The sequence below is a fragment of the Hibiscus syriacus genome, unplaced genomic scaffold, assembly GCF_006381635.1.
Source record: "Hibiscus syriacus cultivar Baekdansim isolate YM2019G1 unplaced genomic scaffold, ASM638163v2 tig00110678_pilon, whole genome shotgun sequence".
NCBI classification, from domain to species: domain Eukaryota; kingdom Viridiplantae; phylum Streptophyta; class Magnoliopsida; order Malvales; family Malvaceae; genus Hibiscus; species Hibiscus syriacus.
In genome coordinates, this window is record NW_024062822.1 from 1,536,255 (window position 1) to 1,608,343 (window position 72,089).

General features: G+C 35.3%; 2 protein-coding genes, 1 long non-coding RNA gene and 1 pseudogene across 3 annotated transcripts; 2 read left to right on the forward strand and 2 right to left on the reverse strand.

The window, feature by feature from the left end:
* The first annotated feature begins 12,227 nt into the window (after window positions 1–12,227).
* On the forward strand, window positions 12,228–18,406 carry LOC120138160. Its single transcript, XR_005517499.1, has 3 exons — window positions 12,228–12,239; window positions 14,207–14,208; window positions 18,330–18,406. It is a non-coding gene; the product is annotated as an uncharacterized LOC120138160 (long non-coding RNA).
* A 766-nt stretch (window positions 18,407–19,172) lies between these two features.
* On the reverse strand, window positions 19,173–20,046 carry LOC120138088 (ethylene-responsive transcription factor RAP2-10-like). Its single transcript, XM_039153683.1, has one exon. The coding sequence runs from the start codon at window positions 19,794–19,796 to the stop codon at window positions 19,332–19,334; it is 465 nt and encodes a 154-aa protein (XP_039009614.1). The 5' UTR covers window positions 19,797–20,046; the 3' UTR covers window positions 19,173–19,331.
* Window positions 20,047–36,353: 16,307 nt separating this feature from the next.
* On the reverse strand, window positions 36,354–37,671 carry LOC120138057 (annotated as a pseudogene).
* Window positions 37,672–67,440: 29,769 nt separating this feature from the next.
* LOC120138038 (beta-1,4-xylosyltransferase IRX14-like) lies at window positions 67,441–70,530 on the forward strand. Its single transcript, XM_039153646.1, has 3 exons — window positions 67,441–68,310; window positions 68,428–68,967; window positions 69,902–70,530. The coding sequence occupies exons 1-3, from the start codon at window positions 67,568–67,570 to the stop codon at window positions 70,128–70,130; spliced, it is 1,512 nt and encodes a 503-aa protein (XP_039009577.1). The 5' UTR covers window positions 67,441–67,567; the 3' UTR covers window positions 70,131–70,530.
* Window positions 70,531–72,089: the final 1,559 nt, after the last annotated feature.

Below are 72,089 nucleotides of genomic sequence, written 5' to 3' on the forward strand. Positions count from 1 at the left end.
TCCACTATCAAGGTACCATGAGTTTGAATTTGTTTCCCGTGTCTTGTAGCAATGCTCATTTTCCTACAAACATAGATTAATTTCTAATTTTTGGTACCCAAATTCTTTTGGGTCCATATTCATTAGTTTCCAAAATCCTAGTCCCCTTAGGTATCCATTTGTGTAGGATATCCTTGTCTTTAGTAGTAATGAGTTCCTTAGGAACCCATATACTTCTAACGATTTTTCCATTAGAGGTTCTTTGGGGACCTCTATGATTGTAGTTTTTAAAACTTTTTCTAACAAAGTTGGATTTTGAATTTTCTCCACTTTCAAAACGTTTTGTTCCAACTTTATCAAAAGAAGCTTTAAGATCATCAATTTTCTTTTGATGATCATCATTGACCTTTGAAAGTAAATTTTGCAAATCTAAATTTTTCTTTTCAAACTCTTCTAATTTGATTTGCAAATCTTTGATTTTACTTTCAAGATCGTTGTTGGTTTTGGATATGAGTTTATTTTCATTTTTCAATTTTGAAACATCATTTTTATATTTTAAAAACAATTTCTCATAATCCGAAGCCAACCCGTTATATTCCTCTAATAGCTCATCATAAGATAAATCATCAAAATCAGATGAGTTAGAGGTTACCTTAGAATCTTCCCCGAATGCCATCAAGCACAAGTTTGCTACTTCTTGTTCCTCTTCATCGGAACCTTCTTCATCACTCCATGTAGCCACATGAGCCTTGTGCTTATTCTTTGATTGACCCTTCTTCTTTAATTGTGGGCAATCATATTTGGCATGCCCTGGCTTTTTGCATTCATAGCAAATGATATGGTTCTTTTCTTTTGGTTCATTTTTGAGGCCTTCATTTCGGTTGAATTTTCTTCCTCGGTAAGGTCTCATCATTTTTCTGAACCGTTTGGCAAACAATGCCATTTCCTCGTCATCTTCATCTGAATCACTCTCATTTTTTGTGGATTTGAGAGCAACTCCAATGTTTTTCTTCTTCTCCTTCTCCTTTGGTGTCTCTTCAATCTTATCAAGGTCCACCTCATCTTCAAGCATCATTTCATGAGTGAGGAGTGAACCAATTAGCTCTTCAAGAGTTAAGGATGTTAGATCCTTAGACTCGATGATTGTCGTCTTCTTTGATTGCCACGATTTTGAGAGGGAGTAGACTAACTTCCTCACAAGCTTTACATTTGAAATGTTCTCTCCATATGATTTGAGACCATTGATAATCATTGAAAATCTATCCATCATAGCTTTGATATCTTCATTTGGTTTCATCCTGAAATTTTCATAGCTATGCGTTAGAATACTAATTTTAGATTTCTTTACCTCATCGGTACCTTCATGAGTGACTTGAAGTTTGTCCCATATTTCTTTGGCAGTTGTACAAGATGAAACTCTTCCGTATTCATCTGGTCCAAGAGCACAAAATATGATATGGATGGCTTTGGAGTTGAGTTGGAACATTTTTGTCTCTCATTCACTCCATAATCTTGGATGAGAGAGATGCTTGAAGTATCCTTCTTCTATGACATTCCATGCTCCCATGTCACTTGCTTGAATGAAGTACATTATTCTATTCTTCCAATAGGCATAGTTAGCCCCATTGAAGAAAGGAGGCTTGTTGACGGGAATCGAATCGAGACCGGAGTCGAAGTTTGAAGCGGAGGCCATTGATGACTTTGATTATCGATATAACTTTTCCCGAATCGACTCAAGAGGCGATTAAACCTTCAAATGAGTTAGGCTCTGATACCAATTGTTGAGTTAATCGATTGACGGAATCGGCCAAGAGGGAGTGAATTGGCAATAAAAAATTTGGTGGAAGCTTTTGCAGAAAATTGAAAATAATTGCACAGCGATTTAGAGTGGTTCGACTTTCTCAATCAAAGTCTACGTCCACTACCTTAGCTATCCACACTAAGGATTTTCCACAAATTCACTAATTTGTCTTTCTTTTGAGGACAAAGAGTAACCTTACAAACCCTCAAGAATTATATCCCAAATTCTTGAGAACACTCTCTCCCAAAGAGAACAATACAAATTTTGCAAACTTACAAGGAAATCCTCACAAGGTAGATTTTTTGCACAATTCTAGAACAAAGAAAAGAACACTCAAAAATAAATACAATTGAGCACAATAAGTGTTCTTGAAAGAAAAATGAATATTGAATGAAAAATAGACTTAAAATGCTCAAACTTGAGGTTTGATACTTTCTCTTTGATTCTCTCTTGATTCTAGTTGCTTGATATTTCTTGTTGTTGATCAATGGCTTCTAAGCTTGCTTAAATACACCTTGAATCACTTCTGAACGTTGGGGATGATTAGAGAAGATAATATAGCCGTTTTAGTGTGAAAATAATTAATAAAACAGCTTGGAGCGTGGGGGGAATCGGTACCCCCTAAGTGTAAAATTCAAATATTTCGACCGTTACACAGGGGGGAATCGGTACCCCCTGGGGGGGAATCGGTTCCCTCCGAGCATACTGGAATTCTCGGAGCCAAACCATTAAGGGGGGAATCGATACCCCCTTGGGGGGGAATCGGTTCCCTCTGAGCAATCTGGAATTTTTGGCTTTAAAATGGTTCGAAATACTTTGTAAAATTATTTTGAAATTGTTTTAAGATTAAAACTTAATTTTACACTTGAGTAAGGATTAAAAATGATTTTTGAAAGATTTAGAGTAATGTTTTGATATTCGAATAATTATATCGAATATACTTAGAAAACCTTTATTGCACAATCTTAAAATTCATTTAACTTAATTTGTTATATCGAAATATCAAAATGTTTTCAACATAAACTTTTTGTTGAGGGCTGAAATTTTAAACCACATGATTGTCCTAATTTTTTGCTTTGTCATGGAAATTTATTTCTCTACTGCTTATTATCCATTGCTTGAGGACAATTAATAGCTTAAGTTTGGGGGTGTGATAACTTCGTAAAAAGACTATATTTTAGGTCTTTTTACTTAAGTTATTGATTGTCTAAAAGCCATTGACATAACATTTTACCTGCATATAGTTGCGTTTAGGACATATTTAATTGTGGTCGATAAGTTTTGTCGAGGCAAAGTTTATTTGATTAAATTGATACTACTGATGAGAAAGGTTGTTTGTTGATTATGATGATGCTGGAAATAACTTGGGAAGAATTTATTTGCCAAAACAAATTAATTTGCTAGGGCCAGTGGAATGCAGAAGAGGAAGACAATGAGGAATAGATTTTCCTTGCCAAGGCAAGATTTATCTTGCAAGTCTGATGCGAATCTGACAAACTGTTGACGTCACATGGCCAGCTGTCCAATCTACCTCACGTGCAATCAAGCCCTCAAGATTCTGACAACAGTCAGCTGCCTTTCCATTTATAGCTTGGACAAGAAAACACAGGTATTTAAGGAATATATAATGATTTGAAACCCTAGGAAAACTCCCTTAATAAATACCCAGTCACAACCGCCAAAAGGAGGAGGCAGAGGGGAGAAACATACAGAGAAAATACCCTAGGTTTGAAAAAAGGCGGTCGCGGTGTTCTTTTTTCCACCGTCCCCACTCATCCGTCCTTGGTGCACTCCATAGCCAGGCTTTGTCGGGGTAGCGGCCAGGCCCTCGAGAGAGGTTGGTGCGCTGGAGCAGTCATGGTGGTGGTCTGATGTCACGACAAAGCTCTGTTCTGGGAGTTTTTCTTCCTCTTGTTCTTAATGTTTTATTTTTCTAAGGGCTTGTACTTAATGAATTTTTTTGGGATTATGTTAACCACACTATAAACTGTTTTATTTGGTGTTGGGAATGCTTGGATGATATTTTATTTTACCGTTAATGAATGATTAAGTATGTTTTTGTTAAGTGTTGTTTTGTTCACTATTTTAACCTTTTGCCTTGACACTGTAAGAGATTCGAGAGATTGCCTGGTGCCTAGGCGAAACATTTCTAGACCTTGTAAGAGCTTTCGAGAGATTGTCATTTTTCTAGAAATAGATTCTTAGATTCGAGAGAATTAAGATAGATCTACATGAGCAATGAAATACATCCAGGATGGTGATGTTCTAACTTGTCTGCCTTATAGATAAGGAGAGGGTTTCAATCGACTAAAAGGGATAGACGCTTGAGTAGGATAGACAACGACTATAGTTCACGCTGAGGGGTATTGCCATAACAACAGTTTGAAAAACTAAGGATTGTAGTTCACGTCGAGTAGTATTGACATAACAACCGTCTAAGAATACTCAGTAATCCTGTCGGGCAGCCTAATCATAGCATACCAAATATTCTTAGCATGAAATAACTTCTAGACATAGCAAAATCAACCTAAGTGCCCCGTTAGAAGTTTGATTGTATGAGGTTTCCATTTTATTTATAGAGTTTTGATAACTTTAGCCTTGACAACTTTTATTTGTTTACCTTTTCATAATTTTCTTGCCTCGACAAAATGTTTCTACTCATTTCACTTTACAAATTTTCTTACCTCGGCCATATTTTTTTTTGATATGTTCATACCATTTGCCACTGCATATTTTCCTTGTTTATATCATTAGACTTAGATACTTAGGATTAGTTAGTGACACCTATTCCTAGCTATAGAAATCTTTTAAAAGCCTTTCAATCCCTATGGAGATAATACTCACTCACTACTATATTACTTGCATCGATTGTGTATACTTGGATAGATTTGCTTGCCTTAGTATATGCATTTACAAGCGATCAATGGTCATCCATAAATACATAAATTATGCCCATTTTATAGCCTTATCCTATCCATATACAAGTAGGTATGTTGCTAAAGCCTATATAGACCAAGTTTTAAACTGCATGAAGCACCAAAAAAAGTAATTTCTGACAGAGATCAAATTTTTACAAGTCTTTTTTTGGAAAGAGCTTATGAAGTATTTGGGAACAGAAAACCTATACAGTACAGATTATCATCTAGAAATGAATGGACATATTAAGAGATTAAACCAATGTATTGAACAATACCTATGAAGTTTTTGCTTTCTAAAACCAAAAAAAAAGGTTGAAGTGGTTTTCTTAAGCTGAGTGGTGGTACAACACTAACTTTCACACCACTTCAGGCAACACCCTTTGAAGCCCTATATAGATACAAACCATAGATTTTCTCCTGGGGAGGGGAATCAACAGTTGATAGCTTGGTAGAGTTATTAGCGACTAGAGAACATTTACAGAAATTACTTCAAGACCAATTATAGAAAACACAAGCTAGAATGAAACTCTATGCAGGGGAATGATCTGAAAGGGAATTCCAAGTAGGTGATGATGTTTATCTCAAGCTCCAGCCATATCGATAGACATTCATGGCCCTTTGATGAAACCTCAAGCTAGCTACTCGTTACTAAGACCCCTACAAGATAGTCAAGCAAATTGGAGTAGACCCCTACAAATTACAATTATCGTAATCATCATGTATTTACCCAGTTTTTTTATGTAAGTTCGTCAAAAAAAATTAGGAAAAGGGATACTTACATCAATCGATCCTCTAGAAGTGGATCCTAATGGTACTTTGAAGATTTACCCAGGCTGAGTGCTAGCCAAACGAGCAATTAAGTGAGACAATAAGGTTGTCACGCAACTTTTAATGCAGTGGGCTAACTTTGGCGAAGAGAACACGATATAGGAAAATCTCTTTGTTCTCCAATCATCGTTTCCATAGTTTGGTCGTTAGGGATAATGATAAATTGAAGCAGGAGGAATTGTTATGATAAAGGGGGAAGAATTGGAGAAGGCGAGACAAGTTATAGATTCAAAGTAATGAATTAGGGTTATGGCTTAGAGAATTGGGGAAAATTGTGAAGTGATTATGTGATATATGAAATGATTGCATTTTGTTTAATGAATGTGTTTGGGTCGTAATTGTAAACCCATTATTAGGGTTGACTCAACCCAACTGTCATAAAACCCGTAGTAAGGAAGAACATCTGTTATTAGGCTATATATATACAATACATGTAACAAAATAATATGTAGACTATAACAAAAAATACTCTAAAGAGATGAACAACAATAGCGTCCAAGAAGATCAAAGAGCAATAAAGAAAGTAAAGAATCGGGACTTAACAATTGAAGAAGAGGAAACAATGCAGCAAACAGAGAATATGCAGACTAAAATTGAAGCCCAAGTTGAATATACTGCGCGAAAAGATCATCCCAAGAGTCCTGAGAAACTCTCTTACGCTGCCATGACTGCCAGAGGATCTACCCTAAACAAGAACCCGCCAGTCAACTTGCATGAAGAAGAGATAGTTCTCCAAGAAGGAGATGTTACCATGGACAGTACTGGAGATTTTCCTAGAATAAACTTCTCAAAGCGAATCCATGACTTGATTGATCGAAACATGAAACAAGTTATCATCACGAGATTGTTGGGGAAAAAAATTGGATATAAAGCCCTGATGAACAGGATTCAGATGTTATGGATGCCGATAGGAAATTTCAACTTAATTGATCTTGATAATGATTACTATTTAGTCAAATTTGAAAATATTGAAGACTATACTAGAGTTCTCACCGATGGCCCTTGGATGATATTTGGAAGTTACCTGACTGTTCAACCATGGTCGAGGAACTTTACCACAGCTGAAAAACATCCCTCACAAGTTATCGCCTGGCTGCGTCTACCTGGATTACCGTACAAGTATTATAATGCAGTGTTAATCAGAACTATTGCAAATACGATTGGAAGAGTCATCAAAATTGATTACAATACTAAAGTTGGAGAGAGGGGAAAATTTGCAAGAATAGTAGTTGTTATCGATCTGAACAAACCTCTTATTCCATGTGTGGGAATTGATGCTTTCACCCAAAAGATAGAATATGAAGGGCTGCAACAAATCTGCTTCAACTGTGGAACCTATGGACATACTAAAGAAGTTTGTCAATCCAACCAAGAAGATAAACAGACCGATGTTAACAGCAATAACAATACTATGAAAGAACGATCCAATGTTGAAAAAAGTAAAGAAAATCCCTTTGGCCCTTGGATGGTTGTTCAACCGAGAGGAAGAAACAATAGATACCAAAGAACGCAAAATAAAACCAAAGAGATTGAAGGAACATCAAGACAAGGATCAAGATTTGCACCTTTAAATGAGGAACAGTTAGAGGAGGAAACCAGGGGAAACAATAAAGATTACCAAAATCAAAGTAAGGTAAATGATACTCAAACACCTACTACAAAATCTAACACACCAGCAGAGCAGAAAGAAAACAGTATGAGAGATAGAGAAAGAATAAGGAACAAAGACATACAATCTCAAAATGATACTACTACAATACAGACCCAGAGGACTATGACTCATACCAGCATTGAAGATGAAAATAGATTAGTTGATGTCCCTATTACTGACAATGAAATGGCAGCTAACAAAGACAATACTAAGGAGGTTATGATAGGAGGGATCCAAGTCATGGCGAATGAAGAAATCCAAATTAGTGAACACAGGGTAAATATGGGAGATGGAGTCCATACAGCAATTACCATTCATGATAAGGACAGCATACGAAATCGTACTTCTAGATGGAATATCAATAAAAAAATCTAAGCAAGTTTCCCATTTTACCAAAAAAGGTCTGAAAATTGGTAAATCTAAACCTTCTACCAGTCCTAATGTTCAATTAATTTCAGAATGGATTCAAAAAAAATCCATGAACTCTGAGAATTTGGCTCCTCCTGATTACAACAACCCTACAAAAAACCAAAGTCAATCTCTGGAGCAAATTGATCTGAACCAGAACCAAGACGGTGAACAGGAAGAGATGGATTGGGCACAAATCAACAATCAATTACCTCAAAAATTATGAAGATTCTTTTTTGGAACACTCAAGGGGTTGTTAAACCCTCTTTTAGAAGACACTTTAAAGATTGTGTGTTTAGTCACAAACCCAAGATTATTGCCCTGATGGAGACTCACACAAGTGGTAAGAAAGCTGACAGAATTATTAACAATATGGGGTACATCAACTCTTTTAGATTCGAAGCTCAGGGTCACAGTGGAGGCATCTGGATTCTTTGGGATAATTCGCTTAAGGTGAAAATATTAAGTATCTCTAACCAGTTTGTCCATGCTCAAATTAAGGATAATAACATTAACTGCTGGAATTTCTTCACATCAATTTATGCTAGCCCCAACCCCAATATTCATTGTAAGATTTGGGATCTTCTAGACAAGCTCAAGCCTAACAATAATGAGCCTTGGATTCTAGGAGGAGACTTTAATTGTATTCTGAGTCCTGATGAGAGAACAGGTGGTAGCAGTAAGTACAGAGGAGGAAGTAACCATTTTTAAGATTTCATCTTCAACAACAATCTGATTTATGTTAATTTCCAAGGTGATGAATTTACTTGGAGGCGGGGCAACCTATGGCAAAGACTAGATAGATGCATCATGAATTTGAAGTGGTTAGAGCTTTACCCCAATTCTAGAGTCCAACACCTTGAAAGAATGGGCTCTGATCATTGTCCTATCCTTTTACATACTATGGACAGCCCCAAAGATTCTAGACAGAAACCGTTCAGATTCCTGGCAGCCTGGTTGGATCACCCAGATTTTGAACATTTCATTAAAAAAGAGTGGGTTAAACATGAGAACCTTATGGATAGCCTCAACCATATCAAGGAGAACATTAAGGTTTGGAATAGAGAAGTTTTTGGTAATATTAACCAGAAGAAGAAAAGATTAATTGCTAGGCTTAAAGGGATTGATAAAGCGCTTCGTCACCATAATTTAAACAGATTGTCTATTCTTGAAGTTGATCTCAAGATTGAGCTTGACACAATTTTAAGACAAGAAGAACTTATTTGGGCTCAAAGGGCGAGATACAATTGGATTAAACATGGAGACAAAAATACCAAGTACTTTCATTCCTGTGCGATTACTAAGGGCAGGAAAAAAATCATTACAGCTCTCAAAACTGAAGCTGAGACCTGGTGCGAAGATCAAGAAATGCTTAAATACCATGTTAAAAAGTTCTATGAATAACTATTCACAAAAGATCCTTTAGTGAAGCAATCTCTTGAGAATTCTAGACCCTTTGCTAATCTGAATAGAGAGCAATGGAACTGGTTGGATAAACCTTTTGAGAACATTGAAATTAAGGATGCTCTTTTCAGTATGAATCCTCTAAAAGCTCCAGGTATTGATGGGTTTCATGCTAACTTCTTCCAAAGTAATTGGGACACAGTTGGAGAAAAGGTTTGCCAGCTAGTCAAACACTATCTCAATGGTGGCCAGATTGAAGAAGCTTTAAACAGAACGTGTTTGGTTTTAATTCCTAAGATTGATAACCCGGATAGAATTACTCAATTTAGACCTATAAGCCTCTGTCAGGTTACCTACAAAATTATAACCAAAGTTATCGTTAACCGCTTAAAACCTATTCTTCCTACTCTAATTTCTAATAGCCAAACAAGCTTTATACCAGGAAGGGTTATTACAGACAACATTATCCTTGCTCAAGAGGTTATCCACTCTATGAAGATAAAGAAAGGTAAGAAGGGGTACCTGGCCATCAAGATCGATCTGGAAAAAGCCTATGATAGATTAGATTGGAACTTTATTAGAGATAGTATTGTGAAGTTTGGCTTACCTAATAGATTTATTATGGCTATTATGAATTGTATTACCTCCACGACGATCCAAATTAACTGGAATGGTGGTCTTACGGAGCCTTTTAAACCATAAAGGGGAATCAGACAGGGTGACCCCCTTTCGCCTTACCTATTTGTCATCTGCATGGAGAGATTAGTGCAAGAAATTGCATTAAATGTGGATCAAGGTAAGTGGAAACCAATTAAAATGTCTAGAAAATGTCCTAACATTTCTCACCTCTTTTTTGCAGATGACCTTATGCTCTTTGCTGAAGTAGACAAGTCCCAAATTAAGGTTATTCAGAATACGCTCCAAAAATTCTGTAGCAGTTCGGGTCAGAAAGTTAATCTGCAGAAATCTAATATATTTTACTCAAGCAATTTGAATGTTCAAACCAGAGACACTATTACGAACATGATTGGAATCAAAGAGGTCTACAATCTTGGAAATTACTTGGGCGTTCCTCTATTACACAACAGAATCAATAAAAACACCTATAGCAGCATCATTCAGAAAGTGAAAGACAGACTCTCAGGTTGGAAGGCTAAGACATTATCTTTGGCGGGAAGAATCACCCTTGCTAAATCTGTCCTCAATTCCAGCTTACACTATGCAGTCAATTCTTATCCCTAAAGGAACTTGCGATGAACTGGAAAGATTTACTAGAAACTTTATCTGGGGTCATACTAATGAACAGAGAGGTGTTCATCTGGTGAACTGGGATACCCTTTGTAAACCTATTAAAGATGGGGGACAAGGCCTAAAGAACTTGAGGATGCAAAACAAGGCTTTCCTCTTTAAACTGGCTTATAAACTTATTAATAGAAATGATCTGTTATGGGTGCAGGTGATGAGAAACAAATATAAAGTGGAAGGAATCCTGCCTGAGAAGCTAACTAAGAAGGGAGGTTCAGCTCTCTAGAACCACATATGCAACCTTTGGTCAGAGTTTAAGCAGAATATCTGCTGGAACATTGGTAACGGAAATCATGTTCAATTTTGGCACGACAATTGGCTAGATCAGAATGGCCCTTTATCAAATTCATGCATCCATCCAGTTGAAGTGGAAAACGACAAATCCAAAGTAAATAAGATGATCAACCAGAATAGTACCTGGGATTGGAACAAGATTCATCGGCTACTTCCAGACCAAATCATCAACAAATTGAAAGCTACACCTCCTCCAATAGAAGTTAGCATTGCAGACTCGCCCGGCTGGATTCCCTCGGAGAAAAGAGTCTTTACTGTCAAATCTGCTTATAAGAAAATCGCAAATATCAATTCATCAGAGGAGAAAATCTGGTCCACCATTGCCAAGCATAATAGCATACCCAGAATTAAAACTTTCCTATGGCTTATAGGAAACGACAGATTACTAACCAATTCAGAAAGAGCCCGTAGACATTTGACAACAGATGAAAGATGCCCTATGTGCAACTATGAATCAGAAGATATCAACCATTTGACGAGATTCTGCCCAAAAATTTTGCAGATATGGATTGAACTTCTGGGTACCTAGAAAATGGAAAAGTTCCTGAGTATCAACATAAAGGAATGGCTCATTGAAAACATTGAAACAAACCAATCCCCATCACCGAGGATCGAGAACTGGACTACTTTTTTCAGCGTTGTTATCTGGTACATATGGAAAAGAAAAAATCAGGTGATTTTCGACCCGGAAATGATTGAAAGAGACTCTATTATTCAACAAGCCTTAAGACTATCCCAAGATATTCAGAATACAGAAAGTTCTAAGACTGGAAATACAAAGAGCAGAAATAGCGATCAATACAAATGGCAAAAACCAGACAGAAACTACTGCAAGATTAATACAGATGGAGCCAAACAACAGAATACGGGAGAAGCCGTGTGCGGGGGAATTGCAAGAGACCATAACGGAAACTGGAATTGGGGTTTTGGTAAGAAAATTGGGATTTGTTCAATCTTAGAAGCAAAACTTTGGGGTATTCACGAGGGATTAAAAGTTGCATGGATGAAGGGTGAAAGGAAAGTGATTTTGGAATCTGACAGCAAAGAATCCATAAACCTCATCAGAAACAAGTCGACTGAACACAGAAAATTAACTATTCTACAGCACATAGAGATTTTGCTCAAGAGAAATTGGATGGTTGAACTGAAGCACATACCTAGAGAGGCAAATCGAGTAGCGGATGTTATCACCAGGCAATTATGGAGTTACCAAGGGGATTCAGTTTTGCTGCAGAACCCTCCCAAGGAAGCCGAGAAGTTTCTGATTTCTGATAGAACGGGCATCTAAACAGCCCTTTGTACCTGTTTCAACCAAAAATAATAATAATATGTAGACTAGGTTATTGAATAAAACTCTCATATTCTCTAAATATGAATTCCCTTATTGAACGTTTTTTTAATTTCTCTTTGTTCACCATTCTCAATCATGATAATTGGATTATAACTTAATATCTATTATCACTTTTGATAATATTCATGTGTTCATACATGTTAATCAAGAAATAAATCTAGAATGTCAATAATACTATTTCTGAACAACTCTCCTTTTAAGATGAGAAATTGTTATGGAGGAACGAACTCAATAACCTTAAAGAATAAGTGACATTAAGAAGATCCATGAGATGTTAGATATTTTATATTAGATTATTATGTTTCTACAAGAAATAAGGATTCCAGTGGAACGGTGAAGATGATCTAATTAACTTTCATCAAATTATAAAAATTCTAACTCTAAAAAATGGATTGATGTCATGTAAAAAGAGTATAAGTTCTATATAAAATAATAAAGTTTGAAAACTTGTCTCATTACCAAGATGGGTGCAAATGGTGATGTTGATAGGTATAAAACATGTTTCGTATCTAAATGATACACTTAGAAAAAAAGACATTAATTTTGTAGAGACTTCTTCTTTGGTTTCATTAAAAGACTCTTTTAGGATAATCATGATACTTGTTTTTATCTAGAGTTACATAAATTGTATTTCAAAATTATGTTTCTCAATGATAACATTGATGAGATATTTTATATGGTGTAATTAAAAAATTATATCTGATGATAGAAAAATTTTGTAGAGACTTCCTCTTTGGTTTCATTGAAAGACTCTTTTAGGATAATCATGATAATTGTTTTTATCTAGAGTTACATAAATTGTATTTCAAAATTATGTTTCTCAATGGTAACATTGATGAGATATTTTATATGGTGTAATTAAAAAATTATATCTGATGATAGAAAATTAATGATACGTAAATTAAGAAAATCTATTTATAAGTTTAAGTATGACTCCCCTTAATTGTATAACAAATTTCTCTAAGTGTTTATCTTTATCAATGTACTAAGGATATTTTTGAAACTAAGGAAATGCAAAAAGGCTTTTTATGCTTCAAAATAAAAAAAATTAATGTATACTCAAGTTTATACGTATTTAGACAGAGCGTATGATTTTACGATATTAAGGAGAAGCAATTTTCGTATGGATCTTTGAATAGCAGCCAAATTGATTCATATGATACATTTAAGAACAAAAATGTTACATGCTCACATATTGGAGGTCTAGTAAGTAAGAGATCATCAGGTTTATGAACTTTGACTTATTGGAATATGGATGCAAAACCTTGTCACATGAACTGCTAATTATGGATTGATAAGAAAGATCAATTGAGTTATTTTGTGACAACTAGGTTGTAGTCTGACAACTGTCGTTTTGGATGTCAAATAAATTCTTTTTTCTCAATTAATAAATAAGGAAATACGTAGTATAGAGAAATAAGGGTTTAATCCTCAAGGACTTAGAAAATCACAATTTTATATTTGAATGGTTCTAACCAGGCGAAAATAGTAAAAATGGGGTTTTGTAATATGAGATTTAAATAGTAAAAAGCGATTAAATAAATAAAAGAAATTAAAGTAAAAAAAAGAGGGTAAAGATTGTGAATAAATACGATAAAAATAGCCTCAAACTTCGGTTTGACTCAATTTCCTTTATATCATCGAATAATATTTTCCCTCCGAGATTCACGTCGGTTACTTTGTCTACAAGGGCTATCCCCATGACTCTATCTTGTATACCGAATACCCAAGGCAATCTTTGATTCCGACTTCAGAAATTGATTCTATCAACATCAATTATCGTAGATCAATTACCGTTTAAGTTCGTGGCAACCGACTCGGATTGTTGCTTCTATAACCGTCAATTCCGATCTCAAATCCCTCTTGGCGAAGCCATCTCGCCAAATGTGTTCCCATGAAGTCGAATTTGCTTTCTATAAGCCGAATCTTCCTCCCACACATTTAATCGCAATAACCTCTTGACCAAAGTCAATCTTTAATTTTGAAAACTATTTTGATTTTGAAAAGTAAGCGTAGAGATTGAGAGAGATATTTCGAAGATATTAAGGACCTGTTTCAATTCTCTCGTTGGAATTGAGTCATCGCTTCAGCTCTCGGCTTATGAAAAATTTAGCTAAGCATGACAAAAGTCATACTTAGCATATTAAAACCAAAACTTGAAAATAAAAGAAAAATGAAAAACGTGAAAAGTAAAAAGAGAAAACTTTAATAAAACTAGAGAGAAAAGAAGATTGTAATTTGAGTGATGAGTTTAGGCTTACCCCAAGTGGTTATTTATAACCTCTCAAAGCCTAAGGATAAACAAAGAAAATAAAATAAAATAATCCTAAAGATAATTGTTTTTTCCTAAATTCAAACTTTAAACTAGTCTCCTAATGCAACTCTGCTTGTCCATATTCCAGAAGGCGTGCTGAGGAAGTCTTCTAGAAACTACCACTGACTGGACCTTCTAGAAACCGCCACGTTAGCCCGCGTCGTGTTGTGTCTATGTCTCCAGCCGTGATCAAATAATAAAAAAATGCAGAATGCACCTGTTTTGTCGCCAATTCTGGAAAGTAAGGAATTGCACGAAAACAAACATAACACGACCCAATCAGCAGCAATAATTCCACAAAATTGAAGAAATAATGAGCAAATATTAACGATTCTAAATACTCATCACAGTCATTTATTCCATATACAACAAAAACACCTTAAAGTCTAAGCACATAAAGATTATGTTTCTGGTTGTTAAACAAAATTTATAGTGATTATATATTTATAGAACATATAATATAAACTCATAATTGTGTGCCTACTAAGGAACTATCACCCAATGTCTTTAATGAGCACACTACTCGTGTGGGTATAGTATCCATTTAAGGATATTCGATTTTATTGGGAATTTTTAATTTTAATGATCATTTATTATAAACGTAATTTCAGTTACTTTAGTTTAGGATAATTATTTTAAAACTATTTTCTGTAGAAATGAAGCTTGTTTTGGTTTATGCACACTCTGGTTTTAGTAAAATTTGACATCACTAATGTTTAAAGATGACCAGTTAGAAATATACATGTGTGATTCACATTGCATGTAATTTCTATGTACGGTCTATGATTGATCTATGTCATTTGATTGTGTTTGTATACGTGACCATTGATGAGTCTAGTTATGATTGATACAACAAAAACATTTTTTATTCTATATGGATATAGTTGATGGACGAGATTATTATAGAATACATATTGCATGATAACAAGTTTTGAGCTCATAAGGTTATACATTTATCAAGAAACATATGTTACCCAAGAGGGAGATTGATGGATTAAGATCCATAATAATGGGCACATATTTTTAATATATTTTGTTATCATAAGATATGACATAAATTAAGTGACCAATTATGTTATAAAGTCATAAGGTTTAAAAGTGTCATGGAAATAAAATGTAGATACTATTAAAGTTGTATTTTTAATTTGATTAGTGGTAGAATTATAAGTACGAGCAATAATCAATTATTAAATCAACTATATAAAGGGTTATGGTCCCCAAGATATATATTCAAATAGTTTATACTTGAGAGAATATCTTGGAAGATCACAACAAAAAATATACTCAAGAGTTTCAACATATCGATCAATTCAGGTACACTCTCGTATCTAATATTTATTTTTGATGATTTGACATGATTAGATCTTGATTAATTTTATGTTTACTATGAGTTGGTTCTAACAAAATTTCGTACTATAATACTATAAATAATTACAATTAAATTTATATAGAAACTTGAACAACTCGATTCGAATTTCTTAAATTCGACTCAACTCAAAAATATTTCAAGTTAAGTTTGAGTCATAAAATATGACTCGTCAACTCGAATAACTCAAAATTTTTTGACTAGACTCGACTCGACTCAATCAAATGCTCACCCCTTAAAACGTGAAATTGAGATATATTAATTTTATATTAAATAATTAAAAGATATTTAAAAAATTAGTTTTGAGATTCCACACGAAATATGACTTTCTTTTCTGGGCAAAAATAATGGATCCTATTTAAAATTGTACATGACTAAAGGGGTCTACATTACCAAAAAAAATGCAATTACGTCCATGGGTTTTTGATAGTTTTATGAAAATAAACCTTTAATGTAAATGCAATAAACAAGTAGGTTGTTTATTTTTCAGTTTTAACCAAATTAACCGACCAAATAAAATTAGTTTGATTAATTCGGTTGGCCATCGAATTAGTTTGGTTAATTCGGTCGGCCACCGAATTAGTTCGGTCGGGGAACGATTAATTATTTTTTTAAAATTCGGTTAACGGTTAATTCGGTTCGAAATTGGATTTTCAAATATATTTCGGTTCGGTTAACGGTTAAAGAAAAAAAATTTGGTTAATTCGGTTATGGTTAATTCGGTTTAGTCGGTGACCGAATTAACCGTTTGAACACCCTTATAAACAAGTGCCCCCATTCGTGAGAAAACCATAAAGATACCATCCATCCTTCACATTGATTTCTGGTTGACACATTAAATCATAAGAAAGATTGACGGTGGGATCGATGATGAAATTGTTGTAATTAATGGACTTGATTTAGAAACTTTCTTAAAAAGGAAATTCGTGGTTGGCATGTATAATAACAAGATAAAAAGGTAATTACGCAGACAAAAATATGTACGCTTGGACCAGCTCCCTTCTTCCACACCAATAAATGAGACCATAAATTAACCATACACTGCATCAATCACTCCAAACAACCATTCAATGAAACCGATGTGGAACTCATTTTTTTATTCCCCCTCTCTAAACACTACCACCCCTAGTTCCGGTTCATACAAATCGATTTTTTAATAATTTAGAGTGATTATAAGGTAATATTTATTCGTAATTTTTTAAGCATCAACAACCCGCACATATGACCTACAGATGTAATTGCTCAAACTCAAAACCTCATGGGAGAATAACATCTCTTTCTACCACTAAAATCTTTTGATAATTATTTAATATATTATATCCATCAAAAGTCTTTGATAATTAAAATGAATAGAACAATAATTTAGGAGTTACAAAAATTATGTTCAAATTCCTTCATTGAAAAAAATAGAAAGAAAATAACAAAAATAATGTGGTGGGCATCATGGGCTACAATTTTAGGAGACAAATATTGAAATCCTAATTCGGATTCAAATATTGGAATTAATTTCAACTTTTACCTAAAAAAGCGTACTATATTCTCAAGGCCATAATATCACGGCTGCTATCTAACCCCAAAACAAGATTTTATGCGATTAATCCTTTTTAACTCTTTGCTTTTCAAAATTTATATAAACATCACTTGAATTAATGTTGGATTAACAACTTAATATTTGTACAAACTAAGCGACTTCAGTGGTTAAAATGATAGTTGTTATGTTTCGAGGTCCCAGATTTCAGCACGAATGACTATAAAATATTTTAGTGTTTATCGTCAGATGATTCAAAATATTTATGACATATATTACTACTTATAATTTAATTTTATCTAAATTTGGATGAATTCAAATATATATATATATATATATATTATGCACGTTCTAACTATTGGTAGATCCTAATCAAAGTCGGTAACCATTTAAAATTTAGGCCAAGTTTTGTCCAGACTCAAGTTAGATGTAGCCCCGCCCTCGAGTCCAAATGTCTAATTGATCTTAATTAAGAATTATTGTTCTCTACAGGGCAGCACAGATTGATATAATTATATGATACAGAAATAAAAAAAACGTGAATAATTGTCATGGTAATTTAAATATAATTGTGATAAAAATGGAAATGGATAAATATACAAACTATATGATCATGGCATCATTGTTAAACTACGTGGTTCCACCCCCAGCAATGGGGGGTCAGACTTTAGGGTCTTGCTTGATATAACGACTCGTTGACAGAAAACAGAAGACGTGCATGTAATCTAAGACATTGGGTTGGGAGATTGATTATATGCTTTGCATTATATTTAGCTGGAAAACAAAACTAATAATTGAATGTGGGAAAATGACAAGATATTCTGAATGTATCACACCTCATCCTAGTGCAGATGCAACTGGATAAGAATCAGATACCAACTGTTGAAAACTTAAAAGACGAGGGTTTAAGAAACTTGGGTTTCAAAGGAGGACTAATCTTTCCTCGCCCATTTTCAAGCATCAAAAGCCCAAGTCCAATATGATTCGGACAGTATCCACGTATAAAGGTAGGCATATATTTATTGTTAGATTATATCAATATGACATGTATTTATTGGACGGAAGGCAGTAGAAAAATATGATTCAGAATAAAAGAGGCTGTATAACAGCCTGGGAATATGGTTTTCCAACTCTACCCTTGCTCTCTGTACGAACATTTATTATTTAATTGGATGTATGTAGCCACGAGGAGTATATATAGTTGGGGATTTTATGACAAGAAAAGAGGATTTACAAGTGGTGAAACCTACAGCTGTAGGTGAAGCTAACTGTTATATCATATGGTGTATTTTTTTTTTATTGTCGAAAAGAAAAACAAAAGAAATCTGAACGTGCTGATCGTTTGCCAACATCAACAGGTTGAACATAGAATTTCAGATTTTCTTGTTGATGATTGGAAATCAAGGTGGTTTGTGATTTGATGACACAGCCTCCCCTCAAACACCAACCTTGAAGATGCTGGTATGTGAATTTGACTTGCTTTTTCTCCACTGCTCCTCCTTTAAATATGCTTCTATTTTTATTTTATTTTTTACAAAGGAAAGCATTAGATTCAAAGCTATGGTTATTCATCCAGACCCCCAATCGTCTGGAGCCCAACTCAACCGCTCGCTTATTGCTTTATCAAATTTTCAGATTATTGCTCAACACGAAACATGTTCACTTTCGGCTGTTGATTTTGAGGGTAAACTGCTGTTAAGGTGAAAATACATACATTATACATACATGTTCATTCTCTTCTGTTTTTTTTAATGATTAAATTGAATTGATCTAAATATAAATATGTATTTAAATTGATTGAATTGAATTTTCAAATAAAATTTCAGAAAATAATGGTCTTAAAATACTTAGCCAACTAAAAGAAAAGGAAAGAGAAATAAAGAAATTGGAAATTAGCACCAAATATATCATTCCCTCTGCACCGTTCAATTTTGATTACCACAATTGGATCCCACCAATTTGCCTAAATATAAAAACCAAAAAGATTTTTCATTAAAAAAACTAATAATTAATACAAAAGGCTTCATCAATTTCCCCCCTACAGTGTGCACGATCTGGAATGTCCCGGTGCATTTTAGCAATCTCCCCCTTTCTCTTAGGGACATACCAAAAATTACAACTTTGTAATCATAAATGTTGGACGGCCATGATTCATTCAAGTACCCTTCCCCCCCCCCCTCCTTCTCATTCAATATCCGAATCTTCCGGGTCAGGCATCTTGTTCAAATCAACCCGATGTAAAAACCCGTCTGCACTTGGCTTCAACTCCTCGTCATAACTATGATTATAATGGTGGTGGTGAGCTGCCTCAAGAGCATCAACTCTAGCACCGACTTCGACAGCCTTTTTCCTTATAGAAGCAGCCGACAAATCGCCATCGCCGCCACCGGATTTTTCTCCAGCCAAAAGGTCGGGAAAATTCAACCTAGCCGAGGGTCCACGCAGGTAAAAAACCGCCGTGTCGTAAGCTCGAGCTGCCGCGACGGGTGTCGAATAAGACCCCAACCATATCCTGGAACGCTTGTTGGGCTCCCTAATCTCAGCCACCCATTTGCCCCACTTCCTCATCCTTATACCTTTGTAAGGCCTCTCCGCCATAGACTTCCTCGAACTCTCCCTTGAAGCAACAACGGCTGTTCCACTCTCCATAGCTTCCGAGGTGTTGGAGAAATCCTAAGCTTCTCAGCTTTGCGTCTGTTTTGGGTTTTTATCAGAGGACTGGAACTAAGAAGGGGAAGGGGAAGGAGATGGACTGAAATTTCTTTCGAGTGGGCATAGTCAGCTTGGTTGTGTCATGTGTTTAAGGTTACACGTTGGAATGAAATGTTTTTCCGACACAACAAAATTAGTATGATGGAAGAAATGCAGAGGGAAAGATAAAGGAAGAAAAACCTAAAAAAAAATACACAAAATCCAAATTCACCGACACAGATGTATGTGTAGTAATAAAGGGACTTGGTTATATATATATTGTACAATATTCTTCTCCCAATGTTATTATGCGGGAAAGTGTAAATCGGGGCGTGGTCTTGGCATTTGGGGCTTGTCTTGTCTGGGCATCTGTGGCCATGTTTTGTTAAATAAACTATTCTAATAAAATACTTTCATAATTGGATTTGTTTAAGACCCTTTATAATTGTTTCAAGATAATTTATTAAAGTACTTTTATCCCTATTTTTTAATATTTTAATATTTTAATATTTTATTTTAAGATTAAAACTTTATTTGAATAAAAATCGTTTGATTAATATTTTAAAATAATTTTTTATTTTAGAGTAAAATGTTGATGATTAAAATGCTCTAGAAAATAAATAAGAATCAAACTGATTCTTCTGTCAAATATTAAGAATCTTTATCATCTAAAATAAAATGTTAGAAATCAAATTTTTAAAAAGAACTTGAAATAATCACAACACTTGTCTTTTTATATTAATTATACTTTTACTATATCATTTGAATTCGCTAAATATTAGTTGGTATCTCTAGTAAGTACATACATATATATACATATATATATATATATATATATATATATATATATATTAATAAAAATACATAATAAAATTAAAATATTAAAAAGTTATAACAATAGAAATAAATTAATCATAAATAAAATAAAATTTTAATATGCAAAATAAAAAACTAAAAATATTAAAAAGAAAATGAGGTATATACGATAAAAATTAATGATGTTAATTTTTCAAAACAAATGTAAAGTAAAAATAAAAGGAAGAAGTGAGGAAGAATTATAATCCTATTTAATTAAATTTTCTATATACACATTAAATTAGTGAGATAGAGCAGGTGTCATTAGGTGTTTGTTTACTTAATATTTCGCAATGCTTAATCATTGATTAAAGAATAAAATAAATTAATCATGTGAACAATTATGTAACTACGAAGGCGCTGATGGAGGGATTGGGGGTTGTCGTTTTTGTGAGCAAGTGAGGTGAGTTTCAATGGTTTTGAAGAAGGAAATTACTTTTGTGCTACTTTTCCAAGATTTTTTAATCCATGATTAATTTATCATTAATATTTAAATTTTCACATTTTAAATCAATATTTATCTTTTTGTCCAAATTATATTCGGTGCATAAACAATTTTTTGAAGATTAAATAACATATAAATTATTAATTGATAAACAATTAAACTTATTTTTCACGATAATGATGCCATCTCTGCTTGTTTTGTCCCCTTTTTGTTATAATAAATATTAAATTTAATGTATTTATTTATTGGATAAAGTACACAAATAGTCCCCTAATTATAGAGTATTGCTTTGTTTAATCTTTTAACAATTAAAGTTATATTCCATGACTCTAAGTTGTTGCTTTGTTGTATCCCTAAACTATTAAAAGTTACAAAATGATCATCCGATTACTCATTATGTTCTAAACTCATATTTTTCTGTTAAAAAATTTTCGGTTATCTGAGGTGTACGTTAGCATGTTGACAGAGATATGATAGTCGCTTGAGATTATGAGATCATATTTTATCATATCTCAGTCAGTAGGCTAAAGACTGTCATCAATTTTTTAACAGAAAATAATGAGTTCAGAACATATTGAATAATTGAATGATCATCATATAACTTTTAATAGCCGAAGATTTAACAAAAACAACACTATATAATTAAGAGACTATTTTGTAACTTTAAATAGTTAGAGACTCAACAATGTAATACACTATAGTTAGGAGACCATTTGTAAACTTTACCCTTATTTATTTTGTGTTAAATTGATGAGTTGGCAAGCGATTGCTAAGGAGATAGGGTAGGCCGGTGTTCGGTCGGGGGATAACAAAAACACCGTTTGGGAATTGACTTTCTCTTCCACGCAATAATATTGGTAGTGCATGGGCTTTTTGTCTTTTCCAAAACTTTTGTATATAAACCTCCTCGACAGCAAATATACAAAAATAGAATACTTTTTCAAGTTTTTTATAATTAATTTATGTATTTGTCACTTTTTACTAATTTAATGTTTAATATTCTTTCTTAATTTAGTACAACACAATAATATGATAATTTTAGAAAATTTCGAATAAAGAGATGTCAATTTCATTAAAGTTGTCAACACGATTCTTATAATTATTATACGTTTTATTTCATTTTTAAAATTTATCTTAAAACCCTATTTCCTTGGTTTTATTTTTTAAAATACAATAATTCTCCCATTTAGACGCCACAGATTTTGTATAATTTTATTTATTGATTATATGAATTTGATTGTAACAAGTCATGTATAATATAAAAGATTTTTTTGATATAAATATAAAAGATTTATTGGCCTTATCCCTTGTGTGTATACAAATATAAAATCTCTGATTATTAATCAATCTCTGATATTATAGGAAGTAAAAAATATGGTTATTTAAAGCTATAAAATAAAATGGTTATTTAAATATTGAAATGAACTATGTCAGCCATGATATATAAATGGTTTTGTTTATATGGACTTCAACCTATATTCAGTATGTGACATATTCGATAAAGCTAAAATAATGGAATAGATTATTAAATAATAATGATTGTTGCTAGCCATGCCAACCTTTTTTCCTGGAATAGAATTACAACACATTTCTTATATTATATGTATACAAATTTAACAAGGAATTACATCAATGATTGAGACTATGAAATGAATTTTTTATTTGAAGAAATATACAATCTGATCCCATCTTTCATGAGTATATATCTATAATGGAGTCAAATGTATGGATGCTATGGAATAAAAAAATCATGTCCAATGAATTAATTGAAAGAAATTATTACACTAATAGGATTGGACTATATTAAAGATGAAGGTAATATCAATATTTACATATTAATTCTTCTGCCTAATTTTGAATTAATATGGAAAAAAGAATAAACAAACCGGGGTGCTTTATTTTAGGCTTAATCGACAAATCTACCCCTGAACTATAACCTAATTTTCGTTTGTTTCTAAACTTTAATTAGGGTAAATAAATTCTTTACTCCTAATATATTCTAGGGTAAACTACGCATTTAGTATATAAACTATCAGTTTTGACCCGTTTTAGTATCTAAACTTCAAAATTTTCCAAACCATACCTAACGTTTAGTTTTTGTTACATTTTAGTACGTCGTCATTAAAATTTAATGTGTTTAGTACCTAAACTATAATTGTTGATTTGTTTTAGTGCCTAAATTTTCAATTTTTAATAATTTAACTTAAAATTTTGAACGGGTTACTAAAATGAAACAAAAATTAGACTTTACGTATAGTTTTGAAAAAGTTGAAGGTTTAGATACTAAAACAAACCAAAACTAATAGTTTAAATATTAAATGCGTAATTTACCCTAAATTTTAAAGTTCACTTTTGACATTAAAATAAGGGTCAACTACACATATGATCACTTATTTTTGTGTTTTGTCAACTTTTGGTCATTGATTTCAAAAAATATAATATAACTTTCGTTTTTGTTTAATTAAGTTATGATCACTTTCGTTTTTATTTAATTAAGATGTATTCACTTCGAGTATTGTCGTTAACAATATTTAAATAATTTGATATAATCACACATTGGGTCCTTGTTACTTATATATTCTCTCAATTTAATCATACTTTTAAATCTATTATGTTAGTTTGTTAACTACAAGATTTATTCGACTGATGTATATGATAAAGTAAGTCTAATTATATTATTTATCAACTATCATTTTATCACATTCTCTTATATCTTTGGGGACTCTAGACACTTATAAATTGTTTTATTATTGTTTATCAATTTAATTTTGTCAAAATATTTATAAAATTCACAAAACTTTATCACTTATCTCTTTCTTTCTTAGAGGGGTAAAAAAGTTGTCGGATTTAATGGTTTTGGACGTGGTCACCACAAAATTTAAATGGTAAGAAACATGCTTTCATTAAGAAAATAATATATTATGAAACTAACTTCATTGGACCATTATCGAAAGAGATTTGAGCATTAGAAGATTAAAATTCGAACTTGATTTTCATTGATTTTGAATGAATTTTGAGAAAAAGAAAATTATTGAGAAGAAAATGGGTGATAAAAGGTAAATGTTGTTGTACCATCTATGTCACGTATGTTGGTAGATGATAATTGAAAGGATTTAATATCTTTTTACAAAAGAAAAAATCACATCATAAACCGCGTTAAAATATTAACGGTTTGATGACTAAAAAATGAATTAGAAAACTTTAGTACTATAATTTTAACTTTTATAGCTCAATGATCAAAACAAAAATATGGTCAAAGTTTAATATTTAAGAATGTATTTTACCTTTTAAAAAACAACCACCACAAAATTAAGCATAATAAAGGGACTAAAATGAGAATTCGACCTTTAAGATTTATATCAAATTAAGATTAAATTGAGAGAATATGTAAATAATAAGGATCAAATGTGTGATTATATCAAAATATTTAACTGCTGTTAACGGCAGTGTATTCGGGGTGTCCACATCTTAATTAAATAAAAACAAAAGTGATCATATCTTATGTTTTTTGAAATCAGTGATCAAAAGTGGACAAAACACAAAGATAAGTGATCATTTGTATAGTTAACCCTTTAAAAAATTAAGGAGCAAAACAAAAATTATGGATGTGACGTGGATAGGGATTTGAGCACACGAGAAAGGCAGTCATCTGCTAATTTTACATTTATCAATGCCAGAATTGCAGGAAGCATTAACAGATATCAGATCTTTACGGGTTAAATTGTTTTTCTGCCGGTTCAACATTTCTGCTTTCTTAAACGGGCCATCAGTTCCAGATTACACCAAACCGGTTCTGCACACTGCTGCTATATGATAATCTTCATTAACGTTCCTATCGAATCTTGGTTTTCTTATCATAAATCAATGAGCTTTGTCTCTGTTTTATTTCCCATGAAGCAGCAGAAATATTACAATCTATGTACAAAAGGAGTACAAAATCTATTTACAAAATAAGCAAAAACTTGAACCAAATCTGGTGACCGCAAAAGCTGACCAAACTTGTTAGAGCCAGGATTTCAATTTAAGGAGTAAAGTATAACTTTTTAAAATTTGGGGGGGATTTCATAATTATCTCATAAATATTTAAATTTTATATATAAATTAAAGGTAAAATACAAATATTTGGCTGGGTGGGGGCACAGCCCCTCCCAGGCCCATAGTGGCTCCTTCCCTGGCTCACAATATGCAATGATTAAATATTCGGATAATCTCAAGACTTGTAATTCTACAAGAGGCTGTTTGAAGTTCCATGCTACTCGTTGAAATTGTAGATGCCTTAAGAACCAGGCAGCTAATCAGCTATACAATGCCAAATAATCGATCCATAATCAATCAAATAAAGTAACAATGCTAAGTTGTAACAATACAGATAGTGGCAATCAATATATTGTCCCAGCTCCACAGTTCACAGGCCTTACTTCGTTCATAAACTACTGATTAAATCAAGTAAAATTCACCAGTACAAAATGCCTACAAGCATTAACCTACCAAACTGACATAAAAAATTTGCTTAACTATAACAAAAACTTGTGCCACTAAAGGCTAATAATTATCTTTATTTCCACTTTTATGTACAAAATAATGAAATATTCTATTTTAACAAAATAAATTGAACATGACGACACAACATATTTAATTAAATATTAAAAAACTTTGTCTTTTGATAATCTTATTACTAACCAAAAAAAATCTTATATTACGTGAACTAATAGTTTGTAACTCAAACTTGTCCCTGAAGACTTGGTCGACCATTGTTGTCATAAAAATATACGAGCGAGACCGATGTTTGCTTTGACATTACCCCAAGTACTTTCTGCGAATAAGAAATCCGTAGTTAATACGAAGTAGTTGAAACTTCTGAAAAAAAGCGTACGAAAGGGGAAAAAAAGTTGAATAGTTATGATGATTTGATTTGATATCTGTGTTAGAGGGATCAACACCCTTTTTGTTGACGGGTGGGAGTGTGTAAACAATAACCTTTCACTTGCAATGAGAAAATGAGGGTTCATTGAATTAGAAACGAAACTTATTTTCTCTTGTTTGTTTATTTTTGTGGGTTAATGTTATGGGGGTTTCTGTTTAAGGTTTATCCATCACTTGAATTTCCTACAAGTTTTATCTATTAAATTTATACAATGATTCAAAGAGTGATAAAGATCTGGTAAACACAATATTGAAGAACTGAAACAAAGCAAAGAACGAACCAGAAAAGGAAAATGTATTTCTAAAATGAGGAAAAATCTGTCATTGATTGACCGTGAATGGGTTTAGCATACAAAGATATTTATAGTCTAATGGGCTTACAACAATATCTAATGGGCTTCCCTTTCTTATTCTGTTGTCATCTTCAACTTCTCCGAAAGAAACAACTCCAAGCTTACATCTCGTATCTTCAAAGTCAGCAGGAGATATAGGCTTAGAAAGTATATCAGCAACTTGTTCCTTTGTAGGAACATACATAGTTGACAAGTAATTGATTTGTAAGCAAACATTCACGAACAAAGTGGAGATCAATATCGACATGTTTCATTCGCGAATGATGCGGTAGATTGGCACCGAATTCGGTGCATTTAATTTTTGTTGAAAATGATAATGGAGAAATTGCATTTTAATCCATGTACTTTTAAGGTATTTATAAGATTAGACCTTAAGTTTTAACTATAAATACCCTAACTCATTTAGCTTCAAAATAATCTCAAATCATTCTAGCTCTCTCTCAAGTGTTTTTTTAAATACCTGTAAATTTTCTTACTTTAGTAAACGATCTACAGCAGTCTGGAGACGTAGGCATAATTGGCCGAACTCCGTTATCAATTTCGGGTCTTATTTTTTCACCTTTATTTCGTATTCTCACTAATCTGGTTATAGGAAAATTATTCGTTTAATTTTCCTAACAACTGGTATCAGAGCTTTTGGTGGTGAATTATTTTAGTTTTTTTCCTGTGAGTTTACTATTCACACAAATAGTAAATTTCGTGAATAGTAAAATTTGGTCGGCGATACGAATTTGTCGACGGAGGTGTTCTAATACACGGTGGTTCGTAAGAATTGTCAGAAATGATCCAAAAGAAGTCAAATTCAAGTGGAAGTGATGGCTGCAGGCGAAGGGAAGGTGAAAATTGAGAAGTTCGATGGTGCAGACTTTGGCTTTTGGAAGATGTAGATTGAAGATTTTCTATATCAGAAAATCTATATCAACCTCTCAGGAAAGCAACCAGAGGGCATGAAGAATGAGGACTGGGCTCTTCTCGACAGACAAGCCCTCGGAGTTATCTAACTGACGTTATCCGACAGACGTTATCTCACAATGTTGCTTTCAACATAGCAAAGGAAAAGACCACGGCGGGTCTTTTGGCGGCTCTCTCCAGTATGTATGAGAAGCCATCGACCTCAAACAAGTTCACTTGATGAGGCGATTATTCAATTTGCGATGGCGGAAGGGGCATCAGTGGCTCAACACCTAAATGAACTCAACATAATCACAACCTAGTTGAGTTCCTTAGAAATTGAATTTGATGATGAAGTTCGAGCTTTAATTCTCTTATCATCTCTACCATACAGTTGGAATGCTACAATTATAGCAGTCAGCAGCTCGTTGGGAAACAGTAAATTAAAATTCGACGATGTTCGGGATCTGGTATTGAGTGAAGAAATTCAACGGAGAGAATCGGGTGAAGCATCAAGCTTCTCAGCCTTGCACACGGAGTCTAAAGGGAGAACTCCAGAAAGAAATCCAAATCGTGGAAGATCGAAAATCTAGAACGGGAAAGAAATATTTTCACTGTTATAATTATGGCAAGAAGGGTCACTTTAAAAGAGATTACCGAGCACCAAAGAAAGATATTGGCGCATAGGAATCTGCCAACATGACAGAGGAGACATGTGATGCCATGATTCTAAGCGTCAACAGTCCAAATGAATCATGGATTCAGGGCATCTTACCACTCCACCCCATGCTAAGAAATCATGGAGAACTATGCTAGTGGTGATTTTGAGAAGGTTCATCTAACTGATGATGAAACCTTAAAGATCGTCGGAAAAGGAGACATCCGATTAAAGTTGCCAAACCATACCACCTGGAAGTTGAAAGGAGTGAGACATATTCATGGCCTCAAAAGAAATTTGATTTCTGTAGGACAGCTTGATGGAAAAGGATATAATACAACCTTTTCAGACTGAGAATGGAAGATTACCAATTGAGCACTCGTCGTTGCTCGTGGTAAGAAGATGGGTACTCTCTATGTAACATCAAACTTATAGAATATCATTGCAGTAGCAGATGCTGATGGAAAATCAAACCTATGGCACCAAATGCTTGGCCATATGAGCGAGAAATAGATGAAGACACTTTTGTCAAAAGGGAAGCTGTCGAATCTAAAGAATATAGATGTCAGACTATGTGAGGATTGCATCTTTGGCAAACAAAGAAAGTTAGTTTTGCAAAGATTGACAAGATACCCAAGGCTGAAAAGTTAGAGTTAGTTCATACTGATGTATGGGGATCATCTCCAGTTTCATCTCTTGTAGGATCACTATTATGTCACCTTCATCGATGATTCTACAAGGAATGTATGAGTTTATTTTCTGAAGAAGAAATCAAAAGTCTTTGATACCTTCAGAAAATGGAAGGCCATGGTAGAAAATGAGATTGGTTTAAAAGTCAAGCGGTTGAGGTCTGATAATGGAGGAGAGTACAAAAATAGTTGATTCAGAGATTGCTATGGTGGAAAATGAGACTGGTTTAAAATTGCTATGGGCTGAAGCTATCAATACTATAACTTACTTGATCAATCGTGGGCCCTTAGTTCCATTGGATGGTGGAATACCAGAGGGAGTTTGGAGCATAAAAGAAATAAATATTTCACACTTAAGAGTGTTTGGTTGTATTTCTTATGTACACATAAATTATCCTGAAAGAAGTAAACTTGATGTTAAGTCCAACAAATGTGTCTGTTGGTTATGGTGGTGATGAGTTCGGTTACCGGTTTTGGGACTACAAAAATTAAAAGATCATCAGAAGTAGAGATGTCATTTTCAATGAGAATGTGATGTACAAAGACAGGTCAACCATAGAATCAAGTATTTCCAATACCAAAGATGAAACAAATAAATTTGCTGAGTTTGAGGAGATTTCTGGAAGTGATGTTCAGATCAGTCCTGAAGCAGTTCAAGAAGAACCAGACACACCAAAACTGAGACGCTCCTCCAGAATTCTTAAATCAACCCAGTGTTATTCGTCTTCTTTGCACTAATTGTTACTGACTGACAATAGTGAACCAGAGTGCAATGATGAAGCAATGTAGGTGGAGGATTCAGTTAAGTGGGAGTCTTCCATAAAAGATGAGATGGATTAGCTTATGTCAAATTAGTCATGAGAATTAACTGAATTACCACCAGGCAAGAAAGTGCTCCATAACAAGTGGATTTACAGGATCAAAGAAGAGCACGATGGGAGCAAACACTACAAAGAAAGATTGGTTGTCAAAGTTTTCAGCAAAAAGAAGGTATTGACTATAATGAAATTTTCTCTCCAGTCGTGAAACTATTTACAATCAGACTGGTGTTGAAAATTGTAGCTGCAGAAAATCTACATCTTGAGCAGTTAGATGTAAAGACAACTTTCCATCATGGTGATTTGGATGAAGAAATCTATATGAGGCAGCCAGAGGGCTTCATAAAGGCAAACAAGAAAAACCTGATATGCAGGTTGAAGAAGAGCTTGTATGGTTTAAAACAAGCTCCTAGACAGTGGTACAAGAAGTTTGATAGCTTCATGGGTAGCAATGGTTTTACCAGATGCCAAGCAGATCATTTTTGCTACATCATGAAGTTCGACAACAACTTCATTATTTTATTGTTGTACGTTGATGACATGCTCGTTGCAGGCTCAGACATGCAAGAGATTATAAACTTGAAGCAAAAATTGTCGAAGCAGCTTGCAATGAAAGATCTGGGCGCTGCAAAGCAGATTCTTGGGATGAGGATTAAGAGAGACACAAAGTCGGGACTTTGATGTTATCACAGGCTGAGTACATCAACTAATTACTATTTAGGTTCAACATGCAAGATGTTAAACCAGTAAGTACACCTTTATGTGTTCATTTTAGACTCTTCAAAGAACAGTCACCAAAGACGGAGGAAGAATGTGCATACATGGTGAAGGTGTCGTATGCCTCAGTAATTGGAAGTCTAATGTATGTCATGGTTTGTACTAGACCAGATATTGCTCATGCAGTGGGAGCTGTTAGCAGGTACATGAATAATTAAAGCAAGGTACACTAGGAAGCAGTCAAATGGATCCTTAGATATATGCGGGGTACTACAAACAAAACACTTTATTTCAAATAACGAGATTTGATACTGACAGGCTATGTAGATGCTGACTTAGCCGAAAATGTTGACATCAGAAGAAGCACTATAGGGTATGTCTATACTTTAGGAGGTACCGCAGTGAGTTGGGTTTCTCAACTACAGAAGATAGTTGTTCTCTCCACAACTAAGCAGAATATGTCACTGTTACGGAAGCCAGAAAGGAGATAGTTTGGCTCCAAAGTTTCTTGGAAGAGTTAGACAAGAAACAAGAAAACAATGTCTTGTATTGTGATAGTCAAAGTGTCATTTATCTAGCGAAGAATCCGTCTTTTCATTGCAGGACGAAGTACATACAATTGTGATATCATTTTATTCGGTCTCTTCTGGAAGATGAGATTTTGAAACTTGAAAAGATTAGTGGAGCTCAAAATCCGACAAACATGTTAACAAAGACGATGACTACGGAAAAACTGAAGTTGTGTTCAGCTTCAATTGGCATGTTAGAGTAAAAAGACCAGAAATGTTGCTGCATCGAACGAGATGTGAAGACAGATTAAAATCAATCTTCAAGTGGGAGATTATTGAAAGTCAATTAAGGGGGCACCAAATTCGTTGGATTGGGCACCGAATTCGGTGCATTTAATTTTTGTTGAAAATGGTAATGGGGAAATTGTATTTTAATCCATGTACTTTTAAGGTATTTACAAGATTAATCCTTAAGCTTCAACTATAAATACCCTAACCCACTTAGCTTTAAAATCATCAAAAATTATTCTAGCTCTCTCTCAAGTTTTTTTTGTAAACACATGTAAATTTTCTTCCTTTAGTAAAAGATCTGCAGCAGTTTGAAGACGTATGCATAATTGGCCGAACTCCGTTATCAATTTCGGGTATTATTTTTCCGCTTTTATTTCGTATTCTCACTAATCTGGTTATAGGGAAATTACTCGTTTAATTTTCCTAACAGTTATCATACCACACAATAGGCTTTACATCTATTGGTTCACCAATTTCACCCAATAGTTGCTCAATCCAAATAATTTATGAAACAGTGTTTTCCAAACCTCAGATATTGATCTGGACACCACACTTTGCTTCTTCAAGCACCAAGAAATCAAGTTTCCCCCCAAGATAAACACAATACCCGGTTCTTGAACACCTATCCTCAACTGAGGCAGCCCAGTCAGTATCAATATAGAAAACAAGATTAAGAGGTCCAACAGCTTCATCAAACTTCAACCCATAACTCAATGTGCCGCACAAATACCTTAAAATTCTTTTCACAGCCTTCCATTGAACTTCTCCAGGGTTATTCATGTATTGATTAACCTTATTCACTGCGTACGCAACATCAGGACGAGTGAGACAAATTTATTGAAGACCACCAATGATGCTACGTTACAGATCAATATCAATGAAAGGTTTTCCACCATCAGCCTGAAGTTTAGGTGTTCTTATCATTGGCGTAAGAGTAGACGCCACATTTTCAGTCCTAATCTATCCAACAAATCAATGATATGCTTCCATTGATTAAGAAACAAATTACCACTACAACATTGTGCCTCCATACGAAGAAAACAACATATCTTTCCAAGATCTTTGAGAGAAAACCTAGAGTTGACTTGTTGCACTATGACTTCCACTTCACCCATCTGAGGTCCAGTGATGACAATGTCATCAACATAAACCATGAGAAGAACCTTTAAATTTTTAGAACCACGAATAAAGAGAGAATAATATGCTCTTGAAGCCACAACCCATGTTTTAAGACTAAAAAGGTTTTCAAAGTATCAAACTAGGCCCTAAGAGCCTGTCGAAGAATGTAAAGAGCTTTCTTAAGACAATAAAGAAGTTCTTCTCCATTGGGACCTCACTTTTCAAAACTTGGAGGCTGACACATGTAAATTTATTCAATCAGCCCTCCATGCAATAAAGCATTATTAATATCTATTTGTCTCATATGCGACTTCTTCAAAATTGTCGTGGCAAGTATAGTCCTGATAGTTGTGACAAGAACAACTGGACTGAAGGTTTCAACAAAATCACTCTCTATCATTCGAGAATACCTTTTTGCCACCATCCTGGCCTTAAACTTGTCTATAGTCCCATCATGTTTCCTTTTCAGACGAAATGACCACTTGCATCCTAATGTTTTACGAGTAGGAGGTAACGACTCAAGCTGCCAAGTTTCATTCTTCATCAAGGCATCATGTTCGACATAAACAACCTTCAAAGATTATTTTTCTATTCAACGCCGAAAAAAAGGCTTGGTATTAGTACAAAACATAGAATGGTTCACATAACTTGGTATTAGTCACTCTAGGCAAGTTTGGTTATCTTCATAGAAAGTTGGTCCAACCTCTAAAAGTGGTTCATGAAATATATGCTATTTAAATGACAGATTCCATGCTAGTTTCACTATGAAATCTGCTACACAATTGAGTTATCGCGGTACAAAAGTAACTTGACCTCTCAATCACGATCAAATATCTTTATAATATGGTTCACCATTTGAGATCCCACACCAATAATTGAAACAGATTTAAGAACCAAGGTAGCCTCTTGAAAATTTGTTTCGATAATTTGTTTCAACAATAAGATGATGTAAACCCAAATCCTGAGCTAACTATAATCCTTCAAAATTCAGCCTCCAAAGCTAAGCAATATCCAATGGTTTTAGTGAATCTTGTGAGCCAAGACACATCATGGTCTCAGATGAATCCACTGCATACAACCAACCTCGAATTAGTATGACAAGCTCCATCAATGTTTAGCTTGAACCAGCTACTGGGCGGGGAGGACCAGGAACCAACACGGTCGACTGGTACGACATGGTTTTTTACCATCGTCTGGTGGGATAATATAGCAGTATTAGCTTCATTTTATAATGGTAAGTTCATTTCCAGAATGCTTTTCATTGGAATGTCAGTGAACCAGAACATATAAACCTTCTCTCAAATTCAAAGAGTATTAAAGAGAAGTGTGATAAGAATGACTAAAGTGTCGCTACCCAGTAATGAACCCGAGTCAGGTATCGGGCTAGTTAATATTATAGCCAATAAACAACAAACACAATAATCATTGTAAAGTCATGATACGCATAGAGATCTCTTTATAGATAAATGACTAAAATACTCTTAAGCGCTAATAACTAGAATTGAGCAGCTTAATAATTATTAGAAATAACAGACTAATAAATCTTCGTATAATGTTCTAGATGAGAGAACAAGCGAGATAGTAACTAGTGAGGGGTTGACCTCACTTTAGTTGTCGAGCTACACTAATGCCTAGTTAGGCTACCTCAATTGCCCTATTGGGGCGTAGTCAGTGTTGTGTGGCCTTAGAACCCTCATATATGTATGTGTATTGCATCAGTTTAGAATAACATATATCCTTAAGATGTGTGAGATCGAGCCAATGTTTTAGTTGAGTAGGGATTGTATCGATGTTATGTGACATCGGGTTCCCCTTCCATGATCTACCTGATGGCTATGTGAGACCGGGAAATCATTCAACAGCTTAGCGGAGATTTTACCGATGCTATATGACACTGGGTTCCCTCAGTTAACTTGTATCTGATGGCTATATAAGACTATATACTAGCAGTGTGTTGCATTCAAATAATACATAGTAGTGTTAGTGTTGCATTCAGATGATGGACAACAATGTCAATGTTGCATATATGTAATGCACAACAGTGTCAAGATCACATTTAGATAATGCATAACAGTTATAGTCATTGTGGTTAGAGACCCATTAGAGGTATACCCATGCGAGATGCTTAACAGAAGATTAAGGGAAGCATGAGACTCCTACTTTAGCAATAGAACAGTAAAACCTTAAGTAAGTAGCACTTGATTAAGATCATGCATATATCTATTGCTTAGTACCATGTCTTTAACATGCTTATGTTTTTGAAACTCGTAATGTTGTTCTAGATTTACAATTATACTATTGGGCTTTGTAAGCACAACATTCAAATTTTCCATTCGTAGGTTATTAGCTTGAGCCGTTCGTGGAGCACCGTCGCAACAAGACTTTCAACATCTCTTCAAAAGTATTGCACAATAGCTTTAGTATGCATGTGTATTCATAGAACCCTTATTATTGTATTCAGATTTTATAACCTTGAGTTGTTTCATTTTGATTTTAAACTGTGTTAGGGAGCTTCAATTTATAAAAAGTGTTTTTATAATTTCCATGTATGTTTAATTTAATACTATTTATTAAGTTTTGAAATGAAAATGAATAATTTTTTAAATCTGGGATAGTCTCGGTAGCATAATGTGACTTTTTAGGTCCAATCGGGTTTAGGATATATAGATAAAGTAGCCAAAGAAATGTTTTGATTCACGGTTAACTCCGAAATTTGGATATCATCTTCCATACCGAGGCTCCCTCCATATTAGTTTCCCCCGTTCTTCGACTATATGCAGACTTGGTTGTAAACCGGCATAGTTCGCCCGCATTTCCATCCGATTGAATCAAGCCCACCATTATGCATTGGTGGTCGAAGAACAATGATGAACAAAAGAATTGGAGGAAGAGAATCTCACAAGACTACCCAATTTTAGTCACATGTTTGAGTCATATCATATCCCTAACCATCATATCGTCCTGTATGGATTCATCAATATAACACCATAAATATTATAATATAATATGTAATATGAAATATGAACTTAGTTAGATTGTTGATTTTTCGAAGAAATTATTAAAATGTTCATGTAATAACTCATATATACTTAATTATTAGATAGATATTTTTTCAAAAATTTTGTAACATTTTCTGAGGTAGACGTGACTACTAAACAAACTATTAAATTTTTAACTTTAATAAATTCTCATTGACAAATTAGTAGTTTGACTAAATGTTAACTATTCATAGATAAAAAGAAAAAAAAGAAAAAGAATAAAAGAAAATATTAAGAGTTAAACTTATTATTAAATATTTTTAATAGCATTATTATATTAAAATTAATAAATTAAGAAAGTTTTTAACATTAAATCTTTATTCAACTTCTAAGATTAGAGTTGAAAAAACTTGAAAGCATTTTGAAAAGCTTGGATAACTGAAATTGATGTGATAATGGTGGAATCCGCATGTGAAGGATAATTTAATAGCGATGAAGGAGAAAGGGGACCATTTTTCACTTTCGGAGGTTGACGATGAGGGAAGGCAAAGCAAGAGAAAAATCGTATTAATAAATATCCGAATGAAAATGCAGGGTCCTACCTACTAATTTATCAATTTTTCCACCCACTCATTTTGACTTTGCCCAGTTTACTTAAAATCCATCGCCATTTAAGATGAAACATACAAATAACTTTAATTTTTAATAAGAAATTATCATTTTCATAATTTTATTCAATTTCTCACGATTAATTTTGTTAAATTATTAAACGAATAAATAAAAAAAAGATGTTTGTCCAATGTGGCTTGACTTATACTCGAGCGTTCATTCCATTTTTATAATTTCGTGGTATCACTTGTACTCGGAATTTCTCTTTGTTTTGTACAAAATATTATACAAATCAATAAATGAATCATTTGGTAGAAAATGTTTTTAAAAATCAATAAAAATTATACAATAAATATAAAATTAATGTAACAACACAAAAAACAAATGTGTACAATTTATAATCAACACCAATCTGTGGTTAATTAGCTCTCCCAACTGGCAACTGCCATCCTCTTTCTCTTACAGTGAAGTGTGAACCGTCTCCAACCCCCACATGATTTGTCCACACCTTTCCAATTGTTTGACTCAATCTCTTTCTCTTACTTTCTTTTTGCATTTAATTATATAAACTTTGATTCACTGATGTTAGAAGAAGAAAGATCAAAGTCGAATATTAATAATCTAAAAAAAAGTCAATTTAATCCATATAATTAAGGAGCAATAAGAATAGAGAAAGGTTGGCATATATTTCACAAGGGGATGAACTAACCCCATTGGATAATCTCGAGATTGATGCTTAAGTCGATTTATTTCGAAAAATGATTTCTGGGATTTTCCTGGACGAACAGCCAGTGTTGTTTCGTTCTAACTGGACTCCAGGATGACGTTGGTGGTTTCTGCAACAGCTAGGGAATGGTTATGGTCGCCTTCATAGGTAACTATCAGCATCGATGGATCATCTAAGGCTCTTTCCACATGTTTGCGAGCTGGACATCCTCTTACACTGCTGCACTTATAGTATCCCCTGTTCCAATCATATATCCAAAACCAGACACACAAAACATGTTACAAAACTTAAATCTTAAACTACGTTTTATTTTCCTTAAAAAAATGATTTTGCTTAATGAAATACCTAGGATGTGGAGATCCCTTGATTGGTTTTTGACCGTATTTCCTCCATGAGTAGTCATCTGGTGGAATATCAGCCAATTTCAAGCTTATTGCTGGAACCCTTACAACCCTCTTTGATCTCATCTTTCTGTCAAAACCCAGATTTTCAGTACACACAAACTTAAGTAAGAAATTCAAGGGAGGTAAAAACATGTGTATGTGTACCTTTTCTTAATGCAATGGCAACGACCAGAAGTGCCACTGCACTTGCCAGAACCCATGTTCTCAGAGCTACACTTCCTCTTCAAAGAAGAACACAAAAGAGGCTTCCCAGCTGAGGAAACCTGAGAAAGATTGGTGATTTGAAACGCGGATGATGAAGATGGTTGTTTACTATCGGTATATGCCATCAAGGACGACATAAACGAATTCCCAGCAGAAGAATATGAAAAATTGATGGTCGTTGACGAATCTTTCCTCTCTAAACCCCCACTTTTCACCGTCAAAAATTCATGATCACGATGCGGAGGATGAGTGGGGGAATCTGCTGTAACCGCGTTGCGTTATAAACCGCCTTGGTTTCCGGCTCTTGATTTGCTGGTGCTCTTCTGAAACGGGCGTGTCCGGTCCTGGTTCGACCCAGAAGCGATATAACTCTCTTGAACTTCGAAACGGCAACGTCTGCAACAGCTTTGCAGTCCATTGATAAATCGCTGCCATTGTTTTGTTGAGGAGTTTGGGAAAGTAAACTGATGAGTTTCTCAACACTTTCGAGCCCCGAAGCTGCTTCTTGGACGGCGTTTTCTTCCATCTTTGCTGTTAAACTGTCGCTGTTTCTATAACTCATCATTAACTCCACCTCCATGTCTGCCACATAAACGTGCAAAGGCAAAAGAAAATACAAACAAGAAAAGGGGAAAGCTGAAAAAGAAGACGATGAGAAAAGGGTTGCTGATAAAAAGGTTAAGGGATGTGGACTTTGGTCAAAATAATAGCGTCAGCTATTGGCCATATAGGTGACTCATCTGTCGTCTCAACATTAGCCGTCAAATGCAGGTTCCAACAAGGTCCAACCGTACCAAGCAAATCAAGAACTTCATTATTTTTCTAACCAAAAAAAGATTGTACATGGTGTGTTTGGTTTACGAAATGTAAGATTATCAATGAGAATGTAAAATTATCAGAAAATAAGATTACTGAGAATGTTGTATTTTGTGTTTGATTGACTTATCAAGAATGTAAGATTATCGTGTTTGGTTAAAGGAATAAAAGATTATTAGAATGTATATTTGACCAAATTGTCCTTATTATATATTTATATAATTTTTTTACAAAATTAAAAATATAAAAAAATATTTAATGAAAGGGTAAAATTTTATTTTAATCCCTAAACTTTAAATAAAATTTTAATTATAGACTTTTTTTATAAATCTAAAATAATTTAAAGATAAATTTGTAATTTAATATTCGTAGAATTTTTATTATTCAATGACAGAAGAAGAATATTTTTGAAAAAAAATAAAAATTTAAGGGCATTTTAGTCCAAAATATCGGTAATCCAACAATACCTATTGAAATGGAGGTAATGATATTCCCGGTAATATACCCCAAAAAATTTACTATTAATAATTTTAAATTACCAAGAATGAGATTCCCGGGCTAACCAAACGGGAGAACGTGGATTCTATTCCTATGAAAATCTCACATTCCCCCATCTAAACACCCCCTAAAGTTAAAGACTTTTCCCCGGGATTTATTATTTTTAATAGTCGATATATAAGTTATCTACGTCAGATGTCTTCCACAGAAGTTGTTCTCAACTTAGAGTTTTATTATCATATCTCCATCTCATCCCATTATATATAAAAATACAGTCAGCTAATTTTTAAAATTATATACAAAAGTATAAGCCGAAAAAAACTTTTTATTTCGGAATCTTAAAAATAATCGCATGGAAGAAATTAGTTTATTTGGCAACAGTGCCATTGACTTGTGTCTATGTGATTATTGGGGTCCATATTAGTCTAACAGAGGTTGGGACTTGGATGATCAGTCAAAACTATCATAAAATAGTTAAAAGAAATTCATTTATATTTATATTTTGGAAGATTAAAGAAAAACACTTCTTTAATCGATTGTTATTTGGATTAAAATTAAGAATAGATTATTTTACAAATAAAATGACATTGTATTGGGATATCAAAATATCTAGTGTGATGTGTGAAAGGAAGCTTCTTGGTAATTGAAAATCATACTCAACGTTGTTTTATTAGGCGGAAAAGAAACAAAGAGTGCAATTTCCATGAACCACAACTCGCTCGTATACAAGCAGACTCCCTAAAGTCAAAAGACGGAAACCACATGGAAGTGGGCTCCCTTCCCGTATAGGTGGGTGGAAAAATTATTTTTCATCTACCATATTATTTTTTTTGAGTTAAGGGTTTATTTATTTATTTTAAAATGATTAAGCGACTGAATAATTCAGAGACTCTATATTAATTAGTTTTGAATGTGACATGTTGTTTGATAATAGATCTTAATCATTCAGAATGTACTTCTGTGTTGAATCATTCAACATTGGTTTGCTGAATAAGTCAACACTAAATCATTCAGAAGTGAGAAACAAATAATCTGAATGTTGAACGGTTCAACATCCAACGCTGAATATTTTCATTTAGAGCCAAACAAACAACCCCTAAAGTTAATTTATTTCTCTGAAAATATCGTGTATTTTTAGGGTCTTCTTCATTTATCTGAAGATATCATGTAGTTGTGGAGTCTTCTTCATTTTCATAAAGATATTATGCAATCGTAAAGTCTTCATATTTAACTTGAAGATGTATGAAGCACCTGACATTTTTAAGTTAATATTATTCAATTCATCTTAGAATGAACAATAATTCTCAAAATAAATTAATTTGAGAATTAAAAAATCATACTTACATTATCTCAATCATTTTTCCTATAGAAGTGAGCAAAAGTACAGGAGGCACGTGCTCGAAAAGAAAAGAAAAGAAAAACACTAAAATTTTAAGATAAGATAAAATCTTCAGTTCTTTACAATGTTTAAAAGATGTGTAAAAATAATACGTCTTTCATTAGAAATTTACAAGTTGAAAACCCATAAATAAAGCACAGATAAGAAATATATATAAGAGATAAAATAAAGATTTAAACTATATTCTCTTGATTAGATTGTTTGAATGTTCATTTCATGCTCGTCAAAGCATCTTTGATATTGTTGAAATACTACTCAAGATTGTAAACTGCTAGTAAAGAATACTTGAATGAAATTGACAATCTGAATTTACAAGGTGTAGTTCTTGCTTTATATACATCACACTCACGCTAAAGCCAACTAACTGCCTAACGTTCTAGCTGTTGTTACAACCAACTATAACAGCTTGCTAACCAACCTGAGTGCTAATTATCCTCTGCTGCACCCTTCTTGACACACGCAACACTCCCAACATCTTCTATGTTCAATATTCCCCCTGCTTTTTCCCTTGTTTTTTTTTTTCTTCTGTTAAACACACCATAATCTGATCACGAAAAAGTTCAAAGGCACCTTTAGCTAATGGTTTGGTAAAGCCATCAGCAATCTGATGCGAGGCTGGGACATATTGGACTCGTAGATGCTTGGCTGCCATATTTTCTCGAACAAAATGAACATCGAGGTCAACATGCTTGGATTGAGCATGGTAAATCGGATTAGCACTCATTGCAACAGCTCCTGAGTTATCACACCAGATTGTTGGTGTTGTGTTCGAGTCTTCACCTAAGTCAGCGAGAACAGTATTCACCCAGGTGACTTCTGCAGCAACATCAGCAAGGCTTTTATACTCGGCTTCCATGGTTGACCGTGAAACAGTCTTTTGTTTCCTTGATAGCCAGGACACCAAACATTTGCCAAGGAATACACAATGACCAGACATTGACCGTCTGTCATCGACATCACCTCCCCAGTCTACATCCGCAAATGCAGTAATAGACAAATTAGAGCCAGCAGTCGAGAACAACAATCCATAGTCCACTGTGCCTGCCAAGTATCGAAGAATCCTTTTAACTGCCATAAGGTGGGATTCGCGAGGGGCTTGCATGTACTGAGCAACCTTGCTCACACTAAGAGCCACATCAGGTCGAGTATGACATATGTACAGCAAAGATCCAACAAGGCTGCGAAACTCATAGGCATCAACTAACAAATTACCTTCATCCTTAGAGAGTTTATTAGCTACAACCATAGGCAAGGCAGTCGAATTAGCATGTGTCATCTTGGCTTTGGCCAGCAGATCAAGCAGAAACTTCTTTTGACTTAAAACAATGGAGTTAGCTTCACGCTTGACTTCAATACCCAGAAAGTAGGACAGATCACCAAGGTCCTTGAGCAAAAATTGCTTGTTGAGTTCGCGAACCACATGCTCAATATGGTTTAGCGATTCTCCAGTCAGTATGATATCATCGACATATACAAGGATAAACGTGCGAGTGCCAGCCTGATCAGTAATAAACAAGGAGCTGTCAGCTTTGGACCCTCGAAACCCCAGAGCAATCAAACTATCTCGAAGCTTGTTGTTCCAGTTACGCGGTGCTTGTCGTAAACCATAAAGGGCCTTCTGTAGCTTACAGACAAGAGGTGTGCCATCAGGATTGTGTACCTCAAATCCAGGTGGTTGCTTCATAAACACATCTTCAGTCAACCCCCGTTGAGAAACGCATTGTTAACATCGATTTGTCGAAGCGGCCAATTCTTCGACACAACCAGTGAAAGGATGATATTGATCGTGGAGAATCGAACCACAGGACTGAACGTCTCTTGGAAATCTTGTCCTGGTACCTGTGAGTACCCCTTCGCAACAAGGCGTGCTTTGTGCCTTTGCACAGTACCATCAGCATTCTTCTTGATTTTGAAGAGCCACTTACATCCTACAGCCGTCCTTCCTTCTGGGAGTTGGACGAGAGTCCAGGTGCCATTTTGCTGTAGAGCTTCAAACTCATCATGAACAGCTGCGGACCATTTCTCAGACTGAAAAGCTTCATAAACAGTTTCTGGGATAGCCTCATCAAGATTGCTGAGGAAAACTTTGGGTTTGAAAACACCAGCCTTGCTGCGTGTGCACATCGGATGCGTATTGACTTTCACATTTAGCTGTGACACCACAGTCGGCTCAGCTACGAACTGTTCGGGTACCACAACCGGCTCATCTACAGGTTGTTCAGATGCATGAAACTCATGACATGCTTCTTCATTCAAGGCTGTAGAGGGAGACACCGATGCTTGCGAGGGAGAGGCATGTTGGTTTTCTGCCGATTGTAGGCTTGACCCAATAGGCACGATGGGACTGCGAGAGGCAGTGGGGGTCAATGTAAGCCCAGGAGAGGTATTTGTATGTGAAGAAGTCATAGGAACATGTAACCGTCGTGGTTGCAGAATTATGTCTAAAGCAGGCGAATTCTTCTTCTTGGCTAAGACACGAGGGGACTGCAGCTCTGCAAAAGGAAATGTTAGTTCATCAAACTTAACATGACGAGATATGTAAACTCGCCCATCCGCTGCCAAGCATTGGTAGCCTTTATGTTGAGGACTGTACCCAAGGAAGGTACACTGCTGGGAACGAAACATGAACTTGTGCTTCTGAAAAATTCGAAGATGTGGAAAGCACCTGCATCCAAACACCTTCATAAAATTATAGTCAGGTTGCCTGTTAAACAATCTTTCAAATGGTGAGACACCTTGCAACACACGAGTGAGAAGTCTATTAATGAGATAGACTGTCGTTGTCACATCATAGGACCAGAACTTCAAAGGTAAGGCAGCCTGAGCAAGGAGAACAAGGGCAAGTTCGATCAAATGTCGATGTTTCCGCTCCACAACCCCATTTTGCTCAGAGGTATGTGGGCATGTTACTCGATGCACAATCCCTTCTTTGGCCAGAAGAGTATTGAGTGATCTGTACTCACCACCCCAATCGCTTTGAATGGCTTTAATAGTGAGATTAAACTGTGTAGCTACCATACTCCTAAACAATTGGAAGGCATTCAGAAGTTGAGACTTATCTTTTAGCAAGTAAAGCCAAGAATGACGAGTGCACGCGTCTACAAAGGCAACGTAATATCGAAATCCGTTTGAAGGAGTAGGTGCAGGACCCCATAAATCAGAAAATACAAGTTGAAAGGGTTCAGAATATACAGTCTGTGAGTGTTCAAATGGTAGTTTATGAATTTTCCCAATACAACAAGCCGAGCAAACTTTATTGGTATTAGTTGAAATCTTTACATGTAGCTTATGACAAACATCTTTTAGAGTTTGAAGAGAAGGGTGTCCCAAGCGTTTGTGCCATAAATCGAACGCCTCTGAGTTAGTAACTAAACTAGCACTAGCTTGATTATTAACCGGATGCCTGCCATCAGCTAGCTCGAACGAGTAAAGGCCCCCGTTCTATTTTCCTCAAAGTAGAACACTCCCAGTGACTTCATCCCGAACACAACAATCGTTGGCATGAAATTCAAGAAAGACTCGGTTGTCCCTAGCAAGCTTGGACACCGAAAGGAGGTTTTTAGTAATCTCAGGTACATGTAAAATATTGGTTAACTTTAATGCTTGTGACCGAGAGAAGAGCAAAGTGTTACCAACGGTTTCTACATGAAGAGAAGCACCATTGCCAACAAGAAGATTACCTGGTCCCCTATAATCAGATGGTTGAGCTAGTTTGGTAATATCTGGCGTCACATGGTGCGTGGCACCTGAATCGACTACCCAATGCTTGCGAGAGGAAGAGGCTGCATTGGCTTGAGGGGGCTCAGTGGCTCTTCCTTCACTGAAGGAGTCATACTGCGTGCTGTCAGCAAAATTAGCACTGCTAGAATTGGCTTTGTATCGTTGTGTGTCATTGCCATCACCAAGGAAATCGCGATCAAATCGGTACCAGCACTGTTGAACTAAGTGCCCAATCTTACCGCATAGTTGACACTGTACTCGGGAATGGCCTCGACCACGACCACCTGATCGACCACCAGAGTAAGGTTTACGATTAAGCTCTTGATTGGTTCTTGAATCAGGAACAAACCGATTAGCAGCCTGTGCCACATAGGCACTCATTGGAAGGTTGTCCGCTGAAAACTCAAAACCAGCCAATTGAGTTTCAGCATCAATTAACATGTTACTTACAACATTGAGAGTGGGTTTCTCACGCATGGTGGTTATAACCGCCATAAAAGACTGGTATTCACGAGGTAGACCCTTAAGCACACTTACAATCTGCTCAACTGGTGCAACGGGGCTTTCACAGGATTCCAGCGCATCGCACACTTCTTTAACACGTGTGAGATATACACGCATGCTGTCATCTCCTTTCTTGAGAGATTGAAGCTTGTATAGCAGATTCATTACTGCTGTGGTGGAGCGATTAGCAAAGAATTGTGTGACCTTACTCCATACGGCAGCTGCTGTCTCAGTACCAACGAATTGAGGCAGCAGCTGGGGACTGATGGTGGACAATAACCAAGACGCGAGGGCACTGTCTTGGGCCATGAAGTCTTCAAACGCTTCATTGGGAACGAGCTCACCATTCTGATCAACCACAGTCTCTGGTGGCGCTGCCATCAAACCAGTCAACATCCTTTCCAAGCGATGGCTTCGAACTGTGAGCAGCACTTGCTGTTTCCACAGCAAGAAGTTCATCTCATCCAAGACAACGTTCACTTTCTTGTTGGTGAACACAAGTGAACGTACCAACGAACCTCCTCCAGACGTTGAGGAGACATTCGGACTGTCAAGCGCCATTACCGCAGTCGGAGCTTAGAAGCCAAGATCTCTGGCGAAAGATACCATGTTGAAATACTACTCAAGATTGTAAACTGCTAGTAAAGAATACTTGAATGAAATTGACAATCTGAATTTACAAGGTGTAGTTCTTGCTTTATATACATCACACTCACGCTAAAGCCAACTAACTGCCTAACGTTCTAGCTGTTGTTACAACCAACTATAACAGCTTGCTAACCAACCTGAGTGCTAATTATCCTCTGCTGCACCCTTCTTGACACACGCAACACTCCCAACATCTTCTATGTTCAATAGATATGTATTTATAATGAGTTGGTAATTTTTCAATGGAATTAAAGATAAATGATAGGTGCTATCTTTCTTTTCATAGACATAATACCTAATCATACTTGATTCGAAAAATAAAGAGAGTATTGTGGATGGATGGATAATTTACGAATATGTGACCTTGTTCTGAATTATATTATTGCTAATTATATGTGATTTTATTTTGATTAATGCATTGAACAATATCTTTTAAGTTTTAACGATCTAATAAACTTCCGTTTATTTTTTTAATTTTACTAGAAATTCGAATGTAAGCTTAGTGTTAATCAACACTTAACTTACCTCCTCAAATGTGTGTAAATGTTAGAGGTGGCGATCGAATAATTTGCATTGGATTCGGGTAAGTTATTTTAAATCGAGTCATTTCGGGTTTATATTATTTTTATTTAGATTCGATTTGGATTAGATCAAATCTGGTTTGAATTTAGTTAAAGTCTGAAAATTTAGTTATGGTTCGAATTTAGTTAGAGTCTATGAAAATTTAGTTCAGATCGGGTATCAGATCCAGTCAAAATCAAATAGGTTGATTTTTGTTCGGGTTAACATCGAATCTATTGGGTTGGAGTCGGATCAATATCAGGCCAGTTTATTTTGGTTCGTGTCAATCATTAAATATTTGGATCAATTCGGGTCGGTTTCAATTTGGGTCAGCCCTTATATTTTCGGGTCAACCTTTAGATTTTCAGATCAATCATTGTTGCTTTTTATCGTCATAACTTTCAGTGCTTCTCTTTATTACTTATAATTCAAGAATTTTATGTGAATATATATTGTTACTTCCCAAAATTTTGAGATATCAATTTTAGTTTTAATCAATCGAATCAATAAATTTTTAAAATCAAGAATTTTACATGAATATATATGGTCACTAAAGATGACAATTTAACCCGAATCCGACCTGATATGGTTGGATTTTTTTAAAAAATCAGAGTCGGGTAGGGTCAGGTCGGATTTTTTTAAGGGCGAGGTTGGGTTGGGTAGGGTCGGGTTCAGGTGGAAGGTGAAAAAACTCCAACCCGACCCGAGGATAATAATGTAATTTCCTTAAATTATTATTATTTTTTTAATTAAGTTGTTATTTTATATCGGGTATGGTCGGGTTTATACTCTAAAATTTCAGGTCAGTCAAAGTCGGATGGAGAATATATATTTTTAGGGACGGGTTGGGTCGGGTGGAGGATATAAAATTTTTGAGTCGGGCCGGGTTTGAATGAAGGATGTAGATTTCTGGTTCGGGTCGGGTTGACAAAAAACCAGACCTATTACCATCTCTAATTGTCACATCCCAAATTTAGAGCTATAAGTTTTAGTTTTAATCAATCGAATCAATAAATTTTTAAAATCAAAAATTTTATGTGAATATATATTATCACAGTACAAATTCAAAGTTAAAAGTTATTTTATCATATATAAAGATGATTTTTTAAATGAGAACCATTAAATTATTACTAAAAGTAGTGGTTAACTAGTAATGTAATATAAAATGAGAATAAAACATATCATCTTACTATTTATCAAATTTAAAAATGGATAATAATAATAATATTAAAAATAAATAAATAAATTACGCATTCACTTAGATTTAATTATAGGGTCAAAATCGGGTCAAAGTTCATTTCGGATTAGATATGGATAAACTAAACTCAACTTACTTTCAATTCGGGTTGATTTCGATCCAACTAAAATTTAAGTCGGTTTCAGTTCAATTTGAGTTATTTCGGGTTTCGGAACAATTTTATATCATCTTGTTCAGGTCTATATCGAATCTCGAATTAACTAAATCGATTTGAGTAATCGGATATGGATCAAATTTAAGAGGTATATTATATATAACCGTGCTATATATATATATATATTGCACAAAATATTTATGGCCTTTTATATATTGTATTAAATAGTATTGATTGAATATAATACAAATCTGGAAAGTAAGATGAACACTTGATTACAATTTAAGTTATGCTAGAAAACATATAATATTAGAAAATAACATTGAGACAGACTTAAACATTATGTATATATGTTTAAAATTATTTGTTATAAAAATATAATATAATAAATTTATGTCAGTAAAATCATATTATTATTATTTTATTAAATTAAAGTGATTGTAAGTAGTATATGTTTTAAATATATTTTATTTAATGATAAACACTCAATCACCTTGTTGTAGTCGTTGATGTTCGAACCCATGATCTTTAGGAACAATAAAGATTCTTTTAATAATTAAGATAAGTTGATTCGTGCACGTTTTATTTATATCATATAATTGAACAAGTTTTAGATAATTAACAACATTGATATGAAAAATGAACGTAAAAATAATTATCTCAATTAAAATAACAAAAATATACGTACGTGTTTGCCTGGCTCAAAAGGAAACTCACCCACTTTCTACACCAAACGCTTTCCCCTTTTCTTACTCTGCCCTCTTTCCTTTCAAACCCCAATTCGTCTCCCCATCCTCAAATCTAATTTATCAGTTTGGTGCGCATCTGCAGCTCTTTTTGGTTTTGATTCAGGGAATTGAACTAAATCTCAGTTAACTAAGAAATGGAAATTCTTGGTGCGTCATTATTATGATATTCGTCCTACCCATGCATATATAACACTAAAGCTAACTCATTGATACGAATTCAAGGGGGAAAATATTCGGATTTTGGACCATATGTTATGGGTAGTTGCGTATTCAATGCTTAATTTTAAGAGCCTCCCACCTATGACTATTTACCTAACCCTTGCGGACCTTAATTTCCTATATGTTGGTAATAGTTCCCATTATTTATAAAACAATATCACTTATAATAGCGATTGGATTTTTTAAAATTTACAAGTATAAATTGCCCGTCCAGCTCAGTTGGTAGAACGCAAGGCTCTTAACCTTGTGGTTGTGGGATCGAGTCCCACGATAGGCAATTCATAATGTTGGAGGTCTCCCACGGAAGCTGCTCACAACTTGGCGGTGAGGGCAGCCTACTATCCTACCTCTCCTTATCCCATTACATATGGGAATAAGGTCAGCTAATTTACAAGTATATGATAAACTGTAATCACTATCATTATATTAAGAGAAAATAACCTCAGTGACAAAAAATGCCTTATAATATACGATTTTAACACTTTTTTTGGATTTGCCAAAATGACCAACTAAATCGCAATGCGATCGATAATTCGCAACGCGATCTCCGGTATCGTAAATCAGTTTCCAGATTCGCAACGCGATTCTGACTATCGCATTGCGATTTTCCAAATTCGCGTTGCGATTTTCCTAAATCGCAATACGAATACGTAAATCGCAATGCGAATACGTAAATCGCAATGCGAATACGTAAATCACAATGCGAATACGTAAATCGCAATGCGAATACGTAAATCGTAATTATTAATATGTAAATCACAACGCGAATCTGACTATCACAACGAAATTCTGACTATCGCAACGAGATTCTGACTATCGCAATACTGAATTTCAAATTCGCAACTCAATTTCTGAATTCGCAACAGGTTTTAGTTTCGCAACACAAATGTTTTGGGTATATAACTACGCAGTAGCAGCAACTCATAACCTAAATCCCTAAATCGCAACTCATTCCATCTCCATCTATCACTCCCTCCGGCGACATCCGTTCCTATATCCAACGACATCCTTCCCCATCCGGCAACAAGTTTTAGTTTCGCAACTCGTTTGTTTAGTAAATTAATTTACAATAATGAAATCATCTAATGTTGATCATGTTTGGATAGATTTGTGTTTTGGAGGGTCATGGGAGAATGTTCATGGTATTTTACAATATATTCCTTTACCCATGAATCTTCAACTAAAACTGTCATTACAAAAGTTAACTTATGAAACTCTAATGTTACGTGTTGCAAATAAATTAAATTTAGAGCCCCTAAGTGGATTTAGGCTATCTTATCAGAGAAATGGTAAAGTTTATTTGTTAACCGACAATGAAGATGTTGAACGATTCATTGCTTACATTAGTGTTTCAAGTGATGATGTTACATTGTATGTTGTTGAACCTAGAAGTAGTGAAGTTGGGTCAGTAGCGGGTAGTAATCAACTAAGTTTTTCAACCCCAGTTTATGGTGCTCAAAATTTAATGGTTCCACCACAATTTCATCACCAAGCAAATATTTTTTCACCACATTTTCAATACCAAACACAATCTCAAAACCCCACAACCTTTCCCTAATCCAATTCCCAATCAACTTTCAGCACCAAATTCCGGTTTTCGTATTGACCAGTTAGACGATGATGAGCCAACAGAAAAAATTGTGAGTACTAGTCAGTATTCGAAATTTGATCTTGGTCAATACCCAGACTTTGATCTTGGTCAATACTCGGATTTTGATGATTTTTCAGAAGAAGAAACAGACCCTGCGTGTAATGATTTTGATATTGGTCAATACCCGAATTTTGATGATGAAACAGCCGATACCGAGGAAGATGTTGTTGATGATAATAAGGAGGAAGTTACGACTGTAAATGAACATGTTGAACATTCATTCTGTAATTCATATAACCCTGAAGAAGAAAAAGAAGAAGAAGAAATCCCCAAAGAAAAGTCCCCGAAGAAAATGCCACAGGAGTATAACTGGAATATGTCAGAATTACTTCAGATACCGGAAGAAGAGTTGGTAAAGATAGCAGTTGATTGTTACACAAAAATTATTCGTATCAAGAAAGATGATTGTTTTGATACAAAGGAAGACTTGAAGATAGCTTTGTATACGAAATGTGTGGAAGATGGCTATCAACTAAAAGTTAACAAATCAAGCAAAGATCGTTTCGAAACAAGGTGTATGATTGACAAAAACTGTATGTGGCGTATGATTGCAAAGAGGATAAAAGATTACGAAATGTTTCAAGTTAGGACTTTTATTGATAAACATACATGTTCAAGAACCCAAGTTTTTCCTCACTATAGACAGGCAAACAAAAAGGTGTTGGGTGGTTTTCTGGCTGAGTTAATGTTTTTGAATGGCAGGGTATATCGGGGACATGAAATTATGACTGACATGAATGCTCGGTTCAAGATTAGTATCTCATATTCTCAAGCTTGGAGAGCCAAATGTTATGTCTTGGAATTGTTGAGGGGGTCGCCAGAAGCATCGTTTGCCCAACTGTCGGCTTATTGTCACAATTTAAAGCTGAAAAATCCTGGGTCGGTAACTCATATCAAAACAGATAGAGATGGACGCTTTGAGTTGCTGTTTATCGCCATTGGTGCTGCGGTTAGTAAATCAATATAATTTTGTTGACTCATTTTTGTTAGTTACATGCATTTCACATTTAAATGATTATATTTCTTGTGTATATGATTTTGTAGATTCATTCGTTTATTACTTGCATGCGCCCAGTTATTATATTTGATGGAGCACATTTAAAAGGTCGATACCTTTGAGTAAACTTATTAGCAGTAGCCATGGATGCTAACAATGGGATATTGCCAATAGCTTACGGGGTTGACAAATCTGAAACCTCTAATTCATGGACATGGTTTATGGGACATATTCGAGATTGAATAGGTCCTATTAGAAATCTGACAATCATATCCGATAGGGCAAACTCAATTAACAACGCTGTTAGAAGGTGTTTCCCAGATGCTTTTCATGGACTTTGTGGTGTTCATTTGTATAGAAATCTAAAAGCAAGGTCTACTGGTATAAAAAATCACAAATGGACATACTGGAAGGCTGTAAAAGCTTATCGGGAAGTGGATTTTAATAAGCATATAAACTGTTTAAGATGTGTTTTGCCTCAGTGTGCTCAAACACTAGAAGATGTCGGGTTTGAAAGATGGTCAAGAGTACATCAACTTGGAGCAAGATATGGTTTCATGACGTCTAATAGTGCAGAATCAATCAACGCTCTAAGTCGTCATTCCCGAAAATTACCCATTACTATGTTAATGGAGTTTTTTCAAGCCTCTATTCAACAGTGGTACTACAAGAAAAGAAACCATGCAGGTATTTTTCTTTAAATTCGTAACTTATCATATATTTTACTAAGTATTATTTATTTAAATTTACAGGAACATTGGAACATCGTGTACACATGGACTGAAAAAAAGATAACGAAACGTGTTGTGAAGTCAACGTCATGGAGAGTTGAACCATGTTCAAACACTTTGTTTGAAGTACTGGATAATAACTTAAATGGGCTTGTCGATCTAAATGCAAAGACGTGTAGTTGTATGAAATGGAAAACATCTGGTTATCTGTGTGGCCATGTTATAAAAGTTTCTCTTCATCTAAACCAAGATGATTCAAGCGCATACGCTATGGATTGCTACACTACAGAAGTATATCGACAGACTTATGTCGAGATTGTCTACCCTATTCCACATCCTTCTGAGTGGGACATACCAGATGACTTACAAACAGTTTTGCCACCAGCCATGGACAGAAGGCTACCTGGCCGACCAAAAAGTCACGATCGTATACCGTCTAAGGGTGAAGAGAAAAATAGATCGACATATAGTCGGTGCAAGGAAAGTGGTCATACAAGGTTGACATGTGGATCACCAGTGCCATCACAATCATCTTTTCCTCTACCAAATATGGATCCTCATCAAAATCCCAATCACAACCAGCTTCACCTTTTGGGACTGTTAACTTAGGTGATTTTTAAATGCAAACGTTGTATTATGTGTATATTATGTGTGAACTTTTAACATTTTCAGTTAGGCATGTATTAGTAACTTGAGTTTGAACATTGCTATGATATGTTCAGTTGTTATCACTTATTAGACATTCATTTGACTATCGCAACGCGAATATGACTATCGCAACAGGGAAATGACTATCGCAACGTGGAATTGACTATCGCAACGCAGAAATGACTATCGCAACGAGAGAATCGCAATGCGAAATGAAAATCACAACGAGAGAATCACAATGCGAAAATGAAAATCGCAACGCGAATTTAGTTTCGCGTTACGATTTTCATTTTCGCATTGCGATTCTCTCGTTGCGATTTTCATTTCGCATTGTGATTCTCTCGTTGCGATAGTCTGTTTTGCATTTAACATAATGCAAATTGAAATCAACAAATCAACTATTACATTTCAATCAATTAAACAAGCACAAATAATAATTATGTACACATCAATTAAACAAATCATCTTTTACAAATCAATTAAACAATCAAAAAATAATAATAAGAATTATTTCCTCATCAATTATTGAATCAACTTTTGCACCCATACATCCATTTCATGCAGCTCACTTCAAGATTAACTTGCAGAAACCAAACATTGAATCAACAACACTTTCTACACATCTAAAACCTAGAGACAGCAAATTATTGAATTCTAGCTACTTAACCAAATATTTTCAAACCAAAAAGAGTATATATGTTTAACAACACTTGCATTTGACTTACAAATTGTTTATGGACACTTTCATAACGCAGATGCAGGTAGGCAGCGTCTCGCATATATCGTTCTAGCCATAAAATACCGAAACCACAAGCCTATTGCACCTCTATCTCTATCGGTAGGAGGTAGAAATTGTGTACTTCCTGTCGAAAAACGCTCCAAGCACATGCATACGAGAGGACCACAATCCCCTCTGGCTTCCTTCGTTTGTTGTGGCGCGGTCTCGTCTCTGATAACTGTAACATTGAACTTCTTTGGCTTCTTGTTTCCAGAATTAGTCCAATAATTAATTGCATCCAAAGAATTTAGCCAAATGAGAGATCCATCCCTTATCTCTCAAATCAGAAAATGATATGTAATTTATCATGTTGTCATATACTATTGTCTTTAGGGATGGGAGCTGAAGCTCGACGAGAAGCCAATGAGTACGTTCCAAAACAGGGATAAACACCTGCATCGAAATGTAATAATTCAAATTGCGCACTTATTTATGAACACATTTAAAATATTTAAACAAATAAATACTAACCTTATCGACCTCCCACTATGCAGGATAAAGTTTAGCTTGTCCATTAGCTAACACATATGATTTTTGTCGTTGATTCTTTAAGTGAACTACGTGAAAAGACGTCGGCATAATTGTATATCGCGTTTTTTTTTATATTTTTCTTCAATTTCCTTACAATTAGAAGACGTGTCACCCATGCATCAATATGTTGTTTTACAAAAAAATACATATATTAGTGAATTACATAAATTAAAAAAAAAATTAATCAAACTGAAATATAAGAAGAAATATAAGACTTACCCCCTCATCGAAATAGCAGTTGTCTTTAACCCCTAATAATACACCCCACCAAGACCGTTCAATCAACAAATGCATATCATTGTTGAGTTTGTATATGTCAACGTAACACCCTTGGCTCCGCTCATGTAGATAAAAATCAACTGCGGTCTTAGCCCAAAGGGTATTATCCAGAATTATTTCCGGTAGTTGTTTCCTCTCCACTTCATCTGCCGGAATGGTAATGGCCGGGTAACTTATACGAAAGCCAACAATCATCCATCATGTCCGGCACGTGAGGGGGCTTCTCAATAATTCGATATATTACGCCGTGTGAATCGGGCTCTAAAATGTTGGGAGGGACCTCTTCAACGATACAGTGGCCTCTTGAACGGTGGGAGGGGACTCTTGAGGGATGATAGGGGCCTCTTGAACGATAGGGGAGGCCTCTTGAACGATGACAGGTGAGTCGGGCTTTTTCTTACGGATTCTTCGTACTATTGGGGTGAACGGAGACGTAATGACACGTGCACGCCGTCTAATGCGTGAACTCCGTCTTGCAAGAAAAACCCGACATAGAGCATCCACCTTAGCGGGCCGCTAAAAAAATTAATACATAAATCAGTAAATAAAGAGACATGATATTAAACAGTGAAAACAAAGACAAATATATTTCAAACTTGCACGGTATTCACCCAAGTCATTATTATATCATTGTTCACAAAATGCATCAGATAACTTTCCAGAAGTAAGCACTTATATAAACATTTAAAAGGACAACATATAGGTTTAGTGCAGGTTCAATGAAAACATAAAGAGTAGTAGTTTATTCTTGAAACTTAAATTTTCAACACTGTGAAGTTAGTATTTGTCTTTTGGTTGAAGTAATGCAATTCATTCAAGTTTCAATTTGCAGAAGAAGAATAGAATCTGAAACTTAAAATTGCAACGCGAAAATGACTATCGTAACGCTATAATGACTATCGCAATGCGAATTTGACTATCACAACGAGAGAATCGCAATGCGATTTTCATTTTGCATTGCGATTCTTTCATTGCGATAGTCAAATTCGCATTGCGATAGTCAAATTTGCATTGTGATAGTCATTTTCGCATTGCGATAGTCATTTTCGCGTTGCGATTTTGTTGTTGCGATTTTCATTTCGCATTGCGATTCTCTCGTTGCGATAGTCATTTTCGCGTTGCGATAGTCATTTTCACGTTGCGATAGTCATTTTCGCATTGCGATAGTCATTTTCGTATTGCGATAGTCATTTTCGCATTGCGATAGTAAACTATTCTTCTTCTGCAAATTGAAACTTGAATGGATTGCATTACTTCAACCAAAAGACAACCAAAAACAAATACTAACTTCACAGGGTTAAAGAATAAACAGTTAAACAGTATTGGCAGTAACCGAATGAATTTACTAAGCAATCTAAGTGAAATTACGAGTAAATTTTTCATCAAGTTAAATATGAAAAATATTAAACTTACCTCGTTACGTAGAGTATGAACCTCGTTCTGCAACGATGCTACAATCTCACGTAAAGCTGCTACCTCACCACGTAAAGTAGACACCTCAACACGCCATGCACCATTGTCATAGCGTAAAGTATCGACCTCCTCACGCAAGGCATTGACCTCATTACGTAACTCCCCTAACTCATCCCGTGGAGGTGGAGAACAGGGAGATAAACGTCGTGGCATCTTTTCCGGTCGCCTATCATGAGGTGATGGTGGAGAAGAGGCTCGATGATGTGACAGAATAGGTGATGACTCTCGTTGTGGAGATGTTTATTCGGGTCGATCAGGTGATGGCTCTGGGTGAGGTGATGGCTCTCGAAGTGGTGGATGCTCATCATCCGTGCCATCAAAAAAACACTTACTAGTTTGCCACCAATCAATGGCAAGCTCAGCTTCTGTGGGTGTCAGCCTCTGTAATGGAGTGTTGGCCTCCTAACAATATAAAAGCTCAAACAAAGTTAAACGTGTACTAGTAATAACTTGTTTATAAACATATGGAAGTATTTGTGTTAACTTACATTATTTATTGTAGTATACGGTAATAAATCTTCCCATTGCTGCAAGGATCGTTTCTTCTTCCAGGAAATAGCCATAGGAATATCATTAGAAGTTTTTAATGCATATATTTGCATGGCGGGAAAGGCCTCAAATATCCAAATCTACAAACAATATAATAACAAACATTAGTAATTGTTAAAGAATTAATTATAATTTTGGAAACATTATATAAAAATTATTACCTTAAAGGCCCAAATAAAGCCTGACAAAATGTATTTGGAACCATCGCCACGCAAACTTTTCCGATCATCAAAGGCAGACGACAACTTATTCCATGTAGCTTTCCATAGATACGAACCCCACGGAAACAGGTTCCATGCATTTAGGTCCTCTACCAATTTAATTAGATCATTAGGAATAGGTTGTCGGGCCTTTCTGCCTAAAAAACCGGCTTGCAAAAGTATTAGAAGGCATACTCTGACAACATCGACGTCATCCATCCGAGTAAAACCATCTTTCTTATTCAATAATCTCGTCAAGTCTTCCACGTGTAAATTCTACTTCTCCGTTGACAGCTCAGGAAAAACCCGGGAAAACCATGATAGGCGGGTAATATGTCTAGTGTACCGATCTACATCATCGTGTCCGAAGCGTAGACCAGTGATTAAGCAAAACTCCTCCCGCCCAAAACGTATACGCCGGTGGAAAATCCAACCATATCTCTTCATCACGACGTTGTATAGTCTCTGGTAGATCGCTAGTCATGGTTTGAAGAAACAGATGGGTCAACATAGCATCTCCACCCGGATGTTGTACTTTCAGCCATGGCCCGAAGCAAGTATCCTCAAATATTTTTCTTTGTGCAGGTGAAAGCTTCGACGCAATTGTTTTGGCCAAGCTTACTTTATTTCTTAAGGTCAATTGAGCCGAATAAAAGTTCTGCAAAAACAATAAACATACCATTTAGATATACCAAAAAAACTGTGAAGATATAACAAGAACAAAAACATAAGAGTAGTAGTTTATTCTTCAAACTTAAATTTGCAACACTGTGAATTTAGTATTTGTCTTTGGTTTTTGGTTGAAGTAATGCAATTCATTCAAGTTTCAATTTGCAAAAGAAGAATAGTTTTTGAAACTTTAAATCGCAACACGAAAATGAAAATCGCAACACGAAAATGACTATCGCAACGCAAGAATCGCAACGCGAAATGAAAATCGCAACGACAGAATCGCATTGCGATAGTCATTCTTGGTTTCAAATACTAAAATTGAAAGAAACTTGAATGGATTGCATTACTTCAACCAAAAGACAAAACAAAGACAAATACTAACTTCACAGGGTTAAAGAATAAAAAGTTTAGCAGTATTGACAGCAATCAAATGAATATAATAAACAATCTAAGTGAAATGGTTAATCTATTATTTAAAACACCAGTAAACTTATCATCAATTTCAATATGAAAAACCTAGTAATAATGCAAAAATTTCAAAATAAAAGTAATTAAAAAAACTAACCCTCGGTGGTTGATTTGGTTGATTTTCCATTTCTGACCGTGAATGATTTCGCCGGAGATGGGGACTGATTTCGTCGGAGATAGGGATGGATGTCGCCTTAGAGAGTGAGATATGGAGATGAGACTGAGTTGTGATTTAGGGTTTTAGGTTATGAGTTACGATTACGAGATATACTGTGGACGGTTCAGTATTCCGATATATTAATATATTCGTGTTTGGAATTTGAAAACAAAATACGCGTTGCATACGAATTACGCTATGTAAATCGCATTGCGATAGTCAGATTCGCGTTGCGATTTACATTTTCGCATTGCGATTTCATTATTCGCATTGCGATTTACGTATTCGCATTGTGATTTACGTATTCGCATTGCGATTTACGTATTCGCATTGCGATTTACGTATTCGCATTGCGAATTTGGAAAATCGCAACGCGAATTTGGAAAATTGCAATGCGATAGTCAGAATCGCGTTGCGAATCTGGAAACTGATTTGCGATACCAGAGATCGCGTTACGAATTATCGATCACATTGCGATTTAGTTGGTCATTTTAGCAAATCAAAAAAAAATTGGTAAAATCGTATATTATAAGGCATTTTTGGTTACTGAGGTTATTTTCTCTTATATTAATATATTATCATATAAGAGACATTATAAAACTTAGAAAAGATAATATAAATATTAAATTCACGTATTCACATGAAATTTAAAAATTAAATCACAAAATTTAGAAGCCAAAAAATAATATAGAAAATAACCTCAGTGACCAAAAATGCCTTATAATATACGATTTTAACCAACTTTTTTTGGATTTGCCAAAATGACCAACTAAATCTCAATGCGATCGATAATTCGCAACGCGATCTCCGGTATCGCAAATCAGTTTCCAGATTCGCAACACGATTCTGACTATCGCATTGCGATTTTCCAAATTCGCGTTGTGATTTTCCTAATTCGCAATGCGAATACGTAAATCGCAATGCGATTACGTATTGCGATTACGTATTCGCATTGCGATTTACGTAATCGCATTGCGATTTACGTAATCGCAATGCGATTTTCCTAATTCGCATTGCGATTTTCCCAATTCACACTTCGATTTACGTAATCGCATTTCGATTTAGTAAATCGCAACGAGATTCTGATTATCGCAATACTGAATTTCAAATTCGTAACTCGATTTCTGAATTCGCAACAGGTTTTAATTTCGCAACACAAATGTTTTGGGTATATAAATACGCAGCAACATCAACTCATAACCTAAATCCCTAAATCGACAATCATTTCATCTCCATCTATCACTCTCTCCGGCGACATTCGTTCCTATATCCAATGACATCCTTCCCCATCCGGCAACAGGTTTTAGTTTCGCAGCTCGTTTGTTTAGTAAATTAATTTACAATAATGAAATCATCTAATGTTGATCATGTTTGGATAGATTTGTGTTTTGGAGGGTCACGGGAGAATGTTCATGGTGTTTTACAATATATGCCTTTACCCATGAATCTTCAACTAAAACTGTCATTAAAAAAGTTAACTTATGAAACTCTAATGTTACGTGTTTCAAATAAATTGAATTTAGAGCCCCTAAGTGTATTTAGGCTATCTTATCAGAAAAATGGTAAAGTTTATTTGTTAACCGACAATGAAGATGTTGAACGATTCATTGCTTACATTAGTGTTTCAAGTGATGATGTTACATGTATGTTGTTGAAACTAGAAGTAGTGAAGTTGGGTCAGTAGCAGGTAGTAATCAACTAAGTTTTTCAACCCCAGTTTATGTGCTCAAATTTAATGGTTCTACCACAATTTCATCACCAAGCAAATATTGTTCACCACATTTCCAATACCAAACACAATCTCAAAACCACAACCTTTCCCTAATCCAAATCCCAATCAACTTTCAGCACCAAATTCCGGTTTTCGTATTGACCAGTTAGACGATGATGAGCCAACAAAAAAAATTGTAAGTACTAGTCAGTATTCGAAATTTGATCTTGGTCAATACCCGGACTTTGATCTTGGTCAATACTCGGATTTTGATGATTTTTCAGAAGAAGAAACAGACCCCCGCGTGTAATGATTTTGATATTGGTCAATACCCGAATTTTGATGATGAACAGCCGTTGCCGAGGAAGATGTTGTTGATTATAATGAGGGGAAGTACGACTGTAAATGAATATGTTGAACATCCATTCTGTAATCATATAAGAAGAAAAGAAATATAACTGGAATATGTCAGAATTACTTCAGATACCGGAAGAAGAGTTGGTAAAGATATCAATTGTTTGTCATACAAAAATTATTCGTATCAAGAAAGATGATTGTTTTGATACAAAGGAAGACTTGAAGATAGCTTTGTATACGAAATGTGTGGAAGATGGCTATCTACTAAAAGTTAACAAATCAAGCAAAGATCGTTTCGAAACAAGGTGTATGATTGACAAAACTGTATGGGCGTATGATTGCAAAGAGGATAAAAGATTGCGAAATGTTTCAAGTTAGGACTTTTATTGATAAACATACATGTTCAAGAACCCAAGTTTTTCCTCACCATAGGCAGGCAAACAAAAGGTGTTGGTGGTTTTCTGGCTGAGTTAATGTTTTTGAATGGTAGGGTATATCGGGGACATGAAATTATGACTGACATGAATGCTCGGTTCAGATTAGTATCTCATATTCTCAAGCTTGGAGAGCCAAATGTTATGCCTTGAAATTGTTGAGGGGTCGCCAGAAGCATCGTTTGCCCAACTGCCGGCTTATTGTCACAATTTAAAGCTGAAAAATCATGGGTCAGTAACTCATATCAAAACAGATAGACATGGATGCTTTGAGTTGCTGTTTATCGCCATTGGTGCTGCGGTTAGTAAATCAATATAATTTTGTTGACTCATTTTTGTTAGTTACATGCATTTCACATTTAAATGATTATATTTCTTGTGTATGATTTTGTAGATTCCTTCGTTTATTAATGCATGCGCCCAGTTATATAGTTGACGGAGCACATTTAAAAGGTCGATACCTTGGAGTAAACTTATTAGCAGTAGCCATGGATACTAACAATGGGATACTGCCAATAGCTTACGGGGTTGGAAAATCTGAAACATCTGATTTATGGACATGGTTTATGGGGCATCTTAGGGATTGCATAGGTCCTATTAGCAATCTAACAATCATATCCGATAGGGCAAACTCAATTGACAACGTTGTTAGAAGGTGTTTCCTAGATGCTTTTCATGGACTTTGTGGTGTTCATTTGTATAGAAATCTAAAATCAAGGTCTGCTGGTATAAAAAATCACAAATGGACATACTGGAAGGCTGCAAAAGCTTATCGGGAAGTGGATTTTAATAAGCATATAAACTGTTTAAGACGTGTTTTGCCTCAGTGTGCTCAAACACTAGAAGATGTCGGGTTTGGAAGATGGTCAAGAGTACATCAACTTGGAGCAAGATATGGTTTTATGACGTCTAATAGTGCAGAATCAATCAATGCTCTAAGTCGTCATTCCCGGAAATTACCCATTACTATGTTAATGGAGTTTTTTCGAGCCTCTATTCAACAGTGGTACTACAAGAAAAGAAACCATGCAGGTATTATTTCTTTAAATTCGTAACTTATCATATATTTTACTAAGTATTATTTATTTAAATTTACAGGAACATTGGAACAGCGTGTTACACCATGGACAGAAAAAAAGATAATGAAACGTGTTGTGAAGTCAACATCATGGAGAGTTGAACCATGTTCAAACACTTTGTTTGAAGTACTGAATAATAACTTAAATGGGCTTGTCAATCTAAATGCAAAGACGTGTAGTTGTATGAAATGGCAAACATCTGGTTATCCGTGTGGCCATGTTATAAAAGTTTCTCTTCATCTAAACCAAGATGATTCAAGCGCATACGCTATGGATTGCTACACTATAGAAGTATATCGACAGACTTATGGCAAGATTGTCTACCCTATTCCACATCCTTCTGAGTGGGACATACCAGATGACTTACAAACAGTTTTGCCACCAGCCATGGAAAGAAGGCTACCTGGCCGACCAAAAAGTCACGATCGTATACCGTCTAAGGGTGAAGAGAAGAAGAGATCGACATGTAGTCGGTGCAAAGAAAGTGGTCATACAAGGTTGACATGTGAATCACCAGTGCCATCACAATCATCTTTTCCTCTACCAAAATATGGATCCTCATCAAAATTCAAAGCTCATATAGTGTCAAGCAAAAGGCAATCAAAATCACAATCATCTTTAAAATCCCAATCACAACCGGCTTCACCTTTTGGGACTGTTAACTTAGGTGATTTTTAAATGCAAACGTTGTATTATGTGGATTTTATGTGTGAACTTTTAACATTTTCAGTTAGGCGTAACTTAAGTTTGAAAATTGCTATGATCTGTTCAGTTGTTATCACTTATTAGGCATTCATTTGACTATCGCAACACGAAAATAACGTTCACAATCATCTTAATGTCTATCGCAACGCGGAAATGACTATCGCAAAGCGAAATGAAAATCGCAACGAGGGAATCGCAAAGCGAAATGAAAATCGCAATGCGATTTTAGTTTCGCGTTGCGATTTTGTCGTTGCGATTTTCATTTCGAGTTGCGATTCTCTCGTTGCGATTTTCATTTCGCATTGTGATAGTCATTTTTGCCTTCAACATAATACAGATTGAAATCAACAAAATCAACCATTACATTTCAATCAATTAAACAAGCACAAATAAGAATTATGTTCACATCAATTAAACAAATCAACTTTTATAAATCATCTTTTACAAATCAATTAAACAATCAAAAAATAAGCAATAATTCTTATTTCCTCATCTACTATTGAATCAACTTTTGCAGCCATACATCATTTTCACGCAGCTCACTTCTGAGATTAACCTGCAGAAACCAAACATTTGCTCAAACAATACTTTCTACACATCTAAAACCTACAAACAACAAATTATTGAATTCTAGGTACTTAACCAAACATTTCAAACCACAAGCCTATAAACTTACCAATGTTTATGGACATTTTTATAACGCGGATGCAGGTAGGCAGCATTTCGTATATATCGATCTAGCCATATAATGCCGAAACCACAAGCCTACTGCAGCTCTATCTCTATCGGTGGGAGGTAGATACTTTATACTTCCTGTGATCAAATGCTCCAACGCCAAGCATACGAGGACCACAATCCCCTCTGGGTCCTTTCGTTTTGTTGTGGTGCGGTGTCGTCTCTGCTAACTGTAATATTGAGCTTCTTTGGCTTCTTGTTTCCAGAACGAGTCCAATAATTTATCGCATCCAAGAATTTAGCCAAATGAGAGCTCCATCCCTAATAATATCTCTTAGCCAATGATATGTAATTTATCATGCTGTCATATACTATTGCCTTAAGGGATGGGAGCTGAAGCTCGACGAAAAGCCAATGTTTACGTTCCAAAACAGGGATAAACGCCTGCAATCATAAGTAATAATTCATTCATTTGCGTACTTATTTATGAATACCTTTAAACTCAATCTAAAATAAATACTAACCTTATCGACCTCCCACCATACAGGATAAAGTTTAGCTTGTCCATTGCCCAACGCAAATGATTCATCTCGTTGATTCTTCAAGTGAACGGCGTTAAAAGACGTCGGCATAATTGTATATCGTGTATTTCTTTTATTTTCCTTAAGTTTCTTAATTATTAGAAGACGTGACACCCACGCATCGATATGCTGTTTTACAAAAAAAGACATATATTAGTAACTTACATAAATTTAAAAAAAATAATCAAATTGAAATATAAGAAAAATATAAGACTTACCCCTCCATCGAAATAGCCATTGTCTTCGACTCCTAATAATACGCCCCACCAAGACCGATCAAGCAACAAATAGATATCATCGTTGAGCTTGCATATGTCAGTGAAACACCCCTGGCTCCGCTCATGTAGATAAAAATCAACTGCGGTCTTAGCCCAAAGGGTGTTATCCAGAATTGTGTCCGGTAGTTGTCTCCTCTCCACTTCAGATACCGGTATGGTACTGGCCGGTAACTCATACGAGAGCCAACTTGAATCCATCATGTCCGGCACGTCAGGGTTTCTCAAGAATCCTACATATGACGCCATGTGAATCGGGCTCTTGAATGTGGGAGGACCTCTTCAACGATGACAGTGGCCTCTTGAACGGTGGGAGGGGACTCTCGAGGAATGATAGGGGCCTCTTCAACGATAGGAGTGGACTCTTGAGGGATGATAGGTGAGTCGGGCTTCTTCTTGCGGTGGCTTCGCACTATTGGGGTATACGGAGACTTAATAGCACGTGCACGCTGTCTGATACGTGAACTCTGTCGTGCAAGGAAAACCCGACGTAAAACATCCACCTTATCGGGCCGCTAAATAATTAAATACAAATATCAGTAAATAAACATACATGATATTTAAACAGTGAAAACAAAGACAAATATGTTTCAAACTTGCATTGAATTCACCCAAGTCATTATTCTATCATAGTTCACAAAATGCATCAGATAACAAAGGCAAATATGTTTCAAACTTGAAACACTGTCAACTTAGTTTTTGTCTTTGTCTATTGGTTGAAGTAATGCAATTCATTCAAGTTTCAATTTGCAGAAGAAGATAGTTTCTGGAACTTAAAATCGCAACGTGAAAAATGACTATCGCAATGCGAAATGAAAATCTTAACGAGAGAATCACAACGCGAAATGAAAATCGCAACGACAAAATCGCAACGCGAAACCAAAAATCGCAACGCGATTATAGTTTCGCGTTGCGATTTTGTCATTGCGATTTTCATTTCGCGTTGCGATTTTCGTTTCGCGTTGCGATTTTCATTCTCTCGTTGCGATTTTTATTTCAACCAAAAGACAAAACAGTGTTACTAAATTAGTTTCAAGAATAAACTATTTCTTCTTCTTCTGCAAATTGAAACTTGAATGGATTGCATTACTTCAACCAAAAGACAAAACAAGACAAATACTAACTTCAGAGTATTAAAGAATACACAGTTAGCAGAATTGGCAGCAAACGAACAAATTTACTTTCAACCAAAAGACAAAACAAAGACAAATACTAACTTCACAGTGTTAAAGAATACACAGTTTAGCAGAATTGGCAGCAACCGAATATACTTCAACCAAAAGACAAAACAAAAGACAAATACTAACTTCACAGTGTTAATAAACAGTTTAGCAGTATTGGCAGCAACCGAATAAATTTACTAAGCAATCTAAGTGAAATGGTTAATCTAAGTGAAATTACGAGTAAATTTATCATCAAGTTAAATATGGAAAATCTTAAACTTACCTCGTTGCGTAGATTATGAACCTCATTCTGCAACGATACTACCATCTCACGTAGAGCGGCAACCTCACCACGTAAAGTAGACACCTCCACACGTCATGCACCATCGTTATCGCGTAGAGTACCGATCTCCTCACGCAAGGCATTGACCTCATCACGTAACTCCCTTGACTCATCCCGTGGAGGTGGAGAACAGGGAGATAGAAGTCGTGGAATCTTTGTCGGTCGCTTATCATGAGATGATGGTGGAGACGAGGCTCGATGATGTGACGGGATAGGTGATGGCTCTCGTTGTAGAGGTGTATAGTCGGGTCGATCAGGTGTGGCTGGGTGAGGTGATGGCTCTCGAAGTGGAGGAAGTGGAGGCTGCTCATCATTCGTGCCATCAAGAAAATACTGACTAGCTTGCCACCAATCAGTGGCAAGCTCAGCCTCCGTGGGTGTCAGTCTCATTAATGGAGTGTTGGCCTCCTAAAAATATAAAAATTCAAACAAAGTTAAACGTCTATTATTAATAACTTGTTTATATATATATTTGTGTTAACTTACATTATTTATTGTCGCATATGGTATTAAGTCTTCCCAATCCAACAGACGTTTCCTCTTCCAGGAAATAGCCCTAGGAATATCATTTGAGGTTTTTAATTCATATGTCCGCATGCTGTGGAAAGCCTCGAATATCCAAATCTACAAACAATATAATAACAAACATTAGTAATTGTTAAATAATTAATTATAATTTTGAAAATATTATATAGAAATTGTTACCTTAAAGGCCCAAACAAAGCCTGACAAAGTGTATTTCGACCCATCGCCCCGCAAACTTTTGCGGTCATCAAAGGCAGACGACAACTTAGTCCAGGTAGCTTTCCATATATACGAACCCCACGGAAATAGATTCCATGCATTTAGGTCCTCTACCAATAATATTAGCTCATGAGGAATAGGTTGTCTGGCCTCTCTACCTAAAAAGCCGGCATACAAAAGTAGTAGAAGGCATACTCGGACAACATCGATGTCATTCATCTGAGTAAAACCATCTTTCTTATTAAACAATTTCTTCAGGTCGTCGACGTGTAAGTTCGGCTTCTCTATTGACTCATCAGGAAAAACCCTGGATAACCATGATGGGCGGGTGATATGACGAGGTATCGACCTACATCATCGTGTCTGAATCGTAGACCAGTGATTAAGCAGAACTCATTCCGCCCAAAACAAGTATACGCCGGTGGAAAATGAAACCATATCTCTTCCTCACCACGTTGTATACTGTCGGGTAGATCGCTAGTCATGGTCTGAAGCCACAAATGGGTCAAATTAGCATCTCCACCCGGATGCTGTACTCTCAGCCATGGCCCGAAGCAGGTTTCCTCAAACAATTTTCTTTGTGCAGGTGAAAGCTTCGAAGCAATTGTAGTAGCTAGGCTAACTTTATTCCTTAATGTCAATGAAGCCGAAAAAAATTTCTACAAAAACAATAAACATACCAAGTTAGATATACCAAAACCTACACTGTGAAGATACCAAAAACAATAAACATAAATAGTAGTTTCTTGAAACTAAAATTTGCAACAATGTTTTGTCTTTTGGTTGAAATAAAATCGCAACGAGAGAATGAAAATCGCAACGCGGAAAATGACTATCACAACGAGAGAATCGCAACACTAAATGAAAATCGCAACGAGAGAATCGCAATGCGATTTTCATTTCGCGTTGCGATAGTCATTTCCGCGTTGCGATTTTCATTCTCGAAACTATTCTTCTTCTGCATTACTTTAACCAAAAGACAAAACAAAGACAAATACTACCTTCACAGGGTTAAATACTAAACAGTTTAGCAGTATTGGCAGCAATCGAATGAATTTAATAAGAAATCTAAGTGAAATGGTTAATCTATTATTAAAATTACCAGTAAACTTATCATCAATTTCAATATGAAAAACCTAAAATAATGCAAAATTTTCAAAATAAAAATAATTAAAAAAACTAACCCTCGGAGGTTGATTTTCCATTTCTGAATGATTGTGAGGGATTTCTGACCGTGAATGGTTGTGAGGGATTTCGCCGGCGATGGGGACGGAAATCTTCGGAGATGGGGACGGATTTCGCCGTAGAGAGTGAGAGATGGAGATGGGACTGAGTGTTGTGATTTTAGGTTCGAGGTTATGAGTTGCGATTACTGTGGATGGTTCAGTTTCCGATATATTAAGAAAAAATTCGTGTTTGGAATTTGAAAAAAAAAATACGCGTTAATACGAATGGCGCTATGTAAATCTCATTGCGATAGTCAGATTCGCATTGCGATTTACGTATTCGCATTGCGATTTTCCTAATTCGCATTGCGATTTACTTAATCGCGTTGCGATTTACGTATTCGCATTGCGAATTATGAAAATCGCAACGCGAATACGTAAATCGCAATGCGAATTTAGGAGAATCGCAACGCGAATTTGGGAAATCGCAATGCGATAGTCAGAATCGCAATGCGATAATCAGAATCGCGTTGCGAATCTGGAAACTGATTTGCGATACCGGAGATCGCGTTGCGAATTATCGATCGCATTGCGATTTAGTTGGTCATTTTGGCAAATCCAAAAAAAGTTGGTTAAAATCGTATATTATAAGGCATTTTTGGTCACTGAGGTTATTTTCTCAAAATAATATTATGATCGAACTAGACACCATAGAATATAATATATCACTTTGTTAATAGAATGTAATATTTCATTATTTAAAATATGTTTTGTTGGGCATGAGTAAGTGATTTTTGCGTTCAATAAGTAGTTGTTGTTGTTTAAAGTCAGGATTCGAGCACCATGAATATTATACTACTAATTAAGAGTGTTTTTTGAACGTATATTATCTTTTATTTAATTTAAATTAATAAAAAAATATTTGGTTGAAGTGTTATTTATTCTTCATGTTTTAATACATAAGTTAAGAATAAATTAAATTTATAATTTTAGTTAATCACATGATTTGGATTGAATAATTAAAATGAATATATACTATTTTTATTTGAAAGTTTGCTTTTTATTTTTATTTTTATGTTTAGAATTAATTCTCATTTATATTATAAAAAACTACTTGAAACTTAAACAATAATTCATGTAATAATTAGTCTTTATATCATTATTTATATATTAAATGTGACATAATTAAACTTTTCATTATAATCAAAGGTTTGGTATGGGTGAAACTTCTAAAACATATAGTAGATTTTTAATTATGATGGTAATTAATGATTAACGAGAAGTTATTACACTAGCACAAAAAAAATAATTAACAAAAAAACCCTTGTAAAATAAAGAAAATCATTTTAATGTATCAAACAGTAAGTTTCTTTGTCTAAATTCAGCAAACTTACGAGAAGTCGCAAGCAGTAACATCTTTCCATGTGCAATTAAATTATTATTATTTTCTTGAATTTCCAGCTTTTTAATCATGTCTAAATTCGAGTATTAAGCTTTGCTGTCACCCTCCCTAAATCAGGTGCTTATGTCTTAAAAGAAAAGAAGAAGAAATTAAAGCAGCAAAACTTAAAAATTAATTTAACTAATCATAAAATTCTCCCATTAATCAAGCTTAAGTCCATACCTTCCTCACCAAATCAAAACCAACCCCTCTTATAATTCCACAAACTACTTCCTCCTGCAGGAGCTTCGGGAGAGGGGCGACAATGAAGCTTTCGGCGTTGCACCAGAGCTATCTCAGCCGCCGGAGCAACAGCTTCAGGTCTTCAGGACAGTTAGATTCGTCATCCGACACCGGTTATAAATCGCCTGCGGCTGTTTTTTGGCTTCTCCTCCACGGTCTCTGTTGTTTAATCAGCTTAGTTCTCGGATTCCGTTTTTCTCGTTTGATCTTCTTCTTCTTATTCTCCACTTCTTCCTCCAACCTCTACACGCCGCCGTTTCGTTCAGCTGTCGAGCTTGCCAAAACCCTCGATGTTCATTCCGTTCTGTCCTCCACCCCTTTCGCCAACAACCTCCGGATGCCGTTTCCAAACAAGACGGCGACGAATTCACGAGTTGTTGTAGGGCGGCACGGGATCCGGATCCGTCCTTGGCCTCATCCGGACCCGGTTGAGGTTATGAAGGCGCATCGGATCTTAGAGAGAGTTCAAAAGGAGCAGAGGTTACAATTCGGTTCGAAGGATCCGAGGGCAATTATTGTGGTCACTCCGACGTATGTGCGGACTTTCCAAGCGCTGCATTTGACCGGTGTGATGCAGTCACTAATGGTGGTTCCTTACGATCTGATTTGGATCGTGGTGGAAGCTGGCGGTGTCAGTAATGAAACGGCGTCGCTTATTGCAAAATCTGGTTTGAAAACTATCCACGTCGGATTAAATCAACTGATGTCGAATTCCTGGGACGAGCGACATAAATTGGAGTCCAAAATGCGCCTTCACGCTTTAAGGTAATCGTTTACTAAATTTCCATTTAATTTAAAAGTGATGGCATGGCAATTATGCGTTTCGGAATTAGGTTGTTATAATTGATGGTTTACTCCAATTTTGTGTTACTTCGATGGCAGAATTGTAAGAGAGAAGAAACTAGATGGAATTGTTATGTTTGCGGATGATAGTAATATGCATAGTATGGAACTTTTTGATGAGATCCAAAATGTGAAATGGTTTGGGGCAGTTTCGGTTGGAATACTTGCTACTTCAGCTAATATTGATGAGTCATCAGCTCGGAAGGAGGAAGAGGAGAATCCTAGAATGCCCATTCAAGGTCCAGCGTGTAATGCATCTAATAAGTTGGCAGGATGGCATACTTTTAATACATTGCCCTTTGCAGGGAAAAGTGCTGTTAGTATTGACGACAGATTGACTGTGCTGCCACGGAAGTTGGAGTGGTCAGGGTTTGTTTTGAATTCTAGGTTACTTTGGAAAATTGGAGACAATAAGCCAGAATGGATTAAGGATATCGATATGTTGGATGGGGATGTTGGGAGTCCATTGGGTTTGATTACAGACCCTTCGATGGTGGAGCCACTTGGAAGCTGTGGTCGTCAAGTTTTACTCTGGTGGCTTCGAGTTGAGGCTCGTACTGATAGCAAATTTCCTCCCAGGTGAATTTCTCTTATGACTCTCGTTTTATTTTGGTATTGTGCTGTCTATTGCTTATTGATTAAAATGAAGGTCAATGACAATACACTTTTCTATAATTACTAAATTTAATAACTATAGCTGTGCCAAATATGTAATCTCTTTTCACATGATTGAGGTTTGATGAATATGAACTCTACAAGGTTAGATAACAAAATTGATGTCAGGCTGATCACACTGCAAGAAACTTATGTTATTACATAAGATATGGATTGGGTTTGCATTCATTTATCAATGCATTTGACAGATATGATGTGTCAATGACATTGGAAAACATCAAATTAAGCACCCTCAACATGTTGCAGTGAAATCTTCAGTCATATTGTGCATCATCATCAAGAATCATATAATTTCGTCGATGTTTTGGTACAAAAATAAATGCTGAAGAGCAGTTGTAAGCATTATGCTTTTTGCTCCTTTCAACCATGGGGTTTGAACATGAGTAAGTAATTGTTGAGTGGTCATGGTTGTTGCTCTTGTAGATTATTTGGTCGAATATTCTCTCTTGGACTTATCCTAATTGTGGACTGATACGTTAGCAGTCTCTGCATTTGTTAAGTTGTTTACTGAATGGTGTCAATTAATAACATTCAACTTAGGATGCTAGATGTAAATTTTTTACCTTTATCACGTAGGCGTTTTTGGGAATTCATTGTGATTGCTAGTATATTTATTTCCTTATAGTTTAAGTTCCTTTTTTATATTAAAAAAAAAAGTTGCTTCCTTTTTTGTTTGTTCCATATATTTGCGTGTGTATCATATAATGTATGACATGTTTCCATAGTACTCCATGCAGCATTGTAAACATCTCATGGACTATAGTTGTTTTTTATGCATGTATTGGTTTGCATGCTATAGTTGGACAACCCATCAATTACTAGTTTGTACATCATGCAGATGGATCATTGACCCTCCTTTGGACATCACCATCCCATCAAAACGCACTCCATGGCCAGATGCTCCCCCTGAACTCCCTGCTAAAGAAAAACTAGAGAGGGGCATTCAAGAGCCCATAGTGAAGCATAATACCAAAACCCGAATGTCCAGATCAAAGCATCGAAGCAAAAGGAAGCATGAAACAAGAACAGACAAACAGGTTTCGACAAGGCATTCTGAACAAAACTAAAGTCATAGCTGGCAATCCATGCATTAAGAGATTCAAAACATCTGCGAGAAGAAACTTGATTGACAAGGGAGGAATGCTCAGGTGTTGGGTACGTATGAATAGCCACCCCTTTCAGCAGGCCAGTTTACACATTCATTTGTGTTTTTAGTTCATCTTCCTCCTCCCTAGTTTCATCTTCTATTTTTCCATCTATAGCTTGTTGGGGTAATGGATATTCTGTTTCGTCGAGGTATGTCAGCTAGGTCTTGCTCTCTTGTCTTGCAAGAGAGCAAGACCTGACATGCTTTCCATTTACAAATTTATACATAATCTTTCAATAGAAATCATAGAATTTTCTTCTGCTGGTTTAAGGTTTTAGATACAACACCGAGAAGAATAAAAATTTTCTTTAATTTCCAAACACCTCATTCTGTCTTGAATTTATGTAGATTAGGACTGAAGCCAAAAAATGGACAAAACGAAACGAATTGTCTTTTGGTGAGGCAGCGGCTGCAACCAAAGACAAATTACAGGTTTCTTGAAAGTTGAGTTATTATTAAACGTAACAGTTGATATGAAACAGGGTAGGCATAGTGGTTCAAAGGGTTCCCTTGGCTTTTACATTATCCAACTTTTGGCTGAAAATTTAGCATGAAATGGACCCGTCACCTATCTTACAACCTTTGATCGAAAGAAACATGAAAATCGTGAAGATTTCACATTGCCTTATTTATTAAGTACTTAAACAAACGTGAAATTGAAGAGAAATATTATAAGAAACTGCAATGTGGTATGATTTGAAGGACAACGTAATTGTTCCATGCAAATTTGTACAGAGAACGCAGCGTTGTATTATTGGATATTGCTTCATCTTCCATCAGTAGAACGACGGCAGGGGTACTAATAGTTGACCTTTTTTTATTAACTAGTGTGACTATATTTTTAAGGTAAATGTCAAATTTTAAACATACATCCAACTAATTGATGGAATTCGATACTACTAGTTGACTTTAACATTGAACATCAACGAGAAGGCCGCAACTTCTTTTTGTGAGGAAAAGTACAAAGCTCCAAGCCCATAACTTCTTTTACTTTTGGAGAAGAAAAATGAAATCGCCGAAGCCCATAACTTGGTAACGCATGAGAAGTAGTGTTGTAGATTGGTGATTGGATAATATATCGGCTTTGCCATGAACCTGACCAAACAACCTTTCTTATATGTAAAGCCAATGGGAAGATCTTTTACGATTAACTATATGTTTAATCACTTATTTATGTATGTGTTTTATTAATAGTTTTTCATTGATTTTAGGAAACATAATATATGATCATTTTCATTTTTATTTAATTAAAACATAATCACTGTTAACTATGTAAGAAATGCAGAAGAAACACAAAAGAAATGTGCAAAAATCTGTATCTCATTAATACATGAATTACATAGCATAATCAGCTATTTAAAGACTCACGAGAGGTAGTCTAGCTACTGCAAAATCTGTTACAACTAACCACTTAACCTCTTGCTTTTAACCACCTAACCAAATATAGTTTAACCACCTAACCATATATAGTTTAACATTCACCCTGCTTCTTACAAATTTCTTTAAGTTCAAAAACACACAACTTGCTTCTGAATAACTCGAACTTGGTAAAAGGAAGTGGTTTTGTTCAAATATCTGCAACTTGGTTATTAGTTGGAACATAGTTGATTTGAACTTCATGTGTTGCAACCTTTTATCACACAAAGTGTAAGTCTAGCTCGATATGCTTGCTCTTTGCATGCAAAATATGGTTTACAGCCATGGCAATCGTGTTGGTGTTATCATACCAAACCTTAGGCTCTTCAAGCAATGCGATCTTCATTTTGTGTAGCATAGCCTTTACCCATACATCCTTAGAAGTGGCATCAGCAAGACTCCTGTACTCGGCTTATGCGATAGATCTAGATACTGCATGTTGTTTTTTTGAACTCCATTCCAG

Excerpts from the sequence above, each read along its gene's own strand:
- LOC120138038 (XM_039153646.1), top strand. The coding sequence starts at position 67,568 with ATGAAGCTTTCGGCGTTGCACCAGAGCTATCTCAGCCGCCGGAGCAAC. Across the intron at positions 68,311-68,427 it reads ATGCGCCTTCACGCTTTAAG|AATTGTAAGAGAGAAGAAAC; the intron begins GTAATCGTTTAC and ends CTTCGATGGCAG. Across the intron at positions 68,968-69,901 it reads GATAGCAAATTTCCTCCCAG|ATGGATCATTGACCCTCCTT; the intron begins GTGAATTTCTCT and ends TACATCATGCAG.
- LOC120138088 (XM_039153683.1), bottom strand. The coding sequence starts at position 19,796 with ATGGAGAGTGGAACAGCCGTTGTTGCTTCAAGGGAGAGTTCGAGGAAG.